This window comes from Gavia stellata, chromosome 28 (assembly GCF_030936135.1).
Source record: "Gavia stellata isolate bGavSte3 chromosome 28, bGavSte3.hap2, whole genome shotgun sequence".
NCBI classification, from domain to species: Eukaryota; Metazoa; Chordata; class Aves; order Gaviiformes; family Gaviidae; genus Gavia; species Gavia stellata.
The window spans coordinates 1,274,466-1,340,973 of NC_082621.1; the positions used below are offsets into that span (position 1 = coordinate 1,274,466).

Sequence of the window (66,508 nt, forward strand, 5' to 3'; positions counted from 1 at the left end):
AGGCGGCCAGCCTCTCCAGCGCCCGGTGCAGCTCGCTCTGGCACGAGCCCTGTGCCTGCGGGAAGGGGGGGCTGAGCCGGCAGTGGGGCTGGCGCATGCCCCCGCCCCAGCGCCCCGGGACCCTGACCCTTAGGGCCGTCCCACAAGCACCGGCTTCAAACCCCCTTCCTGCCCCAGGCTCCGCTGACGCTGGAGCACAGCCCAGGGGTGCTCAGCACCCATTCTGCCCTCCCCAGCCCAGCGCCACCCCAGCGCCCAGTGCCAGTCGCCTGCCGCGGTGCCGCGCGGTGCTCACTATGGGCCGCGTCTCCTCACGGTGGTACGGGCTCCCGCTGTTGCGCATCTTGTTGCCGTTGTTGACCCGCTTCGCCTGCTGCTTCTGCAGGCACTTGCGGTCGTGGATGCTGCAGGGGCTGAAGCTGTTGTTGGGGTGGTCGATCTCCTCCTTCTCTGCAAGGACACAGACCGGACGGGGCTCAGCGCCGCGGGGCAGCCCCGGGGATGGCAGTGCCCCCACGGTGCGCCAGCCCCCACGGAGCAACTTGCACCCCCAGGCACAACGTACAGCCGGTGGTACTGGACCCCACACCGCCCGCCCCTGTCCCCACAGGCGTCACCCCCAGCCCTGGGTCCTCTCCCGTCCCTGCCACCGCACTGGGCTGAGCTCTCCCTGCAGCACTGGGAAAGGCTCCTGGGAGTTTTTACGACTCATTAGCCACGATTTAAGGGCTTGTTGCCATGCATCTGTTATTGTAGGGTTGCAAATGCACGCTGCAAGAGCGCCAACAGTTGCACCAGTGTGCTGCGCAGCACGAGGGTCTGGCTGTGCCCGGCCAGCCACGTGCCACCAGGCACTGGGTGCTCACCCACAGCACCGGACGCATGGGGCTGGAAGGTGACACCGGAACGCACAGCCAGGGAGCCCCAGGAAGAGCCCAGTGCCCCCAAAAAGCTGCCTCTGAGGAGCTGCAGCAGGAACAGGGGCACTGGGGCTGCGCCAGGGCGATGCTGAGCACCCGCCAAGCCCAGGGCAGGACTGGGCGCCGCGGCCGGGAGTGGAGTCGTGCTCTGCCGTGGGGCACAGCCCCCACGAAGACATGAAAGAAGAAATTCCTGGAATAAGAAAGTTAATCTCCTGCAGGGCCAATCCTGAAAGGCGGCGCTTGGCATCCTCATCTGCGCCAGGAGCGCAGCCAAACTGCAATCCCAGATGTTGGCAGCTGGAGGGAGCGTCATGAGACCCGAGCTCTCGGCGCGACTATTTTTTAAAAAGCTGCCGGTTCCTCCGGTTTGGAGCCCGCTAATGCTCTGCTGAGCGGGGGCGTCCCAGGGAGCCGGGGTCCCACCTGCGCTCGGAGCAGTGTCAGGCACAACCCGAGCAGTGTTTTGTCTCCCAACCCGCCTGGGCTGTAAGAGGAAAGCGGCCTGGGCTCCCTGCCCGAGTTTATCCCGGGGTTGGGCTTATACTAATCAATATTGCAGCCAGCAACGGGAAAGACCTTCCCAAACCAGGTGGGGGGCGGTCACGGTCACGGTCATGGGTGGAAGCACCCAGGGGCTCACAGCGTCGGGGATGGAGGCTGCTGGGGTGGTGCCCGGCACCGCCCCTTCCCGCAGGCAGGCAGCAGGCAGGCAGCGGGGTCGGAGCTGCAGCCTCCTGCCCACCAAGTCCCCGCGGGATCCCAGCCCCGGTCTCCCATCGGCACCTCGCACAGTGGCTCCCCTGCAGTGAAGCATTCCTGGACCCACTCCCAGCGGCGCGGTTAAAGTTCACAGCAAAGCCCGGATCAAATCCTTCTCCTTCGTTCGTGTTATTTGCTTTTTGTTTAATCTGTCAATTTTTTCCAGGAAATGTCTCATGCCCTTGAAATTTGAAACGCAAACCCAAAGTCTCCAGGACCCCGCGCAGAGCGGTGCCAGCCCTGGCGTGCACCAGCCCCGGCAGCACCAAACACGGGGCTGTGGTGCAACGCAGGCGCTGGCGGCAGAGCCCAGCCAGGGGCTTGGGGGGCTTGGGCAGGGATGATCCCTCCCTCCACCGCCTCCCCCGTGCACCTCCTCAGGGACTCATGCAAGGAAGAGCTGGGCGGGAGATCTGGCACCGGTGGGGACCACCACGCCGAAGTCCTGGCACTTCCATGCGCCGTGGAGGCAGCAGGGGAAAGGCAGGACTGGGAGGCACTGGTTGCTGCCCGCTCTGCCCCGGGGGAAGCCCTCACCCAGCGCCGGCACGGACGAACACCCCTCCTCCCTCCGCCAGCCGCCTTCAGAGCGTCAAATCTCTCGGCTTAAATAAAACCAGATGCCAATAACATTTTCGTAAGGTCACATGAAACGTCGGTGCCTCCAGACAGCGAGGCGGCTCTTGCCAGCACTCAGCTCTGGGGACAGAGCTCTGGGACCGGTGGTCCCCCGACTCGCACGCCAGCTCCAGGACCGCTCCCCGCAATGGGGATCGCTGCGGTCCTTGGGGTGATTTTCCCACCCGCTAAGCGACGTGCAGCAGCTCGAGGAGCTTCTCGCCTCCCTTGGCAATCCTCCTGCACCAGCTGGGTGAGGAAACTCCTCGCACTCACGCACAAAGACGTGGAAAAAACAACTTCTGTGGAGCCTGGAGGCCCCCAACCCACCAGCCCCCCACACCGCTCCCGGTGCAGCTCGCTCTGCCCTGACCCCTTGGGAAGCACCATCTGGATGCCAACCCGGCAGCGCCGGTGCCTGCGGGTGCCCCCGAGCCTCCCCACACCTCTCCCCCCAGTCCGGCTCCGCCTGGCAGCCTTGGCCGCGCAGGGCAGCCCATGCACTGGCCACCACCACCCCGGTGCTGCCCGTCACGGTTGGAGCTGTGCCGGCAGAGAGAGGTCTCCGAGCGGCAGGGGAGGACAGGCAGAGCGGAGTGGGGGGTGCCTGTTTGACCGAGGGCTGGGGGACACCCCTCTGCTCAGTTTGGGATGGAAGTGGGTGCCAAAGGGATGGGGACGGGTGCTGCCCTCGCCGGCCACGCGGAGCAGCTGCCCCGTCCCGGCAGGACAGTTTCTGCCCGGCCTTCTGCTCGGCTGCAGACAGGAGACACAAACGAGTCATTCAGCATCGCCTTCAATTAACGGGAGCTGCAAATGAGGTCGGTCACATGCTGAACTTGTGATTCACCGCACCGAGCCCAAGGGAGCAAGCAGAGAAGGGCTCCGGCTCCACCGCGCGGCTCCCATGGGAGGAGAGCCCCGGGAAGCGAGCGACGCCACGGGAGTGTGTCCGTGGGAGAGGGACAAGTGTCAGGGGCCCCCAAAGCTCCAGCCCCGCGCCCCCCACCCCGCCAGCCCAGGCACAAAGGACCCGACGTGCCCCAAGGGCCGGAGGGGACACATCCACGTGTCTGCAGCCGACACGGCACACGAACCAAGAGCCGCAGCGAGTCCCAGCACCCGCCGCTTCCCCGTCCAGCACCCTGGCTGTCGCCTGCGGGTGGTCCTGGCAGGGCCGCAGGGCAGCTGCCGGGGCTCTCGACTTGGCAGGCTCCGGCACGGGGAATTCTGTGCTCATCCTGCCGAGCACGTACTGATTCTGTGATTCTGCACTGGCCCCAGCGGAGTGCGGGGAGCCGGGGCACAGGGGTGGCTGGGGCACAGGCACCAGGCACCTACTGCCCCTTGGCCAGGGATGCCAGTTGGGAAGCCAGGCCCCATCCCACGGGGACACGCTGCTGAGCCCTGCCGAGCACATCTGCGCCTCCCGGCTCGGTGCCCAACGTGAGCCGGATGGAGGAGACGTTGGGATGCAGGAGATGGAGTGAGAGATGCAGATCATTCCCCGTAGGGACCAGAGCCTCACCGGGAGCAGCACCCGGCCTGGAGAAACCCAAGCATGGGTGAAGGCCAGACCCCATCCCAGGGGACAGACAGGACAGGGGAGCAGCCTCGCCTGGCCCCCTGAGCGGGCGGAGAGGGGCACTGACGGATGCATGCGGGGTGGATGCTGCCGGGGGCTGAACCCAGACTGTCCCCACTGCCCATGCGCCGTGCAGCCGGGCTCTGCCACTGCCGTCCCTCCTGGTCACTACACACGGGAAGAGAACAGGATCTGTCCCAGACACTGCTTACGGCAACCAAGCAGGATGAACGCAACTCCCAAGGGGTCAGTTTTTCCCGGACATAATTATTTACCAAGCATTAAATCACTTGTCATGAGTGCTGGGGAAAACATCCTCACCTCCTCCCGTCTGCCACACACGGGTTCAGCCATTGCCTCCCCCAGGCACCCGCAGGCTGTGCCGAAAAGCTGCAGCTGGATCCTCCCGGGGCCAGCCACGTCGCAGGGCTCCAGCCGAGCAGCAGGTTGCTCCAGGAGCCAGCCCGGAGCTGGCAGGGCTTGGAGCAGGAGGCAGGGACCAGGGTCCTGCACAAGGTGCCCAGACTCGCAGCCACAGGAGAGGGTCTCGGGTCAGGAGAGCGGCCACCCACTCCCTCATTTCCTAGTCAGTCCTATCCAGTGGGTGCTGTGGGTCCCGGGCGAGCGGAGAGGCTCTTTCCTAGAGATGGAGCAGGGAGCCATCGCCCAACCCCTCGGAAAGCCCAACCTCAGCCCAGCCCCCACCATCCCAGCCTCTTCCCTGGAATGCAGAGCCCCCCGGGCCGAGCCCCCAGACAAAGTGTTTACTGTACGAGCTGCACGTTAACCGCTTCCCAGCCGCCCGCCCGCCCACCCGCTGCAGCCTCTGCACGCCCGGCACCCGCACAGGCTCAGCCCTGAGGGCCGCGGGTGCAGCTGGGGGACACCTGCTCCGTACGCCCCTGCTCCTAAACAGGCATTTAATTCCCTTCTGCTTACCCAAAGGGGACGCGCCGGACGCACCGGCCATGCCAGGGTGCCCTCGCTGTGCCAGGCAGGGCTGTGGTGGGAGCGATGGAGCCTGCAGCCTCCAGCGCCACGCTCCCACTGGCTCCAGGCTGCCAGAGTAGGACAGGGACCCGCAGCTTGGATGTCCCACCAGGACATTCCCACCAGGGCCGCACCGAGCAATGTGCCGCGGGGTGTCCTGCCCGCATCCTGCCAGGCTGTCCCGGGCAAAGGGGCTCACCACAGCCCGCTCCCCCATCCTGCCACCTGCAACGCTACAGGCAGGCGCGGGGCTCGGCGGGTGAGCCTGGCTCCCACCGCCACCCACCCGTCCCCAGCAAGGCCAAAACACCGCGGGAAGGAAGGGAAAAAACTGCAAGTCCATTTCCTAAAGGCTCTGGGAAAAAATGCTGTGTTACACGGGGCACGGCCAAAACCAACAGGCCTTGGCAGCCCGACGCAGCCCCGGGCCAGGGAGCCCAGACAGCTCCTGCAGGATGTGGGATGAGGACAGACAGGCAGGGCAGGGGGTCTCCGCAGCGGACCCCATGCCGAGCACTCGTGGCCAACTCCTGGCCCTGGAGAGGGGCGGCCAGAGGGGCCCATCCACGAAGGGCACTCCTCACCATGAGGACACCAGCGGAGCTGCCGTGGACCAGCCATGCAAGAAGGGAAATGAAGCTGGGATCCGGCCCTCAGGGCGGACAGGGACGGACACTGCTCCAGCCCCTTCTGCCCCTCGGGTAGCTCCAGGTGACCCTGCGCAGGGACACAGGGCCAGGCCAGCTCGTGGACCGTCCCATGGCGGGATGCTGCTCCCCAGCTCCAGGGGATGTGGTCCCCATCACAGCCCGTGGGACAGGGAAGGGAGAGCGCAGCATCCAGACCCACTGACAGGCCAGCCCCAGGGGCCAGGTCTCCACACTCAGCCACCGGGAGTGGCTCCGTTCCCACTGTCAAAGCCGCGGTGTGACCTGCGCAGCTCTGGGGCTCAGCTCCCACCTCTGGCTCCGCTCCCGGCCCCCAGACCCTGCCCGAGCACCAGGAGGTGGCAGGGGGGGCATGATCAACACCTGCGAGAGGGTCCTGGGGCAGACACACGTAGGCAGAGCCCACGGGCAGCAGGCTTCTCCGGCCTGGCCCTGCCTGCTGTCTGCACCCTGCTGCCCTGCGCGGCTGCGGGAAGGACACAGGGCTCGGCAGAGCCCCGGCACAGAGCCCGGCCTGACGTGCCCACGAGGGAAGCAGGTGCCCCGAGGCCTCTTTCCTGTTTCCCCCGGGCGGTGCAGGCAGAGCTGCTGGCAGCATCCCGGGGAAGGCGCAGCGCAGGGGTCACCACGCACCGGGAGCTTCCCCGGCAGCTGGGATCTGTCCCCCGGGGCTGCGGGAGCCTGCGACCCCGGGCTGCCCCGCCGTCCGGGGGCACTCTGCAGCCGGGGCACGGCGGGTGACGAGTCCCTGCGAAGCACCCCGCTCCGGCATGCGCGGTGCCACCGGCCGTGGCACTGCTGTGCCCGCGGTGGGCAAGGATGGCACGGACGTGACCCGCTGGTGCCCGGCTGTGGGAGCTCAAGCAGCTCAGCGCTTCGCCCTCCCCGGCTCGCACTCCACGCACCCCCATCCCCGGGCTGTCCCGTCCCGCCGCAGGGTCCCTGCCGAGCCCCCCGCCCCGCTCCCAGCCCCGCGGCCCCAGCGCTCGCCGAGCAGGCTGGGGCAAACGGGGGGCTGCCCCGCTGGCACCCGGGCACCCACCCTCCGCCCCTGGGCCGCCCGGGGCCGGCCTTACCTGGGGGCTGGAGGCTCTCCTGGATGGCCTCGACGTCGGCCAGGTCGGTGCAGACGCCCTGGCCGTGCATGAGGGTGTGCAGGGGCCGCGGCACCCCGCGGGGCGGGTAGCAGCGCAGCCCGGCGCCGCAGCGGGCGGTGTAGACGCCGCAGGCGGTGCCGCGGCCGAGGGCGCAGGTCGCGCAGCAGCCGCAGCCCGGCTCCCGCACCAGCTCCGCGCAGCCCTGCGGCGCCTTGCAGCGCGCCAGCCGCTCCTCCGAGCAGGGCGGGCACTGGATCGCCTCCTCGCCGCCGCCCGGCCCCGCCGCCGCCAACAGCAGCAGCAGCAGCAGCACCGGCGGCGGCAGAGCGCGCCCGGCGGCCCCGCGCATGGCGGCCCCGCGCCGCTCCGCGCTCCGGCCCGCGGGTGGCGGCGCTCGGCTGGCGGCGGGCGCGGGGCGGCGGCGGCTTTATGCGGCCCCTGGCCACACCTCCCGCCGCCGGCACCGGGGCCACCGGCGGGGCCGCCCCCGCCGCCACCGGGAAGCCACCGGGGAGAGCCGCTCCCCGCCGACGGGGGCGGCGGCGGCACCGGCGGCGGCGGCTTCAGCACCGGGGAGGGCGGCTTCAGCACCGGGGCCACCGGCGGGGCGGCTCCGGCGCCGGGGCGGCCCGGGGACCCCCGGCCCTGCGCCCCCCGAGCCCCCCCCCGCTGCCCCCGGCAGCCGCCCCGACACCCTGCCCGCCGCCGCCCGCCCGGTCCCGAGAGCAACTGGGATGAACTGGGAGGGGTGCGAAGCATACGGGGCTGCATCGGGGGGGGCTGTGGCCAAGACCCCCAGCGTGGGGCAGCCCGGGGTGGGCTCCGGGTCCCGGGCGCGGAGGTCCCCGGCGGGAGCAAAAGCGCTGCCGGCAGCACAGCATCGCGGGCAGCTCAGCGCCGGTCTGCCAGCGACGCCCCGGGGCGGCACCGCCGACTGCCCGCGCCCCCCGCCCGCACCCGCCGGCTCCCCGCGCCCCCCCGCCCGCACCCGCCGGCTCCCCGCGCCCCCCCGCCCGCACCCGCCGGCTCCCCGCGCCCCCCGTCCGCACCCGCCGGCTGCCCGCGCCCCCCCGTCCCGCACCCGCCGGCTGCCCGCGCCCCCCCCGCCCCGCACCCGCCGGCTCCCCGCGCCCCCCCCGCCCGCACCCGCCGGCTCCCCGCGCCCCCCGTCCGCACCCGCCGGCTGCCTGCACCCCCCCCGCCCGCACCCGCCGGCTCCCCGCGCCCCCCCCGCCCGCACCCGCCGGCTGCCCGCGCCCCCCCGTCCCGCACCCGCCGGCTGCCCGCGCCCCCCCCGCCCCGCACCCGCCGGCTCCCCGCGCCCCCCCCGCCCGCACCCGCCGGCTGCCCGCGCCCCCCCCGCCCCGCACACCGCCGGCTGCCCGCGCCCCCCCGCCCCGCACCCGCCGGCTCCCCGCGCCCCCCCGCCCGCACCCGCCGGCTCCCCGCGCCCCCCCGTCCCCCACCCGCCGGCTCCCCGCGCCCCCCCGTCCCCCACCCGCCGGCTCCCCGCGCCCCCCCGTCCCCCACCCGCCGGCTCCCCGCGCTCCCCCGTCCCGCACCCGCCGGCTCCCCGCGCCCCCCCGTCCCCCACCCGCCGGCTCCCCGCGCTCCCCCGTCCCGCACCCGCCGGCTCCCCGCGCCCCCCCGCCCCGCACCCGCCCGCTCCCCGCGCCCCCCCGCCCGCAGAGCCCCGCGGTCGGTTGCAGGCTGCCGGCACCTAGTGGCTATTTAGGAAAATGGGGAGGCGCAGGGGGGGAGCCCGAGCATCCCCCCCCCCGCCGCGGCTCCGGCCCCGCCAGGCCCCGCAGCGCCCGGGCAGCACCGCGGGAGGGCGGGGGGCGGGAGAGGGCAGTGGCCCCCCGCTGAGCCCGGGGGGACGGGTCCCGAGCATCGCCCGGGGGCCTGGTGACCCGCGAGCTGCGCCCGGGCATCGCAGCCAGCGGCGGGCACGGGGAGGGCGAGGGGACCCGCGGGGACGCGGCAGGGGGGTCGTGGGCACAGCCCGGGGTGGGGTGGGCTCCGGCACAAGCTCAGCCTCGCTGCCCCTGCCCTGCTGCCGGTGCTGCGGTGCCTGGGCAGGCCTTGCACGGGCTGTCCCCCACGCTCCCAGCTCGCTGCAGGGGCGGCAAGGGGGCAGAGAGCCCCTCTCCCTGTGCCCGGGACAGGACGCGCCATGGCCAGGGGTAAGGCAGAGACCGGCCGAACTCATGCCATGGGACGAGGAGCAGCTGCGTGCTGCAGAGAGCTTTGTCCCTCGTGTGCAGGGACACACCGACACAGCAGCAGCTGGGTGCTGGCCATGTCACCACGCTGGCCCCGGTCAACGCTGGCAAAACCGCCACCCTGTGCTGCACAAAGACTGGCAAGATGACCACAACCATCTGCACCACCAGCACCAACAGGGGACAATGCAGCCCATCAGGAAAGTGACCATCACCCTGTGGGACACGGGGGGCCAGCCCGGCCCCCTGCGGCACTATGGGGCGAGCACAACGTGCAGGGAACAACCACGTCGCGCAGGGTCCCCAACCCCGCCAAGGACTTGGCTGAGCAGCGGTTTGTGACTGCGCTCTGCACCACTTTCGAGGCAATTAACGGTCCGTAAACGCTCAGACATTGTCTCCCGCTGCTGGGCCCTGCAATGGGGCTCCGTGCAGCGGGTGGGACGTGGGGCAGCCTGCCAGGGGTGGGCGAAGCTTCAAAGGGGCCCCGGGAGGTGGGGGCTGCCCTGCGGTGATGTACAAGGGGATGCACCTGCCCCGAAGGGATCCTGCCCCAGCACAGCAGCAGCCTGCAGCTCCTGCAGCCCCTGCGGCTCCTGCCCCAGCTCCGCTCGCCGTGGGGCAGGCTAGTCCCCAAGGACCAGTGGCAGGGCTCAGCAGGCCATGAGAGAGGCATGAGGGGCGTCACGCCAGGGCCCAGCTCTGGTTGTGCCCAGGAATTTAATGCCCAGGAGGGATCAGAGCAGGCGCAGGGCCCTGTGCAGCTGCGATACTGGACATCACTTGTTTCTTTTGCCCTGACTGAACAGCAAGAGGGAGGAAGGTGGGGAGCAGCAAGCGGACAAAAAGCCACCTCCCCAGGGTGCCTCACCCTGTCCACACGCAGAAAGGGCTCAGCACATGGCAGCCCCCTCGAGAGGAGCAGAGCCAGCCTGTAACGCAGGGCCTGGGGCTGAGAACCACAAACTCATCTCATGGGTGAGCACATCTAGTTGTCAAACTGGCGTTCTGAGGCTTGAGTGCCAGCACTGGTGGCACTGGCCACGGGGGCTCCCAGGACCGTTTCTCTCTGCTGTGCAGGTGAGCTGGGCAGCACTGAGTGTGCAGCCAGGACACGGGCAGGCGGGTAGGACTTGGGCAGGCGGGCAGGGTCCGTGTCCCCCACATTCCCCTGCCCCCCTTCTCCCCTCCCAGATGGCACAGGGGCCCTGCAAGGCATCGGAACCCGGCACTGCCCCGGAGCCCCTGCCCTGCCTGGCACTGCTGCGTGGTGGCCGTGACTTGGGGCAGAGGCACCAGCCTTGACACACTGTCCAAGCCTGGGGCCAAACCCAAACAGGTGCCCAGCCCCGCTCGGGCCGCGGCACCTTATCAGGCCTTGGCAGCGCTGAGCGCCCGCTGGGGAGATTGTTGTGTCTGCGGGTGGAGGGAGTGGGGCAGCGCCAGCAGCCGGCGGGGTGCACGGGGCACGGGGATGCACTCGCTGCGTGGCCCCAGGGGCTGTCCCCCCTCTGGCCAGGCACAAGTCCTGCTGGTCCACATCCCAGCACCATCCTGCGAGATGGAGAGGGGGGCCGGGACTGGTGCACCACACAGCCATGTTGCCCCCCACCCCAAGATCATGGCCCCACAGCTGAGGAGGGTGCTCGGTGCACGGTGCGCAGTGCTCAGTGTGCGGTGCACGGTGCTCGGTGCAGCCCAGCTCCCCCGCCTGTGACGGGGCAGCTCTGTGCTCCCAGCCCCAGGGCTCTGCAGGCTCCCAGCACGTCTTTCCCAACCTCGATGGCTCTTTGGGGTTCCCGAGGCTGTGGGGGGCTCAGGCTGCTTCCCTGCAATTCCCCCAAGCAGGGTCTGGAGTGACCCCAGCCCTGGGGAGAGGCTGCAGGTCAGCGCAGGGCAGAGGCAGAAGGGGTGCTGGGGGTCAGAGGGGGCTGGAGACCCCAGCCAAGGGTGGCCCTGACGGAGCCGGGGAGACGCAGGGCCGTTTGCACCCACTGTGGGACAGGGTGACTGCACACACTGCAGGCCACAGGTATCGCACCCGCTGCAGGACTCCAACACCTCCTGGGCTCTCGCAGCCCCGTCCCCAGGGCTCAGCCCGGCCGACACGGGAGCCAACCTCCATCCCCTCCCGGTGCCAGGCACGGGCCGGGCTCTCGCCACAGCCGATGCCCCTTGCTCTCAGCCAGCCCCTTCCTCCACTCCCCTCCTCACTGGGTTTACTCCCCATTTCCAGGCAGCATCTCCTCCCCGGCCCTCCCTCGCCTTGGTTCCAGCAGCTCTTCCTGGCCCTGGCTCCCTTCCCCGTGGCTCCCGGCTGCCCTCCTCGCCCCTGGCCGGCGGGGCAGAGGGTGACCTGCCCGCGTGGGTGCTCAGCCCCCGCCGGATGTGGCCTGTGGGGCGCGGGTGCTGGGGCGGGCGAGGGGCGTGTCGGGCAGCGCGGGGGCTGCTGTGATAACAGCGGGAGCCGTGCCGGGGCCACGGGAGCAGACGGCACAGGGAAGCGGGATGAGCCAAGCCCCCCTGTCCTGGGCATCCTGGCCCCAAGGCAGCAACATGGGGTCCGGCAGCCCCCAGCGCCTCCTCCGCACGCTCTGCATCCTCTCGGTGCTGGCCGGGTGCCTGCCCCCCGCCACGGCCCAGTGGTTTTACCCCCTGGGCTCAGAGGACACCACGCTGGATCCGGGCACCAGCCCCACGGCCCCCACGGCACCCACCCTGGACGGGGAGGAAGGTAGGCACGGCGGGATGGGGGCACGGCTTCCCTGGCACCGCCAGCTGCTGTACCCCAGCAAGGAGGGGGCACCTCCGGCATAAGGCTAGAGGGTGAGGCGTGGGGTGACGGGGTCCGGGGCTGCTGGTGGCACCGCTGTGGCCACAGCGAGTGCCAGGAACTGGGAGTGCTGTGCCACCCCAGTCCTCCTCCAGCCCTACCACCTCCTGCCCCATCGCCCCTCTGCTCCTGCAGACGGAGACATTGACGGCGTGGAGCCCACACAGAAGGTGCTGCTGAGCAAACCCCCACTGGCGACAGCCCCCCGACACCGGGAGCCCCTCGCCAGGGGGGCAGTGAAGGGCCCGGGACATGCCCCACCGCGCACACGAGGCCAGGTGCCTTTCCCCGGGCAGCATCCCCTCCCTGCACCCCCAGTCCTCCCGAAACTCCCCAGCCGCTGCCGGGCCCCTCGCCGCGTCCTTCTCCTTATCTGTGCCCTGCCCGCACAGCCGCGCCAGCCCGGGCAGGGCAGCGTGCCCTGCTCCAGCCCCGAGCTGCGGCTCAACCGCCTCTGCCCCCTTGGAAAGGAGCCGTGGCAGCTCCCAGCATCCCCACACACGGCGCAGTCCCACAGCAACGCTGGGGCTCAGCCCCCACCCGAGGCTGAGGGCAGCCAGGGCTCAGGGAGGTCCCGTGTGCCCCCCCCGGGATCCCCCCCGGCCCCACACTGAGCTCTCCCTGTCTGTCCTAGCAGCACCGACCTACGGCTGCCCCGGAGATGTTCGAGGGGAGCGCAGAGGAAGAGGAGTTCCTGCAGATCAAGGTGGTGGAGGGGTCCTGATGCTTGGGGGGCTGCGAGGGGCAGCCCAGGATGGGCACCCAGGCAAGGGGCTCTGGGGCTGGCAGGGTGGGATGGGGATGGTGCTGCAGGGGATCTGGCACTCGGGTGCTCGGGGGTCTGGCACTCAGCCCCTTCTCTCCTCCGCACAGACGACGGCGAAGGGGCTGCCCCGGCGGGGACCCCCAGCCCCGGAGATGGACCCTGCTCGCCAGGTGAGAGGCGGGCGCAGGGCGCCCGTGCTGGACCCTGCAGCCGGGGCTCCCGTCCCGCAGCTCACCGCTCTCTCCCTCTCCAGATGCACAACGGCTCCAGCTGCACCTGCCCCGTGCGCCCCGGCCCTCCAGGCCCTCCCGGCCCAAAGGTGCGGTGGTCCCCCCCAGGGAGAGGCACGGGGTGTGGGGACCCACAGGGACCCAATGGGAGAAATCTCACCACTCTTTTGGCCCTGCTAAACCTTTTCCGCTTGGGATTTGGACTCTCACTTCGGGGTCTGGGTTGGGGGTGACTCAGCTGTCCTCTGCCAGGGGGGCAGCGTGTCCCTGCGGTGGGTGCCGGCAGAGGAAAGTGCCGAGAGCTGGGAGCTAGGCTCTGTCTTTCCGCGACAGGGAGAGAAAGGCGACCGAGGGTCCCCAGGAGAGAGAGGCCAGCCCGGACTCTCTGGGGAGAGAGGGAAGACCGGCAGCCCAGGGCAGCCAGGTCACCAGGGTCCCCGGGGCCCCCCAGGTCCTCCGGGACCGCCGGGGCCCCCGGGACCACCAAGCACTTGGGGATCCAGGAGCCGACCCGTGCCTGCCGCCCTCCCTGAGGGATCGGAGAACGAGGTGAGTGCTGGGGTGGGGGGCACAGGTAGGGGATGTTGGGGTGGGGAGCATGGGTAGGGGATGCCGGGGCGGGCGGGCGATGCCGGTACTGGCTGCAGTGTCCAACTGCGGGTAGACCAGCAGGGACGGGGAGGGCTGGGGCGCGGGACCGTGGGAGTGGGCAGCCCAGAGGAGTGGGACCCGGGGATGGGACGCAGCCGTTCACCAACTCTGCTCTGTCTTTCCTCTCTCCCTCCAACCCACCACGCAGCTGGGAGCGTCCAGCCCTGCGGGGAACCGGGGACCCCCAGGCCCCCCTGGGCTGCCCGGCCAGCCCGGACCCCCAGGCTACCCAGGCCACGAAGGCCCCCCGGGGGTCCCCGGGCGGGAGGGGCAGCCAGGACCCCCTGGCCCGCCAGGGGCTGTGGGACCTCCCGGTTTCCCCGGGGCTGAAGGACCTCCGGGGTCTCCAGGCTCAGCTGGGCCAGACGGACCCCCGGGGGCACCGGGGCTCCCAGGCCCACAAGGGCCCCCTGGGGTACCCGGGCACGAAGGACCCCCCGGTCCCGCAGGACCTGCGTCGCTCCCTGGCAAACCAGGGCTCCGAGGGGAGCCGGGCTTCCCTGGACTAAAGGTAAGGGGTTCCCAGCCCAGCCCGTCCATGGCCCTGGGGCCAGAGCAGAGCCGATGGGGATGGAGCAGCCTGGCTCAGCAGCCCCTCTCTCTGCCCCGGCCGGGAGCAGCCCCCAGCACCGAGCCCATCGGAGGGCTCCGGGGCTGCCCCAGCCCTGCCGCTGTGGGGCCTGGGGGGACATGGGGTGCTGAGCCCCCGCGCTCACCGCTCCACACACCCTGTGCCGGCAGGGTGAGAAGGGCGAACACGGACTGCCGGGCATGCCGGGGAGCCCTGGCCGGACTGGAGAGACAGGGTCCCCGGGCATGCCCGGTCCCATGGGGCCGCCGGGGCCGCCGGGGGACTACAGGGTAAGTAGGGGGTCCCAGGGCTGTGGGTGCTCGGGGGCGGGGGACGGCCCCCACACTCACCCCAGCACATCCTCTCCTACCAGTGCGACTCACGCCACGCAGGGCACCACGGATCGGCCGGGCCGCCGGGCCCCAAGGTGAGCTGGGGGAGAGGGCACCAAGTGTTGGCAGCGAGGGCACGGGGACAGCGTCGGCCACGGCCTCTCGCCAGTGCCGGCGCCAAGACCAAACAGCTCTATGGCGGGTGTTACCCCGTGGAGCAAGGCACGGCGCTGTGCCGGGAGTCGAGGAGTGCTCGGGAACCCACGGAGCCAGAGCACTGATAGGACCTCTCTGCTTTCCTTCCAGGGAGAAAAGGGCGACCCCGGAGAGCGGGTTTGTAGCAGTGGGCACCGGCATGGGGGGAGCTGGCTGGGGGGCTTCCGTACCCCGCACTGAGTGTGACCACCTGAGCCCCACGTGCTGCCTCCACTCCCCCACAGCCCTCTCCGTGCCAGGGCAGCGCCAGCCTTTGCGTCACCCCGGCGGCACCACCGGAGTCCCCAAATCGGCTGGGGCACTGCGGGGCGGGGGGGTGGCAGCGAGTCACACCATCCCTGGGGCACATGCAAATGCGCACATGCACACCCCCATGCACGCATGGCACATGCACGCATGTGCACACCCATGCAAGCATGCAGTGCACCCATGCACACACGTGCGAGACACATGCACAGCTGTGCACACACCCACCGCACACACCCCCATCCCCACCACCCGGCACCGGCTCTAATCATGCCTCTCTCTGCGGCTCACCCAGGGGTGCTGCTACGGGGAACACGGGTGCAAACCAGGCCACCCCCCCTTCCCCGGCGCCAGCAGCCAGTCCAGCTCCTGGGTGCCCATCAGTGGCTATCAAACGGTGAGTCCTCAGGGCTCGTGGGGCCCCGTCACGGCGAGGCATGCCCGGGGACCCCAGCCTGGCCGTGGGGACCCTGCTGCTAGAGCCCAGGCGGCTCTGCGTGCCCCACGCCATGGCCCACCCCACCGGCAGCCCCTGGGGCTCACAGCCCCAGTGGGGATGGAGGATGGAGAGGAGGAGGATGGAGAGGGGGAGGATGGAGATCAGTCCCAATCTTCTCTCTCTTTCCCTGCAGGGCAGCAAAGAGGAGCCAGAGATTTACGGAGCAATCATCCCCCATGTGAGAGACAGTGCCTGGCTCCCGTCTGCACGCTGCCCCAGCCCGGGGAGGTTCAGCCCTGGGAGGGGAACGGAGCGGGAGGGATAGAGGACAGCGATGGGGTGTCTTATAGCTGCCCCCCCCATAGCAGCACCAAAGTATCCCAGTCCAATCTCCGCACTGCTCTACCGCAGGTTCCTCGAGGTCCCCCTGGGAACCCCGGTCCCCCCGGCCCCCCCGGCCCCCCCGGAGCACCAGGTCTCCTCTACCTCAATGTAAGGCCCAGCACGGGCTGTGCACACGCCTGTGCCAGAGCACACACGCATGTGAGCGTGCACAGTACAAGGGGCTCCCCACAAACCTGCCTGTCTTTGCTTCCAGCGGGTTTACCCCATCCGTGCCCAGCCGCCCTGCAAGCAGCCGGTAAGCCGCAGCCTCACTGTCCCTGAGAGAGACCCTGTCCCCTCCCCGTGCACCGGGAAGGGCATCCCTGTGCCCGGCATCAGTAACGGGCCCCGCTTGCCTTCACAGGCAGCCGCCGACGCAGGCTGGGCAGCAGGTAAGGGTATTTCTCAGGTGTTTCAGGGGCTCCAGCCTCCTCGGAAACACCTTTTGCGAAGTCTCGCCTCCCTTCCCGGGCGCCAGGGCCGTGCTACCCTGCACAGGTCCCCGGCACCGCAGCTGGCTCTCCCACCCGGCTCCCGCCACCACCGCATCCACGCGGGGTTGGCTCCCGTGGGAGCACCAAGCCCCTGTGCTGGGGTGCCTTGTGACCCCTCACGCTCTCCAGGCTCTCCAGATGCTGACATCCCTCGAACGGAGCTGCCAGACTCCCGCTCTGATCTCCGGGTGCGTCCTGGCTGCGGCCGCGGGCAAGCCCCCCAGGCTGGCCAGCTGCCCCCCGTGCCGCAGCTGGGCCGTGAACCTCTCCATCCCCCTCAGCGCCAGACGTGGGTCTTCAGGTCCAAGGAGCTGATGCTGAAGTCGGGCGGCGCCGTGCCCGAGGGGAGCCTGGTCTACGTGCGGGAAGGGAGCAGCGCCTTCCTCCGGACCCCCACCGGCTGGAGCCGCCTCCTGGTACTGTGCACCGAGGACACCCCTCAGGGTCCCTCGCAGGGTGGGGGGCGCAGGCTCCAGCCCTGGCAGCCGGCACAGGGCTGGATGTGGTGCTGGGGGCAGCAGACCCCCGGGAAGGAGCCGGTTCCCCCCTAACCCGTCCCTCTGCTCATTGCATTGAGCAGCTGGAGGACTCGGAGTCACTTTTCGCCGGTGACGACCCCTCCGCCTCCACCCCACGGTACCAGGTGAGGGCTGTGGGCAGCCGCCACGTCCGCTCACGTCCCAGCAAGGGGACAGAGCCCCTCTTTGCTTGCCGGGGGAGGACAGGCCCCCGCAGAACTGTCCTCTCCTTTGGATCCAGGAGGTGAAGCAGGTGCAGACGAGAGGTCCCAACACAGGGCAACCCACGCTGGCCTCGACGGACTCCGTGGTGAGCCCTGCTGCAGGTCCGGCTGCGTAGGGAGGGACGTGCCACGGAGATGGGCTGTCAGCAGGGCAGCGCCGGCCCAGCACACACAGAGCCTTGGGTTGTGTTGGGATGGGGAGGGTGTGGCACCCGTGGCACCCGCGGCACAGGGATGGGTGTCCCTGGGCTGTTCTGAGCCACGTTATTCCAGGTCCAGAAGGAGAAGGGACAAGGGCAGCCCCAGATCCTGCCCACCACCATCGCCCCACGGATCCCATCAGTAAGCAATGCCCGGCCCTGGGGCTGGGAGACGAGTGGCCCAGCTGCGGAAGAGGGGGGAGAGGTGCCTGGGGGACGCCTCCAAGCCTGGCCAGCACTGCCGGAGGCTCGCACCCTCCCGGGAAGGTGGGAGCAGAGACCTCGACGCCTGGCCATGCCCAAGCCTCCCCCCCACCCTGCCTCCCCTCCCCAGCTCCGCCTGGTCGCCCTGAACGTGCCGCTCGCTGGTGACATGAGTGGGATCCGGGGCGCCGACCTGCAGTGCTACCGGCAGTCCCAGGAGGCGAGGCTCTACGGCACTTTCCGGGCATTCCTGTCGGCCCCCACCCAGGACCTGGTCTCCATTGTCAAGAGGACAGACAGGACCCTCCCCATCGTCAACCTGAAGGCAGGTACTCCGGTCCCCCTTGGGGGCTGTCGACGGCAAAGCCCCGCAGCCCCAGGTGAGCCTCGGTGGGGGGATCCTTGCCTGGTCCTGCACTGGCTCTGCTGCACCCTGACCATGCTCGGCATTTGTGTTTTGGGGAGCCGGGAGGAACCCAGAGCAAGTTATTGCCCACACGTGGTTGGGACAAGGGTGTCGTCCCGGTCCCCGGCTCAGTGCTGCTGCTTGCGCCCGCAGGGCCAGCTGCTGGCCAAGACCTGGAGCTCCCTCTTCGAGAGCCAGGCTGGTGCCGCCCCGCGGGGCCCCATCTACTCTTTCAACGGGCGCAACGTCCTGACAGATCCCCTCTGGTGAGTCTGGCTGCGAGGCGGGAGCCGGCAAGGTGTCCCCGAACAAATGCACCCGCACCAGGAACCGGGATGGGGGTCTGCAGTGGGTCTCCCCCCACCCCTGGCGCTTGCACGGATGCAGGAGCTGGTGCAAAGAGCCGGAGGTGCCCCGGAGGGTGGCCCCCAGCCCCTCTCACCTCCATCCCCATCCACAGGCCCCACCGGCTGGCCTGGCACGGATCCACGCCGCGGGGCGGCCAAGCCCGCAGGCGGGACTGCCAGGGCTGGCGCAGCTCCAGCCCCGGGGAGGGCCTGGCCGCCCCCCTGGGCGAGGGCAGGCTGCTGGCCGGGCAGCGGCACAACTGCTCCGAGGCGCTGGTGGTGCTCTGCGTGGAGGTGGCCTTTCCCTACCGGCACATGTGGTGACCCCGGCACTGCAGCACCAGTGACCCCCAGCCGCACGCCCCAGACACCCCCCCCCAATCCTGCAGCGCCAGGGAAACAGCCCGGGGAGCCCCGCGGGCAGCACGGGGGGGAGAACTGCAGCGTTGGAGCCATGCAAGAGCATTGAGAGGATGCTGACCCCGCGGCTGTGTTGTGCCGTACTTGTCCCCGGCTGTGCCGCCGTCCCCGCAGATGCCCGTGCCGCGGGGCAGCAGGGTGATGCCAGGCTGTGCCCGGCCGCTTCCCTGCACCTGCAGCAAAGCAAATGCTGTCACTGCCCCAGAAATAAAGACACAAAAAAGTTGGTGTTTTGGATGACACGCAGCTCTCTGTTATTGGGGGGGGGGGTGCCCTACCCAGGACATCGCCTGCCACAGCGAGGGGCACGGGGGGCACGCTGCAGCCCGCACGGGGAATGGGGAGAGGGTCTGGAGCCACGTGTGGGCTTCAGCCCTGTTGGGATCAGCACAAATGGGGGGGGGCAGGGGGGAGAACACCACAGGGTTCCATTTCCAGTGATGTCAGTGTCACCGGGCACTGTGTCAACGGAACGTCCGCCCAGAGCAGGCTTTGCCCCTCCCGGAGTGCGGGCAGTGGGGTTTGCCTCTCCAGGGCTGCAGGCAGTGGGTTTGCCCCTCCTGGAGCGCCAGCCGCGGACGGAGGCAGGATGCGCAAGGAGCTGGCACGGTCACGCTCTCTGCAGAGGAGAAGGCAGGCGAGGGTGCGCGGGCTGGGCTGGCCCGGGGCTTCGAGGAGCAGCAGAGAGGTTGGTGTCTCCCCGCGCCTGGTGGCACCCCCCGCTCGGCGGCGCTGGGGTACGGGCGGGGGCTCCCCCCAGGGCCTGGTGCCTCTTGAAGAGGCAGTGCTGTGCCCCGGGGCCCCCGGGGCCCGCTCGGGGCGGCCCAGTGGGTCCCAGTGTGTCCCCGGGCCTGCCCAATATGGTCCCAGAGCCTGCCCAGTATGCCCCAGTCTGACATGAGAGCCAGCCCAGTGGGTCCCCAGGGCCTGTCCGGTAGGTCCCTGCGTGTCCCCAGAAGCTGCCCAGTGCATCCCAGTGCATCCCCGGGGCCTGCCCAGTGCATCCCACTGTGTCCCCGGGGCCTGCCCAGTGTATCCCAGTGCGTTCCCGGGGCCTGCCCAGTGCATCCCACTGTGTCCCCGGGGCCTGCCCAGTGCATCCCAGTACATCGCACCAACGGCAACCGCGCGAGCACAGCGCCCAGCCGCGCAGCGCCCTTCGCCTCCCTCTTCTATTGGTCTATGTCGCTGTCCGTCCCGCAAGTATCCCTTCTGAGTGGCTGGTTTGAATGCGCGGATCGCCTTCTGACTGGCGAGAGGGAGGGAGGGGCGCCACTCGTGTCCCCGCCCCCCCGCTGCGATTGGCGGTCCCCTGGGGGCCCGCGGACGGGGATTGGCGGAGAGTTTCGGCGGGCTGAGCGGAGGTTTGAAACGCTCCGGGCAGTTGGGGGCCGCCATCGCTTCCGCTCAGCAGCGCCCGCCGCCGCCATGGAGCTCCAGGAGTCCCCGTCGCCCCTCCGAGTGCGTGCGGTGCCCCGCCACCCTCTCCCGCCCCACGCACCGCGGCCCCCTGTCCCCTCAGGGGTTCGGGTTCCCCTGCCGCCCCGTCCCCTCGGCGCCCCGGGCCTCCCTCAGCTCCCGCCGGGCCCCCTCATGGTCTCCCCGGGCCCCTCTCGCGGCCTCTTCCCCCCGCTCTCCTCAGCGCCCCCGTTCCTCTGAGATTTTCCCCACCCACCTTCTCCTCGCGCCCCCCCCTCCCCGGGGTCCTCTCCCCTGGTACCGTGTTGGGGTCCCCCGCCGCCCGGGCCCGCTCCAGCTCCCTCCCGCCCCTTGATCCCCCCCCCGTTCACCTCCCGGATCCCGCTGCCCCTCACTGCCCCGTCTCTCCCCCGAGCAGCCCGCGGACGAGAACCTCCGGCTGTCCAAGGGCGATGGCACCCATAAGGGGCTCTCGGTGGAGCACATCTACCAGAAGAAGACGCAGCTGGAGCACATCCTGCTCCGGCCCGACACCTACATCGGCTCCGTGGAGCTGGTCACCCAGGTGCGGGGGGAGGCCCGGGGCAAGGGAGGGTGGTGGGGCTAAGCCTGAGCTCCTCGGTGCAGATGAGAAGTCACTGACATCAGTTTATAAAGGACAAAGCATCTGCTTTACAAACTGATGGCACGGAAGAGGAGGCGTGCCTGGGGACTGATGTATTTCTTGCCTTCTTTTCAGCAAATGTGGGTTTTTGATGAGGGCGTGGGCCTTAACTGCAGAGATGTGACCTTTGTGCCTGGCTTATACAAAATCTTTGATGAGATCCTAGGTAAGGTGACCTCTCTGTTGAGTCAATGACTGACGGGTTATTAATGGGTGCTGAATGTCTTAAGAAACTGAGAACTTACCAAGTGTACTTTTATCTAGTTACGTTTTTGACCAAGTAGTGTTTATTGCATAATTTGATGGATGTTGTTCGCAGAGTACATTGTTGATTGTGTTTGGAAATACTGGATACTAATGTCCTTCCATTAGCGCTACTTAATAGTAAGCCATTCATGGGTTGATGGCGCACTCTATTACAAAAACAATTTCATTCAGCCCCAAATTCTCCCTTTTGTGTTAACTTGCAGTACATGTCTTTGTAACTTGCAAAAATATTTGCATAGCAAGATGATTATTAGTAACATTGTATTTAATTTTTGCATTCATTCGACTGAAGGCACTTTATAGTTAATAGTTCCGCCTTGATTGAGAATGTAATATAATAACAATAATCCTTCCATTCTAGTCAACGCTGCAGACAACAAGCAGAGGGATAAAAGCATGTCATGTATTAAAGTTACAATTGATGTGTAAGTTCTATTTCATTTTTGTTCATTGCCTTCCCAACTCAAGTGCGTTAGATTGTCTTGCTCAGATGCTGTTCTGCTAAGCTGGTGTAGTATCGGCGGGCTCTGCGATGCAGCCGATCCAAGTTAGACCGAATGTAACTCTCCAGTTGTGAAAGCCTTTTTCTTTGTTTAGTCCCTTGATCTCTTACAGAGTCCTGACTGGTGAAATGACTGCTTTTTTGTTGTTGTTGTTTTCTGTTGTGGCCATTTTCCTCTTCCTCTCAACGTTTTTATTCTGTGGTTGAGCATGGAGAGAGGATTTTTATGTGTGGTGGTCCGTTTCATAGATGGTATCCGCAGATCTGAGAATTTTTTGTTGACTTGTTCCCCCTCTGCTGGCTGTTTCTGCACTTGCTGAACAGAGATTTGCTCTTGATGAAATGGTGGCCTTTCCCCAGAGCTTTTGTATAATACTTGTTTCATAACTCAGTCGTCTGCAGCCTTAAAAACACACATTTTGTTCCCCTAGAGAGAATAACACAATCTGTGTATGGAACAATGGGAAAGGTATTCCAGTTGTTGAACACAAAGTGGAGAAGGTCTATGTGCCTGCTCTTATCTTTGGACAGCTACTAACATCCAGCAACTACGACGACAATGAAAAGAAAGTCACAGGTAGGGGAGACTCTCAAATATGCGCTAATATTTCTGAGCGGCCTGATCGGTTTAAATGTGTGAACTAAAGGATGCAACATCCTAACGGTGTTCTGAGTCCATCAGAGAGAAGTCTCTGTGCTCTATTTTATAGTAATAACAGTACAAACACGCAGAACAGGAAAAATTCTCTTTGAATGCTAATCCCAATTAAATATGGTTTTATAGCCATGTACTGAGTTTGTAGGATATTGTTGCTAATTGACAGTTGTACTTTGTGCTGAAGTGCTGTTAGTCTGTAATTCTTTTAGATGGTTTTGAACAAAGGTAATAACACAAGTCTGTTTTCCTTCTAATTCCAGGTGGGCGAAATGGTTATGGAGCCAAACTGTGCAACATATTTAGCACAAAATTTACTGTGGAAACTGCATGTCGTGAATACAAAAAGCTATTCAAGCAGGTATGAACACTTCTCATTTCACTAAGGTTATACCTGAGATTTTCAAATAAGACTAAGGTTTTTTCCAAAACTCTAGGCATAACTTGCATTCAGTGCACTGTGATTAGAATAAATTTGGCCCACAGTTACTGTACCACCAACTATCATTCAAATGAATAATTAAATGAGCAGACATAATCAGAATCTAGTTTGTAACCGGTGTGTTTTTTTAATTTGAAAGTATTTAAAACTCATAAATCAGCTTACTGCTTTTAAAAACTAAGCTAGTTTCTCGTGTGTGTTAGACATGCAACTCACAAAACCTCCTTTTCTCAGACCTGGACAGACAACATGGGAAAGGCTGGTGAAATGAAACTGAAATATTTTGATGGAGAAGATTACACGTGTGTCACTTTCCAACCTGATCTGTCGAAATTCAAAATGACAATTCTTGATAAAGACATTGTAGCACTAATGTCTCGAAGAGCATATGATATTGCTGGATCCACAAAGGATGTCAAAGTTTTCCTAAATGGACAGAGGCTGCCTGTAAGTGAGCATTTAAAAGAAACAGTAATGTCTGAATTTCTCATGCTATTTAAACAGTGAGATTTTGTTGAAGCAATTTATGTCATTACACATAGTAAAGGGAAAATTCGCATGAGTGATTTCTCTACCCACTTTTCAGGAGGATATGAATTAAGTATTTATAGGAGCTGTTATAAACGAGTCGTCTGCTTTCATATGCATGCAGGTGAAAGGATTCCGCAGTTATGTGGACCTCTATCTGAAGGACAAAGTAGATGAAACTGGTAATGCGCTTAAGGTTATCCATGAGGAAGTAAATTCTCGGTGGGAAGTATGTTTGACTTTAAGTGAAAAAGGCTTCCAGCAAGTTAGCTTTGTCAACAGCATTGCCACTACAAAGGTAACTCTTCTTTAGTTTTAGCCAAGCTAATGCCATATTCTTCATCAATAATATTGTTAGCTATTTTCAAATGTATGTCTGTTAGTGAAAAATACTTAGTTGCTTAATGTTGCAAAGACTAGGCTTAAAGTTTTATATAGATATGCATACTTTTTTTTTTCAATGGCATCACCACCAGGTCTTTGGTCCCATTTTGCCTTAGGGTGGCAGGCACGTTGATTATGTAGCTGACCAGCTTGTGACGAAACTCATTGACGTTGTGAAAAAGAAGAACAAAAACGGAGTTGGAGTGAAGCCTTTTCAGGTACAATGTCAGAATTTCCCCAGTGGGAAACAACTCTTGCATTATTGCACACTGTAACTACAGCTTAATGCATTACTACATTATTTAATAATACATACTTCCATTGTACAGGCAATATTATAAAATTGCTAATTATAGAAGTCTCACATTGTCCAGTTTAAGCCAACTAACAATCTTCTGTCTGTCTGGCTGATGTATTTTGTAATCGGAACACTGTAAGTCAGTGTAGGTGCACTAAAACTCATTATCTGTTAGATAATACCTATTTAGGCTGAGAGCTGTTGACTCTTTGACATCCCAAATCATATGACACTGTTCATGGATGTTCATTAGCTGTCCTAAATTCAAGACATCTTGGAAAATTCAAAAACATACAGCGATAATTGAGTTTTTCCTCACTGTGTGATTCTGACAGGCGAATGTCAGAATGCGCTGCTGTTACTGAGATGAGCCTGTATAATGTATGATGCCTGTCGTATTTAACTATAGGTGAAGAACCACATGTGGCTTTTCGTGAATGCCTTAATTGAAAACCCAACCTTTGACTCTCAGACTAAGGAGAACATGACTCTGCAGGCAAAGAACTTTGGCTCAACCTGTAAACTGAGTGAAAAATTTATTAAGGGTGTAAGTATTGATATACGCGGATAATCAAGAGGTCTATAAAACTGCATCTTATGTTTAATGTGGCAAATACATACTTTTGAACTAATGTAATGAACTAAAAAAAGTATATAACTTAAAATTATGTCATTGTTAAGGCTTTTCCTACAATTGTTTGGGGTAATTTTTTGTATTGCAGGCAGTTGGCTGTGGCATTGTTGAAAGTATCCTAAACTGGGTAAAATTTAAAGCTCAGAGCCAGCTGAATAAGAAATGTTCAGCTGTGAAACACACTAAGATTAAGGGTGTTCCTAAGCTGGATGATGCCAATGATGCTGGTAAGTGTTTTACGTCCTTTGTAACAAATTAATTCAAAAACAGTTAAAACTTGTTCGTTAGACAAATGAAATAATAGTCTCCTAAGGAGAAATGAGAAAACCTGTAGTTTATCCCCATTTTACAGTCCCATTTACTAAGTGCAGTGCAACAAAACCTGTATGTGTTAGAAGATATTTATTCTCATTCAGCTTGTGAGTATGCAGGCTTTGATTTCACTTATTAATTAGAAAATTGACTTCATTGTTTTTTTTAGGCAGCAAGAATTCTTTAGAATGTACACTTATCCTGACCGAGGGAGACTCAGCCAAAACGCTGGCTGTCTCTGGTCTAGGAGTGGTTGGTAGAGACAAATTTGGAGTATTTCCCCTTCGTGGGAAAATACTCAATGTCAGAGAAGCTTCTCATAAGCAGGTAAGTTAAAAAATCATTATAGTCTGTGTGTCAGAAGGCGCGGTATGCTTTGTGTAATGCAATGTGTTTTAACTGAGTCAGTACTGCTGAACACCTGGAACCCTGTAACTCATAGGAGTAGTGTCTTAAACACTTGAGTCTAGTCTCACCTTCAGCCTGCCTTGCTGGTTAAGTGGGAAGATTGATTAAGTCCTGTTCGCTGTTTTGCCTGAAGGTATAGTGTTTGTGTTGTGGACTAGAAAATGTTTGAAATGATCTAGAATAATTTAAGCATTAGACTTCAGTTTAGAAATGATAAGTTTCTAAACAGCAAAAAAACACTGACAAGGCAAAGCTCAGTCAATGGTAATACTTATGGATAATTTTAGACTTTTTTGAGCTACATTTTAAGTCTGAAAGACAAGTTTTTATTCCATGTGATCTTTTCCAGATTATGGAAAATGCTGAAATCAACAACATCATTAAGATTGTGGGTTTACAATATAAAAAGAACTATGAAGATCAAGAATCTTTAAACAGTCTTCGCTATGGAAAGATTATGATTATGACAGATCAGGTTAGTTTCACTAAAATTGAAAAATGGGAGAGGAAAAAAACCCCAATACTTGAATACAGAGGAAAGAAGAAAATACTACCTTTCTACCTTTCTCCCACTGCCATTGTTGTACCTATTTCTCTGTATTCATTTCTTTTTATCATTCTGTATTTCAGTGGGTCATAATGTCTTTTCAGCCACAAAACAAAACAGATAAAGTAGAGGGTGGAGTAGCATCACCAAATAGCTAAATACTGTCTTTCCAGTCTGCTGATTCAAGGTCCTTGACCAGTCCTTGATACCTTTTTTCACCAAGAATGTGCCTTTTCTATTTCTCTTAATTTTCAGTAGTTAAACAACGCATGGTCACCTTTTTAGAAGTGAAAGTTAACAGGGTCAGGTAGCTGGAATTATAGAATCATTAGCTATTAAGCTAACAATTGTCACTTCCATCATGTCCCTGGTTAAATATGTCTTTTTTCTCTTTTTTTTTCCTTTTAAAATCAGGATCAAGATGGATCACATATCAAAGGTTTGCTGATTAACTTCATCCATCACAACTGGCCATCTCTTCTAAGACACAACTTTTTGGAGGAATTTATTACTCCCATCATAAAGGTAAGGGTTGGGTAGATGAGAAGGTGAATGAGTAAGGACCCATTGGTCCAAATCTGCCTCTCATTTCACAGTTAAAATATTTTTCATTATAGGCCTCTAAAAACAAAGAAGAAATTGCATTCTACAGCATTCCTGAATTTGAAGAATGGAAAAGCAGTACACAGAACTACCATTCATGGAAAATCAAGTACTATAAAGGTTTGTAGAAAAATTAATAGGGTGAAATTAAATGATCCAAGTAAGAGCACTCATGATTAAATTCAGAGATAGCCCTGCTTTTGCAGTAAGGGTTTGGACCGGGTGACCTCCAAGTCTCTTCCCTTGTAAGATATTCTGATTACAAATACATGCGACATAAAATATGAAAGGAAGGAAACAATAACCTCTAACTGGATGAAATCTCAATAAAATGTCTCAAAATGGAACTACAATATCGTAGGTAACCATTCTTTCAGCCCACTTAGGCAATTATGCTCAGTTTTATGTGCTGTTTTCCACAGTACAGTCCTTGTGTACTGTTAGCACTGTAAGCTAAGTACTTACTCCAGAATTGCTTAATACCAATACGAAAGTTGCCAACTGCAGAACAACGGCTAGATCATGAGGAATCATTTCCAATTTGCAGTTAATCATTTCGGATATCTACAGGAGTTACAGACAAAATCAAAAGTACAACATGCAACTGCTCACTTATCTGTAATTCTTGTGATTTTTGTGATACCTTACATCTCATTTTAAAGTAACGTAAGTTTTCAGTAAGTCGTCTTCATGCTGTATGTTTATATGATGCATCACAGAAACTAGGCATAGCAAAATATTTCTTTGAACTGCAACTTAATTTAAGCAAGAAGTTATTAGGATTAACTAGTACTGTCTCTGCAGGTTTGGGTACCAGCACGTCGAAGGAGGCTAAAGAATACTTTGCAGATATGGCTAAGCATCGAATTAGCTTCAAATATTCTGGTCCTGAAGATGATGCTGCGATCACCCTGGTAACTAACACTTGATTTAATTACTGACTTACTACCTTTGGTATTCTACTGCTTAGAGTGCTGTGTATTTTCTCTTAAAATGCTCTTAGAGGCCTTTGGGCTTGAGACAATCTCTTTGTTACCAAGGCTACGGCTTTAGTCTAACCAGTAGAAGCAAATCTGTCTATGGACCTCAGGCCAAGAGTACCCTTTTAATAATGGTTTTTAAATATAGCTCAGAACAAACTGATCACTACAAACCAATTGACATTTTCAGGCACAATAGTAAATATTCCTTTAACATTTTTTGCATGTTCTGCTGCATTTTTCTCCAAGTCAGACTTCCCCTTTCTCCTCCAGATTTTCTTCTTGTAAAATGGTTCACCAGTGGATTAAAACAGTCTTTGCTCTGTGAACCTTTCCACCTTCAGTAGACATTGAATCTTAAGTCTTCCGAGCTATTAGGCAAGGCCAAAAAACCAAGGCTTTTTCCCAAAAATATTAATTAATATGGAAATCTGCTTTAGTTTTCCATTATTGTGTTAAAAATACATACATTTAAACCTAACTACCATGTCTCCTGTAGACTGGTGGAAATTGTGCTCTTAATAAATTTAGCTACAAGAACCTTTTATTGCACTTAGGCTATTAAGTCAGCCTGTTTAGCATGTTATTCTCCTGGGTAAACTCTTTCTGTATGCTTTCTTTTTCTCAAGTGGTCCAATAGCACACAGCACAGAACATCCTAGAATTGAGTTACTTTTCATTTTGTAATATACAGGCCTTTAGCAAGAAGAAGGTAGAAGAGCGAAAGGAATGGCTGACTAATTTCATGGAGGACAGAAGACAACGGAAGCTGCATGGTCTGCCAGAGGTAAAAGGTTTACGTATATGAAGGAAACTGGTTTCCTCTCTCTCCCTTGGGCTGTTCTCATCTTCGGTCTGGCATGCTAGAGCTCCACACAGCTCAGAGCCCGTGAGTCAGTCACTGGATTACGGGACAGTTAAAATGTTTCAGGATTTTGCAGAGCAGCAGCTTCTCTCATCGGTGTAGCCTCATTGTCAATTGTCCAACAGTTAATTTCATTTTTTACTCTTATCTTTCAAATTACTTGATCAATAGGGAAATGATAACTCGAGCAGGACTGTACAAAGACTTTATTTCTCAAAAAAATGGGCCTGCATCATGGGAAGGGATCTTTCACTTTGCCATGCTATAAGAATGTCAGCACTTGAGCTGTGTTTAGCTAGTCTTACAAGGAGTTTCCATTTTAGTGAAATTAGCCAAGTATGAGCTAAGAAACAGATTAGACCTTGTTAAAATTAATGCAATCTTGCACCTGTTTTTCTTAGGAATACCTATATGGGAAAAATACTAATCACCTGACGTACAATGATTTCATCAACAAGGAGTTAGTGCTGTTCTCAAACTCAGATAATGAAAGATCAATCCCATCACTGGTTGATGGTAAGTTATTTCAAGATAGTGATTCAGCATAGTGCATTCCCTGGAACTTAATAAATGGATGTTTGTATGGCATATCACCAGAATCAGGGTAACCTGCTGAGTTTTCAGGGTCAGCATTCTGAAGTCCGTTTTCTGCTGCCCAAATTTTTTAATCTTTGGATTAAATCTCTTATCCATTTTGTAGCACACTATTGCAAGTACCTCACTCTCCTGGTGCAGAATCTTTAGGTGTATAAGTAGTTCTTAGTCTCTAGAGAGCAGAAGCGAAGTTAACACATGGTGCGTCCTAATCACAAGGTCTTTTCTTTTTTATACAGGTTTGAAGCCAGGTCAAAGAAAAGTTCTTTTCACATGTTTCAAACGGAATGATAAGCGGGAGGTGAAGGTTGCTCAGCTGGCTGGTTCTGTAGCTGAGATGTCCTCATACCATCATGGTGAAGTAAGAACCTGGCCTGGTTGTGCAAAATGCTTTTTAAATGAAAAGCAAAAAAAGCCCTTCTGTTGACTTGACAGTTAAGATGCCTCTAAAGCAGGATTAGATGTTTGAGTGTAAAAGCCAGAGCAAAGTGGCTGTATGCTGCTATTAATACTTCAATATTAATTTAATCTGAGATTGGTCAGTCTGCCAGCCCTACCTAGACTTTACGGGAGTATATTTAATTCAAAAAGTAGAACAGGAAAAACCCGCTTTATTTGTGATTAGATTTAGGCAGACGTTAATGGCCTTTCTACCTTGGTAAGGAGAAGTTAAGCACTAAAACAAGTTTCCCTTGTGAGACTGATAGAATCTTTCATTGGAGATTTCAAGAACGTGTAGATAGCAATATATTGTGGGTCACTAGAATGTATCACCCAGTCACCCAGACTGGAGGGTCCTGGGATGCACTTTCAGTGAGAGTTTTCTCTAGTATTTTATTATTTGAGTTTATCCTCTATATCAGTTTTGTTCTTGATGTGAATTTTGCCTTTAACTTTGTTCATTCAGTGAAGAATTCTGCATTTTTAGCTTTGAACCTTCCCTTATTGCAGGCATCACTGATGATGACTATTATTAACTTAGCTCAGAACTTTGTGGGCAGTAACAACCTCAACTTGCTACAACCTATTGGTCAGTTTGGCACAAGGCTGCATGGTGGGAAAGACTCTGCCAGCCCTCGATACATCTTTACAATGCTCAGGTCAGCATTAAAGATTTCTTACTGTCTTAAATATTCTTAGCATGTTACAGGATTCAATTTGACAGCATTTAAAATGAGAAATGAATTTACTTTTTCCCTTTAAGACTTTGGACTACTTGCATACTCAAAGTAGCAACAACTGAAGTGAGATTCAGATCCTAGATTCAGCTATGTAAACTTGGTTATCATCCCAGAGAACAGAAAGGCATAGCAGAGAATATGGGGATGGGAGCAAAAACAAAGGGAGAATTTTGGGTAGGATAATAAAAAATGAACTTGAGTTGGGAGAGTGAAGTTCTAGTATCCGAAAGTACAGCGCTGTACTCTCTGTGGCCCGATGGTCAGCCAGGTGGAACTTCGTCAAATCTGTCACTTGAGCAGGTGTATGGTTGTACTAAAGCAAGGTATACAGAGAACTGGAGCCTTCCCAGACATTAAACATCTAATATACATACTTAAAGTACGAGCTTAGAGTCCCATGTAGTCAGTGGAACCTGTAGAGATTGCTGAAGATGTATCTCTGTTTTGACTGTTACTCTAAAAGCCCAGTTGCCTAACGTAGACACCCAGGCTGTGTGGCTAAGGTTGGCTGATAGGAATAAACCTGATTTATGTGTTTTGTTTGTTTTCAGGGGGGTTCTTTTTGCATGGTGGTCACTGTTCTGTGACGAGAATTTGGGCTTTAATTCTCTTTTCCATTCTAGCCCACTAGCGCGGTTGCTGTTCCCATCAATGGATGACAATATCCTGAGGTTCCTATACGATGACAATCAACGTGTGGAGCCAGAATGGTATATGCCTATCATTCCAATGGTGCTGATAAATGGGGCAGAAGGGATTGGTACTGGCTGGTCCTGTAAGATCCCCAACTTTGATATCAGGGAAATTGTGAATAATATCCGTCGTCTGATGGATGGAGAGGAGCCGTTGCCAATGGTAAATAATGTATTTAAAAAATGTCGTCTCACTTGTTACGTTTATTCAGCGCATATTGGAGCATTTCATGCAAGTGCTTAGAACCAGAAGCATCAACACAAAGCTGAATCCAGTGTTCTTTTGTGCTTAGCTTCCTAGTTACAAGAATTTCAAAGGCACAATAGATGAGCTGGGACCTAATCAGTATGTGATAAGTGGTGAAGTGTCTATCCTCAATTCCACAACCATTGAGATCACTGAGCTGCCTGTGAGAACATGGACACAGGTAATAAACTGTGACTCTGCCCTAGGAATGTATAGTTTGCCCTGTAAAGCAGAAAGTGATTAGTGGGTTTTGGAGCTTTTCATCTCCATGGAAAACATGGGTCTGACTTTCTTTTCTCAGACTTATAAAGAGCAAGTTCTGGAGCCAATGTTAAATGGGACTGAGAAGACACCCCCGCTAATCACAGACTATAAAGAATATCACACAGACACGACAGTGAAGTTTATAGTGAAGATGACTGAAGAAAAACTAGCTGAAGCTAAAGCAGTGGGGCTGCATAAGGTCTTCAAACTCCAAACAAGTTTAACATGCAACTCCATGGTATGTAACAGATTTTATTGAAGAAAGTTCTTGGTTTAACTCGGAAGGCTGTGTGGACAGTTGCAGTTGCTGCATGTAACAAAAATACTCTTTTGCAGTAACCTATTCACTTCGATTTTTCTGCTGTTACCAGTTTTAAATGAGCTTTCTAAATATTCCTTCAAAAGGTCAAGAGACTGGCTTGGGAATGGGCTCAGAGTGGTATGGTTTTGCCTGAAGGAGTCGAAGTGATCTGAAATCACACAGTTTACAGAGACCTTTGTTGTGACAACAGCACTGCTATTGAATGTCTGGATTCTGACAATGTGTGAAGCTTGATGCAAGATTTTTATCCTACAGATAGCTTTAAGATTCAAGTAACCTTAACCCTACTATATTTTCAAGAACTTTGAAATTCTAAAATTGTCTCTGCTGCTGTGCTTGCAAACTGAAGTAATTTGTAAAACACCACTAAGGTTTTATCATTTGTTGGCTAATAAGTCAATTGTACTATCACATAGGTAATTTTCAGTGGTTTTGGAAATCAGTTTCATCATCGTAACACCTGTGTTCTTTTATCTAGGTTCTTTTTGACCATGTCGGCTTTCTCAAGAAGTATGACTCTCCCCAAGATATTCTTAAGGAGTTCTTTGAACTCAGGCTGCGATATTACAATTTGAGAAAAGAATGGCTTATTGGAATGCTAGGTGCCGAGTCTGCAAAACTGAGCAACCAGGCTCGTTTCATCCTGGAGAAAATAGATGGCAAAATTGTGATCGGTATGTGTTGTTCTTGGTTACTTGGTGTATGAAACTGGGAGAAGAACTAGGTGCCCCCTTGAGTTCTGTCAGCACCGCCTCAGCCCCGGGCTGGCTCTTAACGAACTACACCAGAGCTTATCTTTCTGTTCCAGTAACATACAAGAGGAAAATGCTTCACAGAGTATCTTTGGTCTATAGAGCATTATGCAGACATTAATTAAAACGGGATACTCATACAGCTTTCCTACTGTGTGTTTGACACTATTTTGAGAGTAGAAATCTTTTTTAATAGTTTAGCAATAATTCCTATCTATTTCTGCCTCAGTAGGAATAAGAGTTAAGTACTGGTGGGGTTAGAAATGGGTAGTGTTTTCTGTTCAAATGCATACTTCTTAAGAACCCATATCTCTGTGTTATCTTTGTGAACCTCTGCAAAAATATTCCAAATCACGTTCTCAGTGGAGTGGGGTTTCAGACTTAGAAGATACTCAAGTTAGCAGCATCTGAGAATCATGAGCTAGAAAAAGAAACAGATCTTTGTTCCCAGCATTCAAATTTTTCAATCAACTTTTCCACCTCAGTCTAAAAGGCAGTCTGTATTTCACTTGCATTCATGGAGGATGCAGCTAGACAAAGTGTCATAAGATGCTTTGTGGTTTGCGTCTGAAGGCAGCCCCATAATCCCAACAGCCTGTGTCTGTTTGACTTGACTCAGGAAGAGAAATAATTCCCTTGAAATGCATTTTCTTGGGGTTTTGTAATAAGTAGTTCCAAGGCTGACAGAGCTGGTTTCATTTGTATTTGTGTCTCATGGTTGATTGCTTCTGATATCTTAAAAAGGAACAAATTCCAGCTGAAGCATTTCCATTGGTTGGGGCACTCAGAGCATAAATTTCCCAGGTGATGTCTAATGAGGTGCAAACTATACCAAAGCCTTTGAGTGCTATCAGGGTTTTTTTCCCTCCACCTGCCTGCCTATTATTGTGAAACCTTTTTGATACCATCACACCTTTTTTTCCAAGTTCAAAAACTACTTAGGGCAGTGGAAATGCATATATGGAAATGAAGAAGAAAAATACTTACAGTGCTCGGCAGGTGTTCCTGACAGGTATAGAAGCAATGCTGACCTGACAAATCACCTGCTAAGTAGGAACTTCGGGTGTTATTTCAGGCTCTTCCACATGTCCCACCTCTGATGAGGAAAGTTTGTTTTAGAGCCCGATAGGAGGCTAAGCTGCTAGAACCATGGGATCCAAAATTTAAAGTTCATCTGTCTTTCCTAACAGTGATTGGTAGCGGTCATTAACTGACAATCCTGAAATGTCTGTTTACAGAAAACAAACCCAAGAAAGAGTTGATTCAAGTTCTTATCCAGAGAGGGTATGAATCTGATCCAGTGAAAGCTTGGAAGGAATCGCAAAACAAGGTACTGCTTCAGTCATCCTCTCTAAATAGATCCGAACTGGCCCCTATCTCTGAAGCTTCATAATTCGTACAAAGAAACCAGAGTTGTTTTTCAATTTGTAGGATTCAAGAGCTTGCGTGTCTGGTATGTCTGTGATAGGAAACATAAGGCAAGCAAAAATTCAGTCTCTCTTTCAGAAGGCACTGAGACCTAATCATTCAGGTTTGAGTCTGTCGGGTCAAGTCCTCCTGCCACAGCAATTTCTGCTGTTCCTTAAGGGTTTCCTTCTGCCTGTGGGACACAGTTGTGGAAGGGCTGTGAGGAAGACGACAGTTTTAAGTAGCCTGAGGAGAGAATCTGGACTGTCGAGACAGAGGCCAAACAGAGTAGAGCAAAAGAGATTTGGAGAATTGTTTCTGCAGATGGATTCCTCTGTGCGATAGCAGCTGAGGCTTCAAGAAGCATAACTTCATCTCTACCCATTTCTGAATTGTTCTGGAAGAGTCTAGGACACCATAAGCACATGGAGTACCTGTGAAGCAATGCAAATTTGATCAATAGCCCTACCCTTGTATGTCAATATATTGGTTGACAATGTTTGTTTTAAATCCACATTCAGGAAGAAGAGAAGGAGGAGGATGAGGATGAGGAGAGTGAGAAAGAATCAGCTGCAGCTACCGGACCAGACTTCAACTATCTGCTGAACATGCCCCTTTGGTATCTGACTAAAGAGAAGAAAGATGAGCTCTGTAAGCAGAGAGATAAAAAAGTATGTTCCTTTTCTTGTAAAAGCAGTGTTATATAATAATTTTTTTTTTTAATGGTGGATTAAAATATGTGACTAATGATTATCAACTGTGATTCCTTTTAGGAAACGGAGTTGGAAAACCTTAAGAGCAAGAGTCCCTCTGATCTGTGGAAGGAAGACCTTGCTGTCTTTGTTGAAGAGCTTGATGTACGTCAGTGTTCAGTGCAGATGAACCGACTCCCTCATAGTCTTATCCACCAGCTCTTCATTGACTTTTTTGTCATAACAAGGAAACTAAATACGATAACTCCTATGTCTTGCACTCATTGAGGAGAATGAAAGCTTTCTTCACCTTCCTAGCCTGGATAGGAGTAGCACCGCTCTGGGCCAGAGAGTCAAACCACCAAGGTGGCCGTTGGAAGGTCAATTACTAGTCCAAATAGTGAAGAAGAGTTTTAGGAGGGCTTGAGAGAAAACCAGTACTAGGATATAGTCTGAGGAGATGTAGATCAAAGGGCTTTTTTTTGGACACTGAAAAGGTGAGGGAGGGGACTTCACTGAATAGAGCCCAAATTGTGGCTAGGTGTCTGCACCACCACACCCTTACTCCTCAAGTAACCAAACTATAGCTCTGGCTTAAACCATTGCTTGAAAATGTGCAAATCTGCAGCAGAGTGGGAAGCTTCATTTAAACTGATGGTAGGAAATCTATTGGCAAGTATAGAGTGCTTTACTGCAAGGGCTGTGGTGATGGGTTTTTTTCAGTAGCACGTTGTTTCTTTTGTATTCTCATGGTTGTATTATTTTATGCTCACCTCTGCAGGCAGTGGAAGCCAAGCAGATTCAGGATGAGATGGCAGGGTTTGCTGGTAAACCTTTAAAGGTGAAAGGAGGGAAACCGAAGGTGAAGAAGGCGCAACTGTCAGAAATAATGCCATCACCTCATGGCATAAGGGTTGTTCCTCGGATAACTGCAGAGATGAAGGCAGAGGCAGAGAAGAGAACTAAAAAGAAAATAAAGGTAAAAAGGAACATTCCGAATGCTTAATCTTTCTTTACATCCTCTTCAATACAGTCCTAAAGTGCGAGTTCTTGTTAGCTGAACTTGTCCTGATGAACCAGGGAGAGGGACAGAATCTTAGGACATGGCGAACACTGGAAATGGATGTTTCTCAGTCTAAAAGAGAACAGATGCATTAACGTATCAGGAGATGGCTTAGAGGGAAATCTTTTGGCAAGAGCATATATCACAATGTCAGAGATGGGTTCGTAGCTTAGAAATGAAAAGGCAGATGCAAGTAGGGTTGTTTTAGGCGTCTTGGGGATTTTATAAATCCCCTAGCAGGCAGGAAGTACAGCTAGTAAATTCACTTCTCTAGAACAGCCTTTGCATTCCCAGTAACGCTTAATGCCATTATTGTTCTCGGTATCAAGGAGGTGATGAAGATTTAACTCTTTTTCTAGGGCTAGTTGAAATCGTGCTGTTCAACCATTTGCAACATAGAAAATTAAAATATCCCTGTTTTGACCCATAAGCCAGACATAGTGCTCCTTTCCTACAGATGGTTCCATCTAACAGTTTTTCCAAATAACTTGCACTGTTGTTTTTAACCCACCCTGTTCAATTGTGCATCCTCAACACACCCTAGAGCCATACCATCGGCACACAAAGGCCAGTACCAAAGTGCTCTCAGGAGTGGGGGCAAAGTTCCTGTTTTTGTTAATGTTGGATTTTGCATTTTAAGTCACCTGATCTGGGGACAGATCGTGTCTGATTTACCTGGCTGTAATCAATTTTACACACAGTTTGTTTCAGAAACCCAGATTTCTTGTATCAGTAACTTTCATACCTCTAAAATAAGCAGCTCCTTTCTGCATTACTCTGTGTGCCTCTTCTAATGGTGTGAGCTGACTCGCTATCTATTTGATATCTGCTTGTATCTTTAGAGTGAAAAAAATGAATTTGATGAGAATGAAGAAGAAAACGCATCAGGAGACAAAGAGTCTTCAGGCCTTAAGCAGAGATTAGTGCACAAGCTTAATACTGAGCAAGGTAAGTGCTTTTATGTGTTATTCCATCAATGGAAAGTGAGGGCAAGGGTTGTAAATTTGGTTATCTGACCTCTTCCTGAAGGTGATGAGTAACATCTAGGATCGGTATTTTTGTAAAAACTAGGTGAGAGAGAAAGTGATCCTGGATAACAGTCAAGCGGGCTAGATTACTATTTCTCTTCGATGTTTAAGCCAGAATCCTCTGAATTTTGTGATGTATTTCTAGGTTGAGCTTGAACTGCTGAGCCTGAATTACACATGGAAGTTTGCTGGCTCATCCTGCCTCCCAATATTTTTCAGGTGCTAAGAGACAGGCCACGCTACCATTTAAGCCATTAAAGAAAATGAAGAAACGAAACCCTTGGTCTGACTCAGGGTCTGATTCAGAGTCTGATTTTGAAGCTCCTCCTCGAAGAGAGAGAGTGGTTCGCCAAGCGGCAGGTGAGTGACAACACAAATGCAGAAGAGGGGCAGTCTGTGGAGGAGAAAATTGAACAGACTATTCAGAGCGCTCCCAGAGTCTGAGATCTCGGTCAGAAATAATTTAAGAGGCTTATTTGTTTTACTGTATATAACAACTAAATATTTCTACCATTTGAGCAGATTTTCACAATGCTTTTCAAGGAAAAGCAGAAATGGGCAACCAGAGAAACAAGGTGGTTGGTTTTAATTACACAACTGTCTTGGCAAATGAAATGCGTTGTTGGTAAGCAAGCCCAGAATACGGTTGTGATTTGGAGCCTTCTCACTGGCACTCTCAATATCTGCTTGTTTTTATTCAGATCTTTATTTTTTAATAACTGCAGCTAAAATATTGAAAAAGAAACTGAGCTGCATATTGCCAAATGTGTAAAATAATACATCTGTGTTATTTCATCAGCCAAAGTCAAGACCACAATCAGTTTGGACTCAGATGCAAGTCTCTCCGGTTCAGATGAGGAGTCTGAATTTCAGGCCGACAGTGAAGGCAACACTGAATCGGACACAAACTCAAAACAAAAACCTGCTCCCAAACCCAGAGCTGCTCCAGAGTGAGTATTTCTCCGTGTAGCCGCTGGAAATCAGTTGTGCTTCTAGTGTTAATGCTGTATAGAAATTTATAGCCCTTTTTCATCAATACACCTATTTAGTGCATCGTAAGTTGAAAATATAATTGGGCTTTTGTATTTTAGGGAAACCTCTGAAAAAGCAGCTAAAGCTCCCAAGCAAAAGCCTGTGCAAAGCGCTATCCCTGGTGAGTAAAAGACCTTCTAAACCTCGTTGATTTTTCCCGAAACCCCATGAGAGCGCACTGCGCACTCTGACCAGTGCTTAACACTGACAAAGGCAGACGTCAGCCACAAGATCTCGCAAAGAAACTTCAATGCTAGGACACAAGCTGCTTCCAGTGCACCAGACTTTTTGTCAGTTTCTAACTGGAGTTTGAGATTAATCCAGTTTTAATAGTTGTCCTTTTTATAAAGTGGATCAAAATTATTTCCTTCTGCTCTAATGTTTATAGCCAGAGTAGATAATTTGAATATTTCAGACTTACTTTCTGCTTTCTTTTTTCAGTTCAAGTCCAAGATGTTGCTAATGAAAACGTGAGTCAAGCTCCTGCAGTTCCTTCTGTCTCTGTGCCTCGCAGTAAGGCCATATCTAAAAAACCTGCTGCGACTAAGACCACTGCCGCGAAGGGTAAGGCGACATTCAGTAAGATCGCTTTTAGATAACAAGTATTATTCCTGTGGGAAACAAGTCTGAGCGATTTTGCTAGACGTTGAGAGGCTTGAGTACCTGGAGTTTTCATTTCAGAAAAGATCTGAGCTTTGTGGCAAAGGTTGCCTAGTTGCTGTCATTTTTAAAGAAGTTTGTTTCCAAACATCCCATGCTCTAGTTCATCTCAGACATGCTTGAAGGGAGTGAATTTTAGTTTGGGAACAGGAAAAGTGAATGCTTCCTACAGTGCTATGTAATACTTGGCAGAAATAATCCGAGTGGAATTTGTGTCTTGCAGTCCATGTTCTACTTCATGTCTTTCTGGGAAGAAAGCTACTTGGTAGCTGGCTTCCCAGGAAGAAAAGCTTCTTTGGAGTAGATTGATCTATTTAGTGCTAGCTCCACCTCATAAATCTACGGCATTTGACTCAGGTTTTTGAAACTTAACTGCCCAGAGTCATCGTCAAACTTTGAAAGCTGTTTTGCATATTCTGTCACTAGCTGGTTTTGATCCCAGCAGTAAAGTATGTTACTTCACAGCAAAATAGCGGTTTCTTCCACTTCTAAATTGAGAAAGCCTATTATCATTCAGGAATGGCCTGCTCATTTCAGCTTAACCTGGAGTCATGCTTCAAGATGCTGTTAAAAAAATGTCATAATATAGGTAAGAAAGAACTCCACAAGTAACTGTTTAGTATAGATGGTAAATTCATTCCTTCCCTGGGCAAAAGTTTCGAAGGTATAAGATTGGTTACACAGCCTTGAGAGTTCAGGACTTTTCAATCTGAAATAGTCTGTAAATTGCTTTGGGTACATTTTAATTTGATCCTCTAAACGTAGTGGAAGTAAGCAGATAAACAACCTCATTTCTCATAATCTTGGTAAAAGAGCAATCTCTCTAGAAAACCATGCTTCAAAATGAGACGACCTGTGTGCTGACCTCACGGTACAGTGCAGAGCCATATTTGTCTTGGAAGCAATTCACAAACTGCGCATGAGAAGAGAGGCAGCAAAACACAGGTTTAAACGCTGAGTTCTGTTTCAGATAACCAGCTGTCCATCATGGATATTCTGGCCAAGAAAAAGGCTGCACCCAAATCCAGCAAGACGGCGGTGAAGGAGGGATCCCTGGATTCTCACACTGGAGCAATGGGTGACAAGAAGCCTGGCCAGACCAAGGGGCGGAAAGTTATCAAAAGGCAGCCAAGCTCTTTGGATTCGGATTCAGATTCGGATTTTGGCTCAAAGCCTTCCAAATCAGTTGCAGCAAAGGTTTGTACTCCGCCAGCCGTCAGAGCCGAGGCGGTACCACGGAGCGTGGTGTCGATTACTCTGGTAGGAAAAGGGCAGTAGAGGTAGAACCTCCTCTGCGACACCCAGTTTTATTGCCGGCTGCGGGGAAGGTGGGGGAGAAGGGGGGTCGGGCACACGTACTTGTCCCAGACTGTTGGTTTGGTCTCATCAGTCGAACACTCACCTCACCCGTGACGCGGTGGTGTGTTTCATGCTAATTGTGTTCCCTGTTTATGCTCAGATTCATGATTCACTTCTTGACTATGCTTTCCCTCCAGAAGTCCAAGCTGGAAGACAATGATAGCTTCAGTGTTGATTCCACTGTTCGTGCGGACAGCCCCCCAGCAGCCGTGCCCCGTACCAGGCCTGGACGTCTCAAAAAGCCTGTCCGGTACTTGGAGGAGTCCGATGAGGATGATACGTTTTGAGTTTTTATGAAGATTTTAAACCGCTGATCTACAAACTAGCGTTCAGCAGAGCTCTTGACAAACTGTCACCAAAGAACATCTCAGACTAGGAAAACTTTTAACTGAATTTAAGCTAGTCCAAAACTGTTTGTTACAAGTGAATACAGCTCTATTTTTCTTGAGTTTAAATAAGTTAGATTTGTTTAAAAAGGACACCCCCCCCCCTTTCTCGTGCACACTGGAGCCGTGTGCCCAGTTAGTGCTGATTGCACTTCCCTCTTACCCCTTAGCTAGCTGGAATCTTTTGACACTTTGTGGTCATTTTAATGTTCAGGTAGGCTTTAGAACATATCAAATCCTTTAAAATACCCTCTCACATAGATACCTTCCGCTTTAGAGATCTTAACAAATAATAAAATACATAAGCTTTTAACTCCACAACCGTAGAGAGGTAACATGCAAGGTGTAGGCATTGCGAACTCCACGCTGGTGTTTTCCTTTCTCTTTCGCAGTCCTTTATGTCTGTGCAAGCCCCTCTTGCTCAACCTCTGCCATGTTGTGTTTTAGCCTTTGGTTTTTTAAATGCAGATGTAGTAATGGAGCGTTGCACAGACTTGTCTCCACACTGTGCTCTGTGCTGGCAGTTTTATCTTCTCTCTGGCTGCCAAGAAACCCCGTGTTCAGCCCAGAGGTCATCTTCAGGTAAGAGACACTTGCGACTGCCCATGCTTTGCGCTGTTCAAGAGCTGAACGGGTGTCTCTGTGTGCCAGCTGAGTGAGACGGGCTCACGGGGAGAAGGACTGAGGCGGGACAGACGTTTGCCATCCAGGGATCTTTCATCTGTGGCAACTTGCGGGAAAGCCGCTTGATTATTCCAATGCACGCGTTGGAAAGCAGCAGGTTCCCCCGGGCCACGCTCTGCAGAGCGGCTGCTGGCCAGCGTGAAGCTTCTCCTGCCTCGTTGTTCCTGGGGACAAAGAACTTCTCCCCTGAGCTTCTAGAGGCCCGGCTGCACAAAGAGTGCAGTCCCCTGCGAGGTGAGGCCTGGTTGTCACCTCGGTGCCACTGGGTGCTCAGAGCTTCCAGTGCCCAGGGTCCTCAGCAGAAGCAGGGAAGCATCATCTCCCCCTTAAAGTATTTCACCGGAGTATTTATCTAGTCGTGTTTTGCTTTTCATAGAGCTGTTTCTGTAGCACTGAGGAGTATTTCTTGACTGTCTATGTAAATATTTTCTGTGTTTTTCTTCTTGTCCTGAGTTTCTGTCCTTTTTAATATTTATGTAATAAAAGTGTTTTTACTCAAGCTTTCTTCAATAAAAAGGAGTTGGTATTGTTATGGAAATGACCATTGCAGAGCTTGTGCCAAGCCCTCTGCTCCGCCATGGCTTTGTGATGGCGGAGCAAAGGGCTTGGCACAAGCTCTGGTCCCGTGTGTAGGGCTGTGGTGGCACAGCGCTGCAGTCGGGTGCAGGCACTATCGCTGCCACCGAGGTGCTTTGCTTGGAACCCAGTCAAGCGGGGAAAGCACTGTCAGATTTTCCACTGCCGGGCTCTGGAGAACGTCTCCGGCGCGTCCCCGCTGAGGGTGACGTGCTATTTACGGCTCTCCTTGCTGCAAGCGTGTCCGGAGAATCGGTTGTCACGACTCGGGCAGCAAAGGGAGAGGCCAGGGCTGTGCTGTGTGGGCTGCTCCGGGCTGGCTGTGTAGCTGCTCCGGTAACCCCGGCATCACCCCAAATGTATATATAGAGCTGTGTGTGCATGAACACGCACCCACAGAGTGCACCACCGTGTCTCTATCAGAATTTTCTGTTACAAAATCTCCCTGACCAGGGCGTTGGGGATGCTGCACTGGGGCACCAACCCGCCATGGGCATCACATGGCCGTGGAGCGGCGAGGAGGGCCCAAGGGAGCCCCCGCATAGGCCAGGGCTCTGCTCCTGTTACCAGAAAGGGAGTCTGAGGCACTGGCAAAGGCCATCTGCACTTGCCCTGGCCGGGCAGGGGCTGGCAGGAGTCCGGGCAGTGCCATGGAGGATTTCTTGCAGAGCATTGCAGCTGCCCAGCAGCACGGCCTCCCACCAGCCGGCACGGCTCCACTTGCCAGCACATGCCGGAGCCAGGGGCAGCACGGGAAGGTCCATGGGACCCTCCATGGCCCCGACAGCCTGGGCGCAGTGTCACGGAGCAGGGAGGGCTGGTGCCAGTCCTGAGCATCCCCGGGGCAGCACCACAGCCCCACGGGGAAGAGCCCGGCCCCAGGCAAGACTGTGGGGCAGGAGCTGTTTCCACAGAGTCGAATGTGGCCAATGCAGCTGGGCTCTGCCTGGGCCAGGGAGGCGATGCCAGCACTGGGGGGGCCTTTTGGGGGCTGAGTGCTGTGGCTTGGTACCCCAAGGGTTTGGGGAGGCCAACATGGGGGCATTTTGGGGGGGGTAGGCCACTGCCCCCTGCACCAACCTGCGCCCCGGGCAGCTGCTGGCCCCGGGGCAGGGGCAGCGTTTGTCCTTGAGTGTCCCCCCTCCCCGCAGAGCTGAGCCCTTCCCTCCCCTCCGGGCGCCCCCACGGCTGCTCTGTCTCTTTAAAAGGACTCCAGGCGTGGCTGCGGGGCTGTCATCCCATCCCAGCCGGACAAGGGACCGGACAGTCCCGGACAGCCCTGGGCAGCCGGCGCTAGCCGTGCTGGCACACCGTGGACCGCAGCCTCCGCAGGTACCAGGGCTGACCCAATGGGCTGGGGCAGGGGGTGCTTGGAGGATCTGGTGGGGACAAGGGATGGGGACCTGCTAGTCCTGTCTCAGCTGGTGTCCTTGGACCCATCTCTGGGAGAGCGAGTCCCGGGGCACGGCAGATGCCAGGGGACACTCATGGCAGGGGGGAGCTGGGCTGGCACTGCCCCTGGCACCCCACTGCGAGCAGGGATGGTGCGATGCGTTTGGGATTGGCATGGAGGTGGTGAGCTGGAGGGGTCGTGCTGCCCACTGGGGTCCATCCTCGCGGGCACAGCACCCCCCCAGCGCTGACCCCGCTCCCGCAGCGCGGCCATGGGTGAGTGGGGCTTCCTGAGCTCGCTGCTGGACGCGGTGCAGGAGCACTCGCCCATGGTGGGACGGTTCTGGCTGGTGGTGATGCTCCTCTTCCGCATCCTGGTTCTGGCCACCGTGGGCAGCGACGTCTTCGAGGATGAGCAGGAAGAGTTCGTCTGCAACACGCAGCAGCCGGGCTGCAAACCGGTGTGCTACGATGCCGCCTTCCCCATCTCCCACTACCGCTTCCTCGTCTTCCACGTTGTCGTGCTCTCGGCCCCTGCCGCCCTCTTCGTCATCTTCGCCGTGCACCAGGCGGCCAAGCCGGGGCGCGTGGGGGCCCCTGGCCAGCGTGCCCGCTGCCTCCAGCCCTTCTACGTGGGCAGCGTGGTGGCACGCATCGTGGCCGAGCTGGGCTTCCTGCTGGGGCAGGCGCTGCTCTACGGCTTCAGGGTGCAACCGCTCTTCGTCTGCCGCCGGCGGCCCTGCCCGCACCGCGTCGACTGCTTCGTCTCCCGCCCCACCGAGAAAACCGTCTTCATCCACTTCTACTTCGTGGTGGGTCTGGTCTCGGCACTGCTCAGCCTGGCCGAGCTCGCCCACCTCCTGCGCAAGGGCCCACCGCCCCGGGCTGGGTGCTGCCACCCGCCGCAGGAGCGGGGACTGGCCCCCGGGCAGCCGGCGGGGGCCGCGGAGGAGCCGTGCTGCCCCACCAGCCCCCCGCCGCGGGGGGACCTGACCGTGTAACCGTCACAGGGCTCCCACTGCTGGCACGAGCTGTGGCCATTCTCAGCCCGGCTGGTGCCCAGCGGGCAGCTGTGGCTCTCCCTGCCCTCGCCGTGCCGGGGAAGCAGGGCTGTGCCGGACCATGCCGGGCCACCAGTGCCCCCAGTTCCTGTTGTGGGCGGCGGATGGGCCTCACCCAGCACCTGCTGGAAAAACACGAATGGACAAAAGGAAAACAAACAGGTCCCATCCCTGGGAAGCAGCAGGGATGCCCCGACACCCCACCCCACCCCACCCCCCCCCCCACCCCCCCAGCACAGGGAGGGCCAGGGCTGCCCCCACACCCTGTGCTGGGTGTGTCACGAATGCATCAGGGCTCTGCAGGCCAGGGCTGGCCTCTGGCATAGGGGGATGCAACTCCAGAATCCGGGTGGGAAAGGGCAGAGATTTAGAGGGGTGCTGGGGGCGGGACACAGATCCCAAAGGGTTCTACCCCAACCTTCGGGGACAGCCAGAGCCACAAAGGGCAGATGGGGTGTCCTGGGGTGTCCCACCCTGCAGCAGAGACACCCCCCCCACCCCCCCACCCCACCCCCCCCCCAAGCACCCCAAGCCCCCACCCTGGTGCCCCCACAGCAAGAACGAGCCGGGCACTAGAATAAATAAACTTTATTCTGGAGCCAGCCCCCCCCCTCTCCCCCCATCCTCCCCGTGCCGGCAGGGCCGGGCCCCGCTCCCCGCGAGGCCGGGGCTGGCACCGTTGCGCACCCCCGCGGCCCCCACCCCGCCTTGGGGGGGCCGGGGCAGGGCCTGCCCAGCGCCCCCCAACTCTAAAACCGCTAAAATCTCAACAACAACAACAACAAAAAATTTAATAATAATAAATCGTGTGCCCCCCCACCCCACCCCCCCCACCCCCCGGCAGCGCCCGCCGTGCCCCCTCCACCTGCACAGGCCTAAAAACCCCTCCAAACTTTTACAAAGGTTTTAAAACGTATTTATAGATATTTATAGATATTTATATATATATACTTTGCTTTCTTTTCTCTTTTAAATGACTCTGCTCCCTCGGCGTGCGGGGTCTGGCCGGGTCCTCGCCCCCCCAGACAGCCAGGCGGGGGGGGGCTCGGTGGTCGCGATCCCGTGTGCTGGTGCTGGTGGGGCCAGGGCGTCCCCGGGGATGCAGCCGAGGGCCCCCGCGCCCCTGAAATGTGACTCAACCAACGCGCTTCGCCCGGGGCTGGGGGGGACCGGGGGCTGCGGGGCTCCCCGCGGGGTCCGCTCCGGCAGGGGGGTCCCGGGGCTGCGCCGGCGGGGGGGCTGCCAAGGAGTCCGCCCCGGGGGGGGCCTGCAGCCAGGGCCGGGGCGCAGGGTCCCCCCTGCCATGCACCGGCGTGCCGGGCTCTGTCCTGGTGCGCGCCGGGCGCGGGTCACGGTGAGTGCGTGGCCGGGCTGCTGCGGTTGGAGCTGGGCGAGAGGCTGGGGCTGCAGCTGCCCGGGGGGGGCCCCAGGCTGCCCGTGCGGGGGCTGCCCGGCTGCCCCCCCAGCGTGTCCATGCCCTCCGAGTTCTCCAGCATCTCCTGGATGAGGGGCGGCATCGACCCCGGGATCTCCATCTTCAGCGTGATCACCCGCTCGGCACCTGCGGGCAGGGTCGGGGTCAGCAGGGCAGGGCACTACTGGCACCCCCAAACCGGGACCCCCAAACCGGAACCCCCCCAAACCAGCACCCCTGCCTCTGCTCCTCCCTGGGTGCCAATGGCAAGGGCCTCGGCCATGTCCCCAGTGTCCCTGGAGAACGCGGTGCTGTGGGTGTCCCCTCCCGCGTCCCCTCCGAAGGATGCTGTGCCCTGGGGAAGGATGAGCGACCTGGACACCCACCCCCACCCCCCGCGACAATGCCGAGCCCAAGGGATGCTCCCCCGGGATGCTCCCCCGGGACACGGAGCCGCAGGAGGGCGGCCGCCCCCTCCCCAGCGCTCACCCTTGGCGCTGATGCTGCGGAGATCCGTGATCTTCATGAGCATCTTGGGGAACATGTGGGGCTTGTTGGGCCTCCTCTTCCTCACGTAGATCTTCAGCGCCTCCAGCAGCGGCTCCTGCAGCTTATCCACTTTGTCGGGCTGCTCCAGGTCCTGGCGGTCTGTGGGGGGGGGGACACGACAGTGGTTGGGGGGGGCAGGGGGGGCAGCACACATCCTGTCGTTCCCCCTTCCCCCCATGGGCACAGATATGGCCCAGCTACCGGGGGGCGGGGGGGGTGTCACCGGGGCGACTGTGCCACGGCAAAGGGCACCGTTCGGGGTCTTCTTGGTCAGACGTTTGGAGAGGACAGACAGGCAGGCGCCTGGGGGGGGGGGTCCGCTGGGGCACTGGGCAGGGTGCCGGTCCCTGCACACCCCCCCGGCACCCACCTCCGCAGATGAGGCAGATGGCGCTGAGCAGCCCCGTCTCGGCGTCGTCCATCTCCAGCGGCAGCAGCTGGTTGGCAAAGGCGAAGACCAGGTCGGTGAGGGGCCCGAAGCCGGCGTTGTGCATCTGCGTGCGGTTCAGTGTCAGCCCGTCCGAGAAGGTCATGGTGTCCTGCTCCGGTGTGTAGCGCGTGCAGATCCGCAGGATCTGGGGGAGAGGGCGGGGGGCTCAGCCTGGTGTCCCCTCCCTGTCCCCGTCCCCGTCCCCGTCCCTGTCCCCGTCCCCGTCCCCGTCCCAGTCCCTGCTCTCACCAGGATGTCGAGACAGGCAGCTTTGAGGAGGGTGATCTGGTCGGCGATGGTGAGCGTGGTGAAGCCGGGGAGCTGCTTGGCAAACTCCACCGTCTTGATGATGCACTTGGTGGACAACTCGCTGAACTTGTCCCACAGGTCGATGTCCAGGGAGACGCGCTGCTCCGAGCTGTTGTTCTGCGGCGGGAGGCGGCGGGTGAGGGCACGGTGCGGGGGGGCCGCTGCGCTCCCCAGCACCCCCCAGGCCCCCCGGCACTCACCGTAGTGTATTTGCCGAGCTGGCAGAGGGCGGGGAAGGTCTCCTGGTGGGCTTTGCGCACCTTCTCGATGAGCTCCTCCACCTCAGGCGTGATGATGTAGCTCTCCGTGCACTCCGGCTTGGGCACGTCCTTCTTCTTCTTGTTCCGGTCATTGCGGACGGCTGCAGGGACGGCGGGGTCAGCGTCACCCGGCCCCCGCTGCCACCCAGCCCCTGCCCGGGGTGGGGCTCGGCCCCACTGCGCTCTGTCCCCCCAGGGCAGGATGAGGACCCTGCCGCCAGTGACAGGATCAGCTGCAGTGACGACTGGCCAGTGGAGCCGCCAGCCCCACACAGCTTTCCTTCAAATAAGCCCCCCAAGGCAATTAGGAGGCAATTAGGGGTGACACCACAGCCGTGGGGGGGACACCACACCCCTGGCCATGGGGACAGTGCTCAGCTCTGCTCTGCAAAGCCGACACAGCGGAGAAAAACACCAGGGAGAGAAAATGGCAGCTGAGCCACCGCGCTCATCGTGGGGGTGTGCGGAGGACGCCCTCGAGGCAGCAGCAGGCGGGGGGGACAGCCGGCGCAGCCCCAGCCCCACACCCCGCAGGGATCAGCCTCTGTGGGCTGGGGGGGGGGCACGACCCCCATTAGGTGCAGGGTGAGCGGCAGCCCCTGGGATGCTGAACCCCCCCGGGTGGCGCCTGGCCCCCCCCCCAGCATTCACCAGCCCCCTCCGGGGGGGTGCTCCCGGGCCCCACAGGGACAGGCAGATGGGGCAGGACTCGGGGAGGCAGCTGCGCCCCAGCAGCCATCGCCCCCGGTCACCCACCCCCGGCGATGCCGCGCCGCACGGGGGGGTACAGCTGGGCACCATGACAACTGGCACGCACACACCGGGAGGCTTCGTCAGCGTCATTTATCTCTGACATCATCAATCACGCATTGCCCAGGCAACGGCTGGGCTATGACACAAACCCAAGGGGGGGCCCCCCATCCTCCCCCCACACCAGGGCCTTGCTGGTGGGGACTGCCAGGATGGCCCCCCACGCCCGGAACCCCCCCGGCTGCACCCGGGCAGCGTGTCCCCATCCCGTCCCCGTCCTCGTCCCTGTCCGCACTCACACTCCTTGGACATGCCGACTTCGAAGCACTTCTGGAGGCGGCAGTACTGGCACCGGTTGCGCGTCACCTTGTTGATGATGCAGTTCTTGTCCCGGTGGCACGTGTACACCATGTTCTTCTGGATGCTGCGGCGGAAGAAGCCCTGCGGACCCCGCATGCCCCGGTCAGCAGCCAGCCCGGGGACCCCGGGGACCCCGGGGACCCGTGGGGACGGTGGCCCCGGCGTGGGGCGCTGGCAGCTCTCACCTTGCAGCCCTCGCAGGCGCTCACCCCGTAGTGGTACCCCGAGGACTTGTCCTGGCAGACGAAACAGGGCTTGTAGATGCGGGGCAGGGGCGGGGGCGAGGGCGGGCTGGGCACGATCTCCTCCGAGCTGGTGCTCTGCGTCTCGACGGCTGCGGGGAAAGCGGCGGTGCTCAGGGCACGGATACCCCCGGGCAGGGCTGGCCCCATGGGGACCCCCTCGCCCTGTGCCCCCCAACAGTGCCAGGGCTGGCCCCTGGGTCCGGTGGTCCCGCTGGCCCCCCCGCACTGGCCACCCTGGCCCTGCCCAGCCACGGGGCCGGGTCGCACGGGGCCGGCGGGTAGAGGACGTGAGCTGGGAAGATGCAACTTGACGTTTCCAGGCCACGGAGACGATGTGGAATTCAGGCAGACAAAAAAAAAAAAGAAAAAAGAGAAAAAAGCCGGGATCCCAGGAGCCCCCCGCGCGGGCGGCGCTGATGGCGTCTGCGGGGCCGGCACGGTGCAGTCCCGGGCTGGCGCGGGGGGGCCGGTGCCGCACACTCGCTCGCACGTGCAGGCTCACACGCGTGCATGGCCCGGGGGCCGCCCGCTGCGCCCACCGCCCCAGCGGAGAAGGCACGGCCCCCCCGGGATGGGACGGGCACAGCAGCACCCAGCCGGCACCCTACGGAACTCCCCCGAGGGGTGTCCCCGAGGGCACTGCTGTCCCCCCGCCACGCAGCCCCCCGCCACCACGTGCTGCAACACCCCCACCAGCACAGGGGACACAGTGCCCCCTGCACCCCAAAACCTCGTGGGACATGCCTGCCCCTCTCCTGCACCCCAAAATCCTGCGGGACGTGCCCGCTCCCTCCTATGCCCCAGGATCACCCCTGTCCCCTGCTGCCCCCCAGGACAAGCCCAGGAGGTGCCCGAGCCCCCCAGGACAAGCCCCGTCCCCCACCCCGGCGCAGCCCCAGCCATGGGGGGGCCCGGTGCAGCCGGGGTGCCAGCCCCCGGCGCGGGGCGCAGCCAGGCAGGGGTTAAGTGCTCCCCGGCTCCTCCGGGATGTTTGCGAATGTTTTTCTGCAGCGGAGCCAAGCAAACCAGTCAAACAGGATATTAAAGGCCGGGCCCGGCGGGGGAGCCCGCCCCCCCCTCCCCGCTGGCCCCTGCACCCCGAAAAGGGCCCCCAAAAAGGCCCTCACCGCCCTCTTCGCCTCCCCGGAGCCGGGGTAGGAAGACGCCCCACGAGGGGCACCCACCCCCGGGGCCACGGTCCACCCTGGGTCCTGCTGGGGTGGGGGGGCTTGGGGGGGTGACGGATGAGGGGTGGGGGGTCCCCATCCCGCTGTGCCGTCGGCCGCTCGCCAAAGGTCACAGGGACAGGGACAGGGGGGACAACGGGGCTAAAGGCACCCACGCCGCTGTCCCCCGGCACAAGGGGGACGGGGCAGCGTGTGGGGCGGGAGGCGAGGGCGCGGGGCAGAGAGCGCAAGCGCGCGGGGTGGGAAGCGAACACGCAGGGCACCGAGGGGAGCGCGCGGGGTGGGTGGCGGGTGCGCGGGGCGTCGAGGCAGGCAGCGCTTCCCGGGCGGCACTGAATAAATCACCGCTGCCACTCGAGGGAGCGGAGCCATTAAAGTGACTGAGCGAACGTCGTCTATAATTTATCGCCTCTTTTATATAATTTAAGAACTTCCTCGTGGAGAGCTGCACTCACAAAATGCAGATTTGACAAGATTTTGATGTGCGGGGTGCAGAGGGGGGAGAGCACCCGGCTCCCCCCGCGCCAGCGTCCCCGGGCAGGCACGGCTACGGCTGCGCCAGCGCCGCAGGAATCCCCTGCCACCGCAGCCACCGGCGAAGGGACCGCGGTGCCACCGGGGAAGAAAGGGGGCCGCGGGCACAGCCGCCTGCCCGGTCAGCTCCCCAGGAGCCCCTCGTGGTGGCGTCAGGCCTGGGTGCCCCTCGCGCCCCTGTGGGACAACCAGAGGGCACAGAGCAGCACCCAAAGGTGCTGAGCAGGCAGGGTGGGTGCAAACCTCCCCGGCTCCCACGGGACTGGGTGCAGGAGGGGCCGGCTGGCGACACCGGGGACCCCGGTCCTCCCCTCCCCCAGCCCCCCCTCCCCCTGGCACAGGAGGGACCCAGGCGTCCTGCCCCCCGCCCCCCCGTTGGGAGGAAGCGGGGCCCAGCTGCAGACCAGATGCTGCGGCTCCACCAGCATCCCCGGGCGAACGCGCCGCCCCCGCCCGTGCCCGCGGCCCCGCCGGCCGCCTCCTGCCCGCGCCAAGGGACCCCGGGGCGCCCCGACACCCGCCAACCCGCCCCGGCGTGGGAAAGCGCCCGCGGGGCCGCGCCGTGTGCCAGGGCCCGGGAGGGACCCAGGAGTCCAGGCGGCCGCCACCACCGCCAACAACCGGCCATCGCTCCCAGGTCAGAGCCGGGGACGGGACCCAGGCCTCCGGAGCGGGGGACGAGGAGCAAAGCCCGGCCGGGGGCCGCAGCGGGGCTCCGCCGGTGCTCGCCACAGGGCCCAGTCCGGCAGGCAGCGCCGTGCCAGGCGGGACAGCCCCATGCCAGCGCCACCGGGCCCAGCGTGCCGCCCAGGGCTTGCCTGCGGATGAGGATCCCACGTGCCCCGAATTCCTGCACCTCAGCAGGAGCGAGGGAGGGGGGGAAAGAGGGTCCGGGGCCACAGTGGGGCTGGGAGCCCCACATCACAGGGTGCCCTGGGGACCCAGGTCCTGCCCACGTGGTGCCAGGCACGGTGCTCAGCCCGCCGGGCACCACCACCCCGCCTGATCCCCAGCGGGCATCCTGCCCAGCAGAGCCAGGGGTCCCGCTCCCTGCCAGCGTCTGGGGCCCCCACCACCCCAACTCACCCATCTGCCGCACCGCCACGCCGTGCCGCAGCGCTACGCTGGCTGCACGCCACCAGCTGGCCCGGGGTGACGGAGCGCGGCTAACGCAAGGCGACGGCGAGGCCACCCCGTGCCCGGCGGGGCGGTGCTCACCACAACCCAACCCCACGTACCCCCTGAAACCCCCACAGCACCCCACAACACCCCTGGCAGGATGTGGACCGATGCAGGCATGGAATGCCCACTGCCTCAGTGGGCTCCTACAAGCACCAGCGCCACTGTTGGGAACTGCCTCGTGCCTCAGTTTCCCCAGCTGTGGCGTGGCAGCGTCCCCAGGCCCCACTGCAGCGGCAAGCAAGCTCCCCACACCCCGAGGAGCGGCTCTTCTCCCCGTGCCAGCGAGACAGCGTCCCGCCAGGCAGGGCAGCACCGGCGCTGGGCCAGCAGCCAGCACCTTGGGGCTGGCCCCACTGGGCACAGCCCAGCTGCAGCCACAGCTGTCTCTGGGGAAACTGAGGCACGGCACCTCCGACACCAGCACCACCGAGCCGTGCCATAGGTTGGCACCCCCGGACTGGGGAGACACGGCACCTCAGCATGACGTAGGGAGCAGGGCACCCTGCCAGGGAGTCCCGCCAGCACCCGTCGCCCACGCGCACGCTGGGTCACGGTCACCATGACCAGAGCCCGGAGGTGCCCTGGCCTGGGCAGGGGCCCCGCGCAGCACCGCGGCCGTGCAGCCGCCCAGAGCTGCAGCCCACGGGGAGGGGGCTCTGGCCAGGAGGCCCCTCTCTTGCGGGATTGGGGGTACGGGGGAGACGATGGCCCCCAGCCACCCCACTCAGAACAGCATGGCCCCAGCGGGATCTGGGGAGACCCTGTGCTAAGGGGATGGCACTGGAGCCTGGGACACGCGGCCCCTGCCAGGCCCTGCCGGCACCCTGCCTGCTCCGGGGCTCCGAAGGCAGCACCCCCCCGCAGAGGTGGCAGGAGCCCCCGCGGCAGCCCCGCGCCGTCCCCAGCTGCAGACAAAGGCCCCTCGCGCCGCGCTCGCGCCCGATGCCAGCGAAAAGGTCGAGCAGCCCCCAGACAATGGGGGGAGCGAGACTGCGGGGGCCATGGCCACCCCCCCCAGCACCGGCCAAGGGCACCGTGCCGGGCATCGCCAGGGGAAGGGCGAACAGGCGGCAGGGAGAGGGGCGCCCCGGGGACGAGGCAGCCCCCCAGCCCCGCTGCGCCCCGCAGAAGGGCCCCGCAGCCATTATTGGGGTGAAAGTCCTACGGAGCCTGGCAGGACTTTCCCGGGCCCTTACCGCCGCCGGTGGCCCCGGGCACTGGGCCAGGCCGGCTGCCCACGGAGGGGGGCGTGGGACCCCCTCCCACCCGCCCCGGGCCCACTCGCCCCCCACGCCACCCTCGCCCCTGCGCGGTGGGCTCAAAGCGCAGTGGGGCCCCGCGTCCCCCGTGGGGTGGCAGCCCCCGGGGCGGTCGGGGTGCGCTGCCTGTGCCCGGGCCTGCGCCCGCTGCCCACCCCGGCACGGAGCTGCCCGCGCCCCCCGCGCCCCCCAGAGCTGGGGGCTGCCCCGGCGGGGGACACCGGGCTGGGACCCCCCCGGGACACAGGGACGGATCCCGCCAGCGGCACCGGCCGGGCCCCACGTCAGCGCCCGGGACACCCCGGCCCTGGGGGACACCCCGATCGATCCCCGACGGGGCCGCGGCGGGGGGGCCACGGGCGCTCCCCCTCGCCCGTGCAGCAGCGGGCGCAGCGGCGCTGGAGCTAATTGGATTTTGTCGGAGCCCTTATCGGGAGGGAGCGAAATTCCCGGCGGAGCCGGCGCCGCCGCGGGCCCCGCTCGCGGGAAGGGGTGCGGGGGGAGCCCCGCGGGCGCGGCCCCCCCGGCTCTCGCCGAAATGGGACGAGGGCTGCTCCGGGCCGAGCCCGGCACCCCCCGGCATCAGCCCCCAGCCCCCTGCCCGGCCCCCCGCCCCCGGCCAAGCCCCCAGCCCCGCACCCAGCCCCGCAGCCCCCCCCCCCCCCCGCCCGGATCAGAGCCGGGGGGGCGGCCGCTCCTCCCGCCCAGGCGGGCTCCAGCCCCGGCCCGAGGCGGCGGTGAGGGGCTCGCCCGCCCCCGGGGCGCAGGTACCTACAGCGGCCGGAGCTGCTCCAGGGCGGGGGGCGGCGGGGGGCGCCGCGGGGCGCGGGGGGGCCGCGCTCCGGCAGCAGGCAGCCCCGGCCCGGCCCGTAGAAATCCATCCGGAGGAAGGGGCCGGGGGGCAGCCCCGCCACCGCCGCGCCCTCGTACATGGCCCGGGGCCGCGGGGGCGGCTCCCCCGGGCGGGCGGCGGGGGCGGCCCCGGGCGGTCAGCGCCCCCCCCCGCGGCAGCCGGGCCCCCGGGGCGCCCCGCGCCGCGCTGCCATGGCCCCGCCGCGGCTCAGCCGGGGAGCGGGGCCCCGCCGCTCCGCTCCGCGCCCGGGCAGGCGGCGGCGGGAGGCGGAGGAGGAGGAGGAGGAGGAGGCGGAGGCGGAGGGCGGGGGGAGGGGAGGGGAGGGGAGGAAGGCGCAGCCCCGCCGGCTCTGCGGCTCCGGCAGCCCCGGTCCCTCCCGACACCAGCCGCCTCCCCACAGCCTTAACCCGCTCCGCGCCGCGGGGCCGCCCCCGTCCTCCCCCCCCCGCGCCGCCGCCTCCCCTCCCCGCGACGGCCGGGCACCGGCACCGGCACCGGCACCGGCACCGGCACCGGCACCGGCCGCGCAGGGGCAGCGCCAGGCGGGAGCGGGCCGGGGGGGCGCCCGGCGGGGCCGGGGGCCGCCGGGGCCGCGGCTCATTTGCCTAATGGCATGCGGGTGAACTGCGGGTGAACCCGGCGGGGAAGGGCTCACCTCGCCCTGACCCCCGGCCGCCCCCCCGGGGGTGCGGGTGCCACCGCACGGGGCGGGGGGGGGGAGTGTGCGTGTGCACATGCCTGTGTGCATGCGTGTGCATGCGTGTGCAAGCGTGTTCCCGCTGCATGACAGGGTACGTGCATGGCTGCGTTCCCGCTGCAGCGGGGCCCACGTGTGCTCCCGGTGCACCACTGCACGGGGGGTGTGCACACGCATTCCCGCAGCGCACATATGTGTACATACACGTGTGTGCATTCCTTCTGCACACGCGTACATGTGTGTGACACCGTGTCCCCACCAACCGCGGGAGCAGCCGAGTGTGGGTACACATACATCTGCACATGTGTGCGTGCATGTCCCCGCTGTCTGTGTGTGCACACCCCCACTGCACACGTGTGTTTGTGTGGGGCAGAGCACCACGCACTCCCCCCTCCCCAATGTCACAGGTCCCCACAGGAGGTGACACCCCAAGCCCAGGGCCCCTCCGGGGGCTGCCCAGGCAGTGAAGGCACTGCCTGCACAGACCAGCGTCACCCCACACGGCACGGCCGGCTCAGCCCCGCTGCCCGAGCCCAGGCAGGACGGACCCACGTCAAGGACGGCGGCCACAGGCTGGGCTGGCAGGACGGGCCCCGGCGGTGCCACTTCCCCGACACACCGGCAACCTCCCCACCGCATGGTCTCTCACCCACCCACCCTCGCTTCCTGCAGCGCAGCACCGCTGCCACGCCACAGGGCCGGCCCCGGTGTGCTCCACGGTGGGCACGCAGCCTCTGCCACCCTGGGAGTGCGCTCTGCCCCGGCCCCACACTGCCCACCGCAGGGGTGGCCTTACAGGGAGAGCCCAGGATACCGCACGGCTCACCCGGACCTCCGGCCGGGTCCTGCCGTGGGCAGGAGGAGCACACACATGTGCTCAGCCGGACACCGACGGGAGGATGCGGACGCTGCCGCACATGCCAGGCCTGCACGGCCGCATGCAGCAAGCAGGGAGCATGCATGAGCAGCTGTGCGTGTGCAAACACATGGCAGTGTGCACACACACGGCAGCGTGCGCACCACCCCCCAATGCCGAGGGCACCCTCCCGCCGGCACGGCTGCACTCCGCTCACCCCGGCCCCGCTCACACCGGCGGCCCCCCCACCCCGGCCCCGAAGTGAGCAGCCGGGGCCGCCCTGCTTTGATTGCAGCTGCCCCCCCCCAGAGAGTGGGGGAAAGGGGAGAAAACCAAAAAAGAATAAGAAAAGGGCCGGGCAGTGTGTGCGTGTGCATGTGTGTGCATGTGTGTGCGTGTGTCTGTGCAGAGCAGATCAGCAGCGCCTGTTTAAATAATAATAGAAAGTCAAAGGCTTTGCTTAGCCAGCAGGTTTCTGAACAAAAGCCCAGCGCTCCTCCAACTTCCTGCAGCGAACATGACAAATGTCTGCTTTGACTCATTTACCAGCGCTGGAAAGAATGTGGCTGCGACCGAGGGGACGCAGGCCGGTGGCACCGCACGGCTCAGCCACGGCACGGCCGTGCCATGCACGCACGCCGGCGGCCGCCCTGATGGGCAGCGCTTCCCGTGCCGCGCCAGCGGCAACAGGAAGAAACAGAGATTACAAAAAACCCCAAAGCCGTAACCCAGAAGCCAAGAGGAACCGGGCGCGGGGAGCGCCCCGCACGCAGCTCCGTGGCACAAGGGGGACAGGGACACCCCGCCACGTGCCCTGTCCCACCGCCCCGCCAGCAGCCTGGAGACACCAGAATGGGCCCCCCCCCCCCCAGCAGCACCCCCTGGCCCCGCTTCCTCCTGGCCCCACTCGCCGGGGCGGCCGATGCTCCGGGGAACAGAAGATGCCCCACCAGCACGACGGATACCCGGCCACAAAGCCCATGGGGACCCCACGGGGGATCCTGCTGTCCCCAGAGCGGGCGACTTGGGGAGTGCAGGGTCACAGCCCCAGCAGACAAGGAGACGTGGGCAGGGACCCTCGGGACCCCCACGCAAACCCACCCAGCCCAACCCAGGATATGGGGTGCCCAGCCCCGGCCCCTTCCCCCCATCCCCACGGCGGCACCTCGGGGCCCCGCTGCCCCCCTCCCGCCCGCCCACTTCAAAAGACCCCATTTATCCCCTTCAGCGGCTTTTGAGTGCGGCGAATTCCCGGCCGGCGCAGGCGGCTCCCCCCGGCCCCCCTGACAGTGATAGAAAACCTCCGCCGTAATGGGCTTTCCCAGGCGCGGGGGCCCAGTGCCCAGCCCGGCCTCATCAATCTTCCCCGGGCGCGGATGGGGGGGCCGGGGGGTCCCCAACACCACACCCGCAGGGGCTCCCCGGCCCCTGCCCCAAGCGGGGCCCCCCCAGCCCCGCCGCCCCCCGCCCGCGGCCCCCGGCCTGCAGGGAGCACGTTTTGCTCATTAATTTTTAAAAATTAATTAATTACGGGGCGCTGTGGGGGAGCGGCTGTGGCGCGGAGGAAACCAGAGCCAGCGGGTAGGGTGACAGGCCGGGCCCGGCCGCGGGGCCCCCCGTCCCGGCAGCCGAGAGCGGGGCCGGGGGGGGTCTGGCTGCAGGGAGTGGGGGCCGCGCCGGGGTCCCGTTCCCCGCAGCCTGGGAACCAGGGCGGAGGGAGGCACCCGTGGAGGCTGCAGCCCAGGGAGCCCCTCACGGGGTGGCCACAAATCCCTCGTGGCCCCCGAGACCCCCCCATGGGCCAGCACTGGGCAAGGGGAGGGGACCCCGGGGACAGCCAGGCCCTGGGGACGAGGGCAGAGGCACAGCCCTGGCACCCCCACACGTACCGACACGCGTGCACACACCCGGCACGGGGACACGGGCAGGTCCGCACCGCGTGCGGCGTGCACACACGGGCGTGCAGGAACGGGCACCCGCACAGCGGGTGGGCACTGAGCGCACCCGCACACGTCCCCCCCTCGCGCAGTCGCTCAGCCCCGCGCACACTCGCTACATGCACGCACGCCCCCCCGCACAGCCCCAGCTGCGCGCACGCGGGCGTGCACACACGCGCGCAGGCACAGCCGGCAGCGCACGCGCACCACGGACACGGGCGCACACGCAGCCAGCTCCACGCCCGCAGGGACGCGCACACCCCCTTGCACGAGCTGCAGCGTGCACACACACGCGTGTGCACCCACCGTGCGAGCGCACACGTGCCCGCACGCAGCTCTGAGCGTGGAGAGGCCCCACAGCCACCCTGGGTGCCCCCCGCCACCGACCCCTGCCCGCCTCGGGGTGCCCTGCATCAGGGCGCAGTGTGGGGCAGGGGCTCCCGCCCCCACCCTGCTGGGGAAGCTGCAGCACTTGTGCCGGGGGGGCCGTGCCGGGGGTCCCCAGGGCCACGACTGGCACCTCCGCTCACTTCCCCTTGGCTCAGCGCTCTCACCTCACGGCACGAAGGGCCACGGCACGCAGGTCCAGCCCCGGCGGGACGGTGGCTCCCAGGGCACCCAGGGATACCTGTCTCGAGCTGAGGGGTGCAATGGGCCCCCCCAGCACCCGCATCCAGGGAGGGAGCGAGTGGGGCAGCCCCCAGCGCCACGCACAGAATACGGCCGATCCCATTTCCCCGTGCTGGGGGCAAAGCACACAGCACCCCGGCGGGGCCAGATCCGGCACCGGCAGCTCCCCTGCAGCCCCAACGCCACCGGATCTCCATCCCAACACCCACAGCCCTGGCGGGGCGCGGGGCCAAACCCGGGGGGGGCATCTGCACCCCCAGGAGGGCCCAGCCGGATCGGCCCCGGGGCCGCGCAGCTGCAGCACATCTGGTGAGGGCGGGCTGGCGGCGGGGCCGGCGGCGGGGCCGGCCGAGTGTGAGGAGGGGGCGGCTGCAATGGGCCCCTCTGCGGCCCCCCAGCCCCGGGTCCCCCCCAGCCGGGACACGGAACCGGCGTTCCCTGCCGGCCCCGCCAGCAGGAGGGAGAGCGGGGGCATCCCACCCGGGGAACGCATCAAATCCTGCAGGACCTACACAAACAGGGCACTCAGCAGGCTGTACGGGTGCTACGGGGGGGCAGACACGGTGCCCCCACCCCCTGCACCCCCCCATGACCCCTGGGCACCCCAACAGGGAAGGCCAAGGGGAAACTGAGGCACTGTCCACCCGGCTGCCACCAGCCCCAGGGCACCCTCCAGCCCTGCCTGGCCCCCTGCCCGTGGCCCCCGGCCCCAGTGTCAGGGAAGGGGGGGGACACACACACACACGGGCGCCCCCCCCCGCCCGTTCCCACAACACCGTGCGGCGGGAATGGCCCCAGAGCCAGAGCGGGGGAGGGGCCCCACCCGCCGCCACCCAGTCGCTGAACTGGTCCCACTGGGTCCCACCGCCGCCGGGGCGGCTCCGGCGGGGGACAGCGCCCGGGGCCGGCCCTGCCCGGGCCTGCACCGTCCCCCGGGGCCAGGGACGGGCTGGGGGGGCCCCGCCACACCCCGACCCACGGGGGCCTCCCCGACGGCGGGCGCCGCGGGGCACCCATGCCGGCACGGCACGGGAACGGGCAAGGGTGCCCATCCACAGCGGTGCCAGGGATGGGAAGGGGTCCGGCAGCCGCCCCGTGGCACCCAGGGAATGCCTGGGGAAACTGAGGCGCACCATGAGCCCAGGGTTGGGGTGACGGTGCGGGGAGACCCTGGAGCTCCCAGCTGCCGGCGCGGCGGGGCGGTGATTACCGGGGCCGTGATGGACGACCCTGTCAGGGGGAAATTGAATCAGGAGCAGACGCGATGATTGCCTTCATCGCCTCCCCCACGGGCGGCCCCCGCGCCGCCGGCGAACAAAGAGCCGCCGTGGGGACGCAGCGCGGCACTGGCCTCCCCGGCTCCCCGCCACCGCCGAGCCCCCCGTCTCCCAGCCCGCCCGCGGTGGGTGCCGGGGACAGCGACAGCCAACGGCCCCTAACCAGGGCCAGCTGGGCCGTTAACAGCCGGGGTATAAACACAGTCATTAACGAAGGCGGCCACACAGCAGCAATTAACTGACACACACCCCGCCGGGTGCCACTGCCCGCTCCGTGCCTCGGTTTCCCCAGCGGCAGCACTAACGGGGACACACATTGAGAAGTGTCCAGCGCTCACCTCCCACCAGGCAAGGAGCCGGTGCCCCCCGAACATAGCTCCCCACGGGCGGGCGATGCGGTGGCTGGGAGCAGGGACCACCCCTCACCGGTGCCACCGCCCTGGGACGGGTTACGGACCAGTGCCGGAGCAGCAGCCTGGGGTCGGCACCCGCATCCCGCGCTAGGGACTGATCCTGGCACAGAGGGGTCCCCACACATCCCCCTGGTGCTGGGGGTCCCACCACCCACCCCACGGGGCCGCGGTACTCACTGGCGGGCGAGGGGGTGCTGTATCCGCTGACGGGCAGCTGGTGCTGGATGCCGGCCAGCGTACTGGGCGGTGAGAGCCCCCCCAGCATGTGGGGGAAGAAGAAGGCGTAGGGGGGCACAGGGTAGCCGTTGAGGTGCCCCCCTCCGGGCGTGGGGCAGGAGCTGCTGTTGCTGGCCATGGCGGGGGTCTCCGGCGCAGGGGGGCTCTCAGGCGTGGGGCGCGGGGGCCGAGCAGAGCATGGGGCCCACGGGCAACCCGCTGCCCGGCGGATGTCCTCGCTGGCGGCGCTGGCTCCTGCAACGCTGTGGGGGGAGCAGAGAGGGGGGTCAGCGGAGGGGCTGGGACGCCCGACCCCCACCCTGATGTGGTGCCCACCAGCCATGCCTCAGTTTCCCCAGACCCCCCCAAGGGCTGCATCCCCTCCCAGCCCCAGGAGGGCGCAGCCGGCCGGGCCCAGCGCTCCCCGCGAGATTAACGACAATCCCCCAGATTAACGACACCGCGACCGGCAGGGCCCGGCAGGCACAGGTCGCTAATCCCGGCTTAGCGGGTGAGGGGGCAGGGGACGGCATGGGGACACTGTGGCCCCACAGGGCACCCCCTCGGGCCAGGGGCCACGCGACAGCCCCAAACCTGCTCCCCCAGGCCTGGCCCGGGAGCTGCGGCGCACGGGGAGTCACGGGGGGCAGCACCCCTTCCCCAGCCTGGGGGGGCCAGCCGCAGGGGGGACGGGCACACCGGGGTCCCCTGAGGACAGCGGCTCCGCTCCAGCCCAGCTCTGCTGTCACGGCCACGCGCCCCCGCCGGCTCCGCTCCCCCCACCCCTGCACCGAGCACGAGGGGGCTCAGCCGCCCGGCCCCGGGGCCGGAGGGGGCTCACTCCCCTGGGACCGGCACCCTTGGACTCAGCCTGGCCGCCCGCCGCAGGGCTGGGCTCTGCCCGTCGGGACGCAGCCCCCGCCCCGTGCCATGTGCCGGGCCGTGCCATGTGCCGGGCCGTGCCGGCAGCTCCCACGCCAGCCTGGCGGGGCACAGACCCCGCGGCCCAGGCCAGGCCGGGGGGCGGCGGTGGGAAGGGGGGCACGGGGCTTTCACAATCCCGGGCTGGCTGTTTATTTAAGTGCTGGCGCGGGGCCCGGCGGGGGCTGTTTATTTGCCGAGAGTGCTGGCTCCCGGCCCCGCGGAGGCGGAAAAGGATCCAGAGGAACAAGGCTGGGCCGCCCGGCGAGGCGCTGGGGAGGGGCCGGGATGGGCACGGCCCTGCCCGCCCCCCCCAGCACCCAGCTGGGTGCACCCACTGGAGGCAGGACCCCCACCCTCCCAGCTCACACCAGCACCCACAGCCCCAGTGCTGCCCCCCACCCGTGGGGACCCACTGGAGCACCCATGGGGAGACCCACAGTCTAGCCACCCCCGGGATGGGCACCCAGGGGCAGCTGGGGTGGGGGTGGGGGGTCACGTTCCCCCCCCCCCCGGCACAGGGCTCCCTGCCAGGCACTGCAGCGCGTGCCGGATTCCCACGGGCACCACCGGGGCACGGTGCCGGACATCGGGTCAGCATCCGCCCGGCCACAGGGGCCACGGCTCAGCCCGGGGAGGGGACGGCCCTCGCGTGGAGTCCCCACATGGCACCGCAGGGACCCCGGCCCCCGGTGTGGGGAGCTGCCCGTGGCCCCCCCAGCCAGGCCGTGGCCCCCGAGCCGTGCCGGCTGGGGGGAGCAGGGGGGAGGGAGGCGCGGGAAGAACTGTTTATGTTTGCCGGTGCCAAGTGTTCGCCGGGCACCGCGCCAGGGCCCAATTACTCAACCCGCTCCTGCCCCCCCACACCCACCGCCGGCCTGGGACCGAGCGAGGCCAGCGCCGTCGGCCGGGCCACCGTGCACCCCGAAGCCAGCGGGCAGCTGCCAGCCCCCCAGCCCCTTCCAAGCACCCCCACGGGACCAGCAGCGGCCAGGAGGGTCCGGGGAGCCCGGCCAGCCCCACTCCCGTGGGTCCCCGTGGGCTGAAGGAGGTGCAACCCGGAGGAGCCCCCACGGGCCCCTCTGCCGGCACAGACCCCGGCACACGGCTGCTCCCCGACCGGGGGGTCCCGGGCGTCCCCACTGGGGGTCCTGGGCGCCCTGGCCAGGCCCTGCTCCCGGAGCACCCCCGGCCAGCAGCATGGGGCGGGGGGCCGTGCAGCCCCTCGGCGGGGGCCTGCGCTCGCCCTCCCCGGCGCCTTTTCCTCCAGTCCCCGGCAGGAGCTGGATGGGGCCCGGAGCTTCCTGGAATCCAGCGCCTCGTTCCAGCCCCGCGGAAAACAGGGCCGCGGGGCCCGGGCCAAATCCCAGCCACGAGGAACCTCCCGCCCAGGCCGGGGGCGGCCCCGGGAGCGGACGGACGCGCGGACGGACGCACAGACCAGAGCTGTTCCCAGGGCCAGCGGCAGTGTGGCCGGGGGGAGCATGGCTGCCCAAGCCACCCGTGACCCCAACCCGCGGCACAAAACCCTCCCCACGCACCCAGATAAGCAGGGCAGCACCGGCAGACAGCCCTCCCGCACCCCCCCAGGAGACCCCTCCTGAAAGCGCAGCCCCCCGCTGTGACCCCAGCCTGGATTCACTGCCCGCACCCGGGCAGGGCCGCATCCTGCTCCCCTGCGCCTGCCACGGCCAACACTAACTGCAGAGCGACGGGAATCACAGCGGGACGGCGGCACCGCGACACCCACCTCCCCAGCAGCCGCCCCCAGCCCTGCCTGCCAAGGGGGGCAGACGGCACCCCCCATCCCACCCCACAGGCACCCTGAACCCCCCGGTGCAGGCAGCACCCCCAGCCCTGCTGCCCATGCCACACCACCAAGCGCAGCCCTGCTTCCTGCCGGGGCACACGGCGATGGCAGTGCCAGCGCCCGGATGTGACACGCTGGTGAGCGGGGACACCGCCCTGTTCCTCTGCCCCCCCCGCCCCCCCCAGCACCGTGGGGGCAAGTGGGGCCGGGGCTGCTCTGGGGTGCCTGGCGGGGTGGCGGGCAGTGACCGAGCCCTTCCTGTCATGCCTGCGGGCACCGCGCTCCCGGCCGCAGCTTCCCCTTGCCGCTCTCGATTCCTGGGCAGCCGGGTTTCAGTTCAGCCCCGGCCCTGCTGCCACAGCCCCCTGCCACCCCGGACCCCGTCATCCTGCTCCTCTGCCACCCCGGACCCCATCACCCTGCTCCCCTGCCACCCCGGACCCCGGCTCTGCCCCTGCTGCCACTCCAGCGCCCACCACCCCAGCGCCCTGCCAGCCCACTCTGCTCCCCAAATCTGGCAGGGGTGGCTGCTGCCCGTGTCCCCCATCCTCACCGGGACGGGTCACAGGCACACCCCGGTGCCAGGCCACCTCCATGGCACGTGGGCGGAGGGAGTGGGTGCCGTGCCCCCCAGCGTGGGGGGAGCAGGGTGGCCCCGCTCCGCTGGCAGCCTCCCGGGCAGGGCAGGAAGCGCCCGCGGAGCCGCTGTGCGGTCACAGCCTGCGGTTTCCTCGCTGCTGTCAGCGCCCGGCCCGGGGCGGCCTCACACGCGAGGCCAAGGGCCCGGCTGCCCTCCACTGCCACCGGCCTCCCCGGCTCCCCCCGGGCCCGCCAGCACCGTGCAGGGGGCGCGAGGTGCCCCCCGACAGGGCTGCTGAGCGAGACCCCCTCCCCATATCCCCGAAGCATCTCGGCCGTGAGTCACCGTCACGTTTCTCACGTCCCCGGGCAGGCGTGAATCATGCCCCAGCCCGGCGGCAGGGCCAGAGCCGGCGGCACACGCTCGGCACAGGCAGCATGTGCCAGAGCCAGAGCTGCCCACAGCCCCCATTCAAGGGGATCTGGGGGTGCTGGGGCCGGTGCAGACCCCAGGACCCCCACGCCGCTCCCAAGAGCCAGTGGTGCACCCAGGTCAGCCCCACCACGGGCCCCTGGGCAGCACCAGTGCCCCCACGCCCCGGCACCCTGCGAGCCAGCAGCGACCCATGCCCGACCGCCCCGGCTTCCATCAGCATAGACACAGGGCCGGGGCCACTGCGCAGGCCGGTGGGGACGGTGTCCGTGCCGTCCTCCCCACTCCGCGGGGGCACAGAGCCAGCCCAGGGAGCAGCCGCTGGCCCCCGCGGCGTGGGTCCTTGCCCCGGCACCCCCACATCCCACTGCCGGGTGGGAGCCACAAACTGAAATTCCACCTGTTGCGGCCAGGCCAGCTCCGGTTACGCCGGGAACGCGCCGCTCCGGTTACACCTCCCGCACCCACCGCCAGACGCGCCATTCTTCTGCAGGAACAGGTGCCCCGGCCCCCGCCACGGCCCCTGGGATGGACACGGCTGTGCCACGCTGCCACCGGCACCAGCACTGCCCCGGCCTGGCTGCCCCAGGGGAGCCGCTCGCCGGATCCTGGAAGGAGTGGGCCAGCCCGGCTCAGCCCCAAAGGCCCAGCGGTGCTCGGGCCAGCCCTACCCACCAGCCCCTCGCACCACAGGGTGGCCCCAAAGCACCCTGGGGACCCACACCCACACCCCAGTGCTGCCTGCCCACAGAGGGGGCACCCCCGGGCCCAGTCCGGCCCCCACCCCGCGGTGCAGCCGCGACCCTCGGGATGAGCCCAGGGAACCACAGGTCCTGCAGCCCTGCCCGCTGCCGGGGGGCTCACGGTCCCGGGGTGCCCCAGCCTGGTTCCCCACGGGCTCCCGGGAAGCGTCAGGATTGCGCCACGGCAGCCGCTCGCAGCAGCCCCTGGTTGTTTTTAGCCCTGGATGCGGCGCGCAGCCGGCGCCCTGGGAACGGCGTGCCGGGAACAGCGCGGCCCCAGACAGCCCTTTCTGGCTCGGCGACAGACGGCAGACAAGTGCAGCTGGCTGCGCCGCCGGCCCGCGGCACGGGGCCGCTCGGGACACGGCACCCGGGGCTGGCGTAGGTGGACCCAGCAGGCAGGCGGCCGCGCGACACCCCCGGACATTGGGATTTGGTGGCACCGTGCCCCTGGCCCAGGCAGGCTCCCGGGGGCCGGGATCAGGCCAGGCCGGACTGGGACCCAGCGTACCTGGGGGGGCCAAACTGCCCTGGGCTGCAGGCACCGTGACCCACCGCGCTGCGACTGGGCCGGCTGCTGGAGGGCATGCAGACGCGTGGCAGTGCCATGTCCCCTGTCATGGCCTGGCAGCCGTGGCTCAGCCGGGGACGGCAGAGGCTGGGGTGAGCGCACGCGGCCCCTCGCCGGGCCCTGCCACGAGCCACCCCCCGCTAAGCTGCCTCCAGCCGCAGGGAGATTAACCCATTTTCCGTAATCAGCACATGTGTCACCGCAGATATGATCGCAGCCCCCCCGCGCCTGCCGGCACTGCAGCCCTTCCCCCTGAGCCCCAGGGCTGGGACTGCCGGGGGGGCCCTGCGGCACAGGGGTGCCCCGTGGTGTGGGGCACCTGTGGGTGCCAGCAGGATCTGGGCAAGCGCTGCGAGGGCCCCACAGCTCCGCCAGCCAAGGGCACCCCTGAAGTGCTGCAGCAGCACCCAAAAAGGGCCGGGGGACCCCAGAGCCCAGCCACCCCCTTGGCGGCAGTGCTGGCATCAGCACGGGCCCTTGCCGGGACGGGTGGCCCAGGGCACGCTCTGCCCATGGCCGGCGCAGCAGAGTGTGGCACGTCGACACGCCAGAGCCTCCTGGTTATAAATAGAGCTGGAGCCGCGGAGCTGGTGAATCCCAGCGCCGCAGGGCAGGCGGCGGCACGGGCCCTCCCCAGGCTCGGTGACCGCGACGCTGCTCCCGGCACGAGGACTGAGCACCGGGGACAGGGCAGGCGCACAAGGGCAGCCGGGCGAAGCTGGGCTTCCAGCTGGGACGCAGCGCCGGCGGGCACCGAGCGGTGCGGGATGGGGCACAGGGTGCTGCCCTCCTCCCCGGTGCCCACTGACATCGGCCGTGTCACCTGGGGGGGCCGCGAGCGGAGCGGCGGATGAGGGGGCCGGGTGCCCACCGGCATCCTGGGGAGCCCTGGCGTGAGCACCCACGGGGCCACGCGTGTCCCCGCACCGCACCAAGGTCACCCCCAAGGGCAGGGCGCGGGGCCCACGGGTGACATATGGCCCAGGAGCGGCGGCCGCGGGGCCGCTAAGCCACCGAGCCATCACCCGCTAATCCCGGCACGGAGGCCGGCGGTCGGGGTGCCGCACCCAGAGCTACCGGCCAGCACCCGCCCGGCACCCCCGAGCGGGACGGCCACCCCCGCGGTGGGGCCCGGCGGGGAAGCACCCGTGTCCCCCCCCCAGCACCCGCCGGGCTGCGGGACGGCCCCCGCCACCCAACGAGGTCAAAGGTCAGAGGCACCGATTTGGGGGACGCCCCGGCTGCGGCGGGCGGGGGGGCTCTGCCCCGGCCTGGGCCACTGCTGCCCGGCCCCGGGGGGCTCCCCCACCCCCCACCCCCGGTGCCGCGGCCCGGGGAGCACCCGGCGGGGCAGCACACACACCCCCCCCCCCCGCCGCCAGGAGCCCGCGGGGGCTCCGCCGCCCCCGGGGATCCGCTGCGGCAGGGAGGCCGGCGCCCCCCGCCCGGCCCCCCCGGCCCCCGCCGCCGCGCCAGCGCCCTGTCAGCCGCGGAGAGCGATGGCTTCCTCCGCCCGCCGGCCAGGAAACGGCGCAGACGCCGCTCCCGCCCCCCGGACCCCGGCCCCGGCCCCCGCCGCCCCCCGCGCCCCCGGCCCCGCTCACCCGCCGGGCCCCGCCGTCTGCGCCCCGGCCCCCCCGCACCCCGAAAAGGGGAAGCGGCCCCGGCCCCCCCCCCCCCCGCCCCCGCCGGGGAGGGGGGGGGAACGAACGTGGCTGCGCGCAGCGGCGGCCCGGGGGGGGCCCGGCTCTCCCGGGGGGAACCCCCGGCACCGCGCTCCGTGGCGCTGCCCCGGCCCCCCCCCCCAGGGCGGTGGGGGCCCGCAGCTCCCCCCGCGGCGGGGGTGCCCGGAGCCCTCACCGGGGGGGGGGGGGGGCAGCGCTGGCGCCCGGGAGCGCCCAGCCAGCCGGTCCCGGGAGGGGGGACCCCAGCACCGGTAACCGGGGGGGGCCCGGCACCGCCAAGCGCGGGGGCAAAGCCACGATCCGGCACGGGGGCGGGGGGCAACGCTCCCCCCCCCCCCCCCGCAGGGCTCACGGCAGCCTCGGCCAGGCGGGGGCCCTCGCCCCCCCCCCCCCCGCGGGGACCCCACCACCGAGACGGCGCGAGGGGGATCCCCAGGATTCCCCCCTTACCGGAGGAGGATCCCCAGCACCGCCTCCCGGGGGGGCCCCCACCGCCGCGGGCCCCCCCAAGACACCCCTCCCGGGGCAGGACCTCCAGCAGCCCCTCCCGGGGCGGGGACACCCCACCACCCCGACCCACCGCGGGGGGTGCCCGGTGGGACGGCCCCCGCCACTCTCACCCGGTCCTTGCACCCCCGCGAACGCGGCGACACCCCCCCCCCCCCCGCCCCCCCCACCGGCACGACGCGCCGGGTCCCACCGCGGCGGATCCCCCCCCCCCCCCGCCCAGCACCGGGGAGGCGATACCGGGACCGCGACAAGAGCCTCCCTCCCCACCACGGGTGGGCACGGGGCCCGCTCGTTACCTGATCACGGAAGCTTCACACCGAGATCCTTAAAACCGGGAAGCTCCCGGTGGCGGTTGCATGGCGGAGGCACGGGGGGGGACCCGGCCTAAAGGGGTTGGGGAGGGGGGGGGGGTAACGGGGGAGGGAGGGGGGGGGCTTAACGAGCGGCGGCCGCGGCCATTGCGAGTCATGTGCTCGCGGGGAAACTTTACAGGGCTGGGCCGGGCGGGGCGGCGGCGGCGGCGGCGGCGGCGGCGGAGGGCGGGGGGGGAGCGACAGAGGAGGCCCCGCCCCGCCCGCCGGCCCCGCCCTCGCCCCGCCCCGCCCGCCAATGGGGCGCCGCCGGAGGCGGCGCCCCATTGGCGGGCGGGGCA

General features: G+C 62.1%; 4 protein-coding genes across 6 annotated transcripts in view; 2 read left to right on the forward strand and 2 right to left on the reverse strand.

Annotated features, from left to right (window-relative positions):
* The window catches only part of IGFBP4 (insulin like growth factor binding protein 4), a 15,051-nt gene extending 888 nt beyond the window's left edge, over positions 1 to 14,163 (reverse strand). Inside the window, exons 1-4 of the mRNA XM_059830158.1 lie at positions 14,096 to 14,163; positions 6,620 to 6,951; positions 296 to 450; positions 1 to 55 (exon numbers count right to left, since the gene is read on the reverse strand). The exon at positions 1 to 55 is cut by the window's left edge and continues 80 nt beyond it. Coding sequence (XP_059686141.1) covers positions 1 to 55; positions 296 to 450; positions 6,620 to 6,951; positions 14,096 to 14,163 — 610 coding nt within the window. The remainder of the gene's footprint in view (positions 56 to 295; positions 451 to 6,619; positions 6,952 to 14,095) is intronic.
* Positions 14,164 to 19,774: 5,611 nt separating this feature from the next.
* TOP2A (DNA topoisomerase II alpha) lies at positions 19,775 to 40,669 on the forward strand. Its single transcript, XM_059830415.1, has 35 exons — positions 19,775 to 19,807; positions 20,184 to 20,330; positions 20,505 to 20,595; positions 21,058 to 21,121; positions 21,630 to 21,775; positions 22,117 to 22,214; positions 22,530 to 22,742; positions 22,948 to 23,121; positions 23,324 to 23,425; positions 23,915 to 24,052; positions 24,228 to 24,366; positions 24,621 to 24,778; positions 25,209 to 25,334; positions 25,821 to 25,931; positions 26,024 to 26,129; positions 26,814 to 26,923; positions 27,684 to 27,776; positions 28,256 to 28,370; positions 28,688 to 28,809; positions 29,400 to 29,548; positions 30,253 to 30,484; positions 30,615 to 30,749; positions 30,870 to 31,070; positions 31,633 to 31,828; positions 33,145 to 33,236; positions 33,835 to 33,984; positions 34,087 to 34,170; positions 34,787 to 34,984; positions 35,911 to 36,016; positions 36,316 to 36,456; positions 36,896 to 37,046; positions 37,188 to 37,249; positions 37,570 to 37,692; positions 38,759 to 38,985; positions 39,285 to 40,669. Exons 1-35 carry the CDS (start codon positions 19,775 to 19,777, stop codon positions 39,432 to 39,434), a joined length of 4,683 nt encoding a protein of 1,560 aa, XP_059686398.1. The 3' UTR covers positions 39,435 to 40,669.
* Positions 40,670 to 42,457: 1,788 nt separating this feature from the next.
* On the forward strand, positions 42,458 to 43,186 carry GJD3 (gap junction protein delta 3). Its single transcript, XM_059830255.1, has one exon. The coding sequence runs from the start codon at positions 42,458 to 42,460 to the stop codon at positions 43,184 to 43,186; it is 729 nt and encodes a 242-aa protein (XP_059686238.1).
* Positions 43,187 to 44,595: 1,409 nt separating this feature from the next.
* Positions 44,596 to 58,743, reverse strand: RARA (retinoic acid receptor alpha). 3 transcript variants are annotated; one of them, XM_059830252.1, is made up of 8 exons: positions 58,566 to 58,743; positions 47,504 to 47,652; positions 47,258 to 47,399; positions 46,149 to 46,309; positions 45,889 to 46,065; positions 45,580 to 45,784; positions 45,150 to 45,308; positions 44,596 to 44,807 (listed from the first exon to the last, which is right to left on the reverse strand). In XM_059830252.1, exons 1-8 carry the CDS (start codon positions 58,741 to 58,743, stop codon positions 44,596 to 44,598), a joined length of 1,383 nt encoding a protein of 460 aa, XP_059686235.1. The 3 variants fall into 3 exon arrangements, with proteins under 3 accessions (XP_059686235.1, XP_059686236.1, XP_059686237.1); XM_059830253.1 differs by lacking the exon at positions 58,566 to 58,743 and adding an exon at positions 52,501 to 52,657; XM_059830254.1 differs by lacking the exons at positions 47,258 to 47,399; positions 47,504 to 47,652.
* Between the last annotated feature and the right edge of the window lie 7,765 nt (positions 58,744 to 66,508).

What these genes read in the sequence shown, in the direction of transcription:
- GJD3 (XM_059830255.1), top strand. Translation starts at nt 42,458, where the DNA reads ATGGGTGAGTGGGGCTTCCTGAGCTCGCTGCTGGACGCGGTGCAGGAG.
- RARA (XM_059830252.1), bottom strand. Translation starts at nt 58,743, where the DNA reads ATGGCCAGCAACAGCAGCTCCTGCCCCACGCCCGGAGGGGGGCACCTC. An exon ending in AGCTCGGCAAATACACTACG is followed by an intron (nt 46,066 to 46,148) that starts GTGAGTGCCGGG and finishes CTCCCGCCGCAG; the next exon opens with AACAACAGCTCGGAGCAGCG. An exon ending in CTGCCTGTCTCGACATCCTG is followed by an intron (nt 45,785 to 45,888) that starts GTGAGAGCAGGG and finishes CCTCTCCCCCAG; the next exon opens with ATCCTGCGGATCTGCACGCG.
- TOP2A (XM_059830415.1), top strand. Translation starts at nt 19,775, where the DNA reads ATGGAGCTCCAGGAGTCCCCGTCGCCCCTCCGA. An exon ending in AATCCCATCACTGGTTGATG is followed by an intron (nt 28,371 to 28,687) that starts GTAAGTTATTTC and finishes TTTTTTATACAG; the next exon opens with GTTTGAAGCCAGGTCAAAGA. An exon ending in CCAAATCAGTTGCAGCAAAG is followed by an intron (nt 38,986 to 39,284) that starts GTTTGTACTCCG and finishes CTTTCCCTCCAG; the next exon opens with AAGTCCAAGCTGGAAGACAA.